General features: G+C 34.6%; 2 protein-coding genes, 1 non-coding gene and 1 pseudogene across 6 annotated transcripts; 3 read left to right on the top strand and 1 right to left on the bottom strand.

Annotated features, from left to right (window-relative positions):
- The first annotated feature begins 1,391 nt into the window (after window positions 1–1,391).
- On the top strand, window positions 1,392–15,035 carry LOC8269250 (stomatal closure-related actin-binding protein 2). 3 transcript variants are annotated; one of them, XM_015718111.3, is made up of 13 exons: window positions 1,404–1,730; window positions 2,643–2,946; window positions 3,247–3,375; window positions 5,617–5,709; window positions 6,152–6,298; window positions 7,195–7,263; window positions 7,824–7,907; window positions 8,980–9,160; window positions 10,708–10,824; window positions 11,032–11,090; window positions 13,085–13,219; window positions 13,958–14,107; window positions 14,776–15,035. In XM_015718111.3, the coding sequence occupies exons 2-13, from the start codon at window positions 2,662–2,664 to the stop codon at window positions 14,806–14,808; spliced, it is 1,482 nt and encodes a 493-aa protein (XP_015573597.2). In that variant the 5' UTR covers window positions 1,404–1,730; window positions 2,643–2,661; the 3' UTR covers window positions 14,809–15,035. The 3 variants fall into 3 exon arrangements, with proteins under 3 accessions (XP_048225856.1, XP_015573597.2, XP_015573596.2); XM_015718110.3 differs by having other exon boundaries at window positions 1,405–1,973; XM_048369899.1 differs by lacking the exons at window positions 13,958–14,107; window positions 14,776–15,035 and adding an exon at window positions 13,440–13,828 and having other exon boundaries at window positions 1,392–1,973.
- Window positions 15,036–29,794: 14,759 nt separating this feature from the next.
- Window positions 29,795–32,668, top strand: LOC8269248 (G2/mitotic-specific cyclin S13-7). Of its 2 annotated transcripts, none has more exons than XM_048379870.1 (8): window positions 29,795–30,039; window positions 30,503–30,704; window positions 30,819–30,879; window positions 30,963–31,220; window positions 31,344–31,469; window positions 31,559–31,966; window positions 32,049–32,227; window positions 32,330–32,668. In XM_048379870.1, the coding sequence occupies exons 2-8, from the start codon at window positions 30,580–30,582 to the stop codon at window positions 32,475–32,477; spliced, it is 1,305 nt and encodes a 434-aa protein (XP_048235827.1). In that variant the 5' UTR covers window positions 29,795–30,039; window positions 30,503–30,579; the 3' UTR covers window positions 32,478–32,668. The 2 variants fall into 2 exon arrangements, with proteins under 2 accessions (XP_048235827.1, XP_002517277.1); XM_002517231.3 differs by having other exon boundaries at window positions 30,554–30,704.
- A 3,330-nt stretch (window positions 32,669–35,998) lies between these two features.
- LOC112534575 lies at window positions 35,999–36,105 on the bottom strand. Its single transcript, XR_003078863.1, has one exon. It is a non-coding gene; the product is annotated as a small nucleolar RNA R71 (small nucleolar RNA).
- Window positions 36,106–45,986: 9,881 nt separating this feature from the next.
- On the top strand, window positions 45,987–48,995 carry LOC8277878 (annotated as a pseudogene).
- Window positions 48,996–72,089: the final 23,094 nt, after the last annotated feature.

A 72,089-nucleotide genomic window follows, 5' to 3' on the forward strand; every position in this document is an offset into this window, starting at 1 on the left:
AAAGATATTTCAAAATATTTAGTTTATTATTTTAAAATATTATAAAATTATAAAAATAAAAATTCTGTTAAATTTTGTTTATAAATTTAATTTAATATTATATTTTATAAATATAAAATTTTTAATAACTATACAGTATACAAGTAGTCATTAATGTATATATAAATTCTGAAATTTTAAATTTTTTGATATGTATCACTATTTGAATAAGTTACATATAAAATTTAAATTTATGTGTAAGTTTATAATTTTTCTATTAATTTATTAAATTAAATTATATTTTTAATTAAAAATAATTATAATACTAAAAGATAAAATTTAATTATAAATTTTAATATTATAATAAATAATAAGTTAATTTTATAAATAAGAGATAATTTTAATTTTAATATATTAAATTATATTTTTAATATTATATTAATTAGAAAGTTAGTTTTCTAATTATATAATAATTTTTAATTCTAAAAAATAATAATATCAGTTATATTTATAGTATTAATTTATATAATATAAAAATTAATTAATCAATATTTCTGAAATAATTTTTATATTATTACATTAATAAAATCTTAAAATAACTTTTCAAAAAAATACTTAAATATATTTTTAGAACATTATAAATAATTATAAATTTTAAAAATTTCATTAAGATAATATTTATAATTGTATTATTATTTCTAATTTAAATAATAATAATGGTTGTGCAATATATAGATAAACGATTATTTTCTTTTTATTAACTTTCATTCCGAATTAAAAGGGTTAAGGGCGAAACTAAAAATATTAAATTTATTATTATTATTACTAATTTTAATAATTTATTTGCTAATAACTATTTTTTTTAATTTTTTAAATACAATTAAGTATTAATATATAAAGTATTACTTTTTATTTTATAATTATTATTAAATACGATTATAAAATTTAATAGCTACACTAATAATTAGTATATTTTTGATATTTTTCATGTAATTATTATTTTTACTTGATTAACCTTGATTTAGAGTTTTAGACAGAAAATTAAATATAAAATGTTATAATTGCTATATACAATTGGTTTTCTTTATAATTGCTTTAATGGAAAACACTTTGTACGAGAACCTTAATTTGTTCCTAATAAATTATAACCTTTTCTTTTAGTAAAAAAAGAAAATTTTAATTGAATGAAAGTGATATCTTTACAAGTAAATTTTTTCTATTATTATATGTTTTTAAATAAACTCTCTAAGTAAAAGGCTATATATAAACCTATAAAGCCAAAAGAAGAAAATTAAATACTCCCCATAAAGAAGACAGTACTTATTTGGCTTTGAGCAGACCCAACTGCCAAACGTTTTTTCTCCCCATCTCTCACTTGAGTGGAAGAAAGAACCCAAAGGTCTCAGGTGGGACCAACAGCAAGACGAACAAGTGGGACCAGCGCATGGAGAGAGAAAGAGCAGAGAGTTTTGCAGGCTTTCCCTTTTCACTATTTGACCAGAAGACACTTTTAACAGAAATTACAATGATGGTCTTTAGTAGGAAACCAAACCCAAAAAAAAAGAGAAAACAATGAGGAAGGAGAAGAAAGCTCACATAATATAATAAGATAACAACCCCTCAAGGAGTTGTTGTAATTGTTGTTGTTAAGTTTACAAGGGAAGAGACACCCAAAAGAAAAGAAAAAATCCATCACAGGGAAAGAAAAGAAAATAAAAGAAAGAAAGAAAGAAGTTTGGTACCAGCAAAAGGCAAAAGCTCTTACTTTTTTTTCCTCTCTCTGTGTCTCTCTCCTAATAAAGCAAAACCCTCTAAAACCATTTGTTAGATTCTTCTTCTTCTGCTTCTTGTTCTCGATCACATTCTCTCTCTCTTTCTTCTCTATAATCTTCTATTGTCAACCTGCTGCGAGAGAGAGAGAGAGAATCTTTCTTCATTCAAAGTGCTAGCATATTTATTTTTGCCTGATTTTGTTATACATTGTGTTGTAATATGTAAGTGTTTTCTCTTCTCTTTTCAGTTGCATTTCTTTATTCTTCAGCTGGTCTTTTACCATTTTTGTTTACTTATGAAGGTTTGCCTTTTCAATTTTTTTTGCCTTAGATTGTCATGGTGACAAGTGGGCTTTTGGAAGATTGTACGTGTAGTTTGATTAAGAACTGTTTGTGATGAGAGATTTGAGTAAAATGGGTTACTGGTCTTGGGAATGTAGTTCAAATTTTTTGAATTTGTTGCAGGAATATATAAGTAAATAACATAATTTCTGCACTTTACTTGTAAACGAATTCTTTGAAAAAACTATTTGACCGGCCGAGTTTAAGGATTCTGACTTGTTTATTACTTTGTTTAAGGCTTATATCAGCATTATTATTCTTGCTATGATTATTTCCCCCAGAATTCAGTAAGAATGTTGAGGTTTTCTTTCTTTATTATCTGTTTTTGTCTAGATCAAGAGTTTGCTATAACAATCTTATGCTACCTTTTTTTGAATATGTTGCACAGTAACATGCTTAATTGTTCTATTGTCCTTGATATTTTTCATCTGTTGTGGCTAAAATTGTTGAATGATTGGATGTAACATTTCAATGTGTGGTTTAGATTTCACATTTACATTTCTTGTAGTTTGAAGTTTGAGTTTGTCTTTTTGTTTGCTTGTGGTGAAGAGTGAATCAATTTGGATCGATGACAAAAATAAGTCCTGAAATGCAAGAGGCTATGCGGACAGAAATTATTCTTCCAGTTTCAGCTGATGTGAGCTTTGCTTCTAATGAGTTTCCAAAATATAAATTGGGACCTGATAATCAGATTCTGGAAGAGCCAAAAGAGGAAAATAAAGGACCGTCCTTAAAGGAGGTTGTTGAACAGGAAACCATGCAGCTGGCAGATCAGCACAAGCGCCTCTCGGTTCGTGACCTTGCTAGTAAATTTGACAAGAACTTGGCTGCTGCTGCTAAGATGACTGAGGAGGTTCTAAAAACTTTTTCGTTTTTCTTTCTTTAGATGTAATGATTTTTCTTCAGTTTGCTTACACAAACATGTCATTCTAATGCTCAAAATGGTTTTCTCTCTACCATTCTGCTTCAGTGCCAATCTCACTATGACAATTCTCACTTTCCCATTCATGTCTACATCCTGTCCTCCAAAAGCCATTTTTCTCTTCTCTCTTATTTAGTTTGTCTGTTATATTATTTCCTTAGTCTTAAGTGCATGATCTGCTCATGACAATGGAAAACTAAATGAAAGCTACTTGTCTTTCATGGGATTCAGGCAAAGCTCAGAGAGGTGGCTTCTTTGGAAGGACATGTTCTTTTAAAGAAGCTTAGAGATGCTTTGGAATCTTTAAGAGGACGAATGGCTGGGCGAAACAAGGAGGATGTAGAGCAAGCTATCTCCATGGTTAGTGTTTCTTTGTTTCCACCTATTTCTTTTATCTGTTATCTTTTCCTCATTCAGATTTCACACTTATGACAAGTAGTTGGAACTTTAATGATTATCTTCTTGCTTAATAAAACAGTATAATTATTCTGTGGAGAATGTCAAATTCTGTATGTAAGGCTATGTTGGTTGGCCTCGGATGTGGGTATCCGCTATTAGATACATATCGAGGAATAGGACTTTTTACCCTCCCGCCCTCCTTTTATAGAAATCATTGATAATACACAGCATATCGCTAGCCTAATGGAACCAATTGATTTGTGTATTGGATTACAAATTGAGAGAAATTGCGGCTATCAAACGTACTCCCCGGGTAGGATACTTAACGCGTTAGCTACAATATTGCATGGGTCCATATGCACAACGCCCACTATCCATCCTTTACGGCTAGGACTACTGGGGTATCTAATCCCATTTGCTCCTCTAGCTTTTAATATCAGTATCGGCCCAGCAGAGGGCTTTTGGGACAAGGCTAAAAATGATCCAAAATTTGGATACGAATATGTAGCTATTTCTTATATATAAGAAAGTGCAATGTTTTATATATTAAACAATTCTAAGCTAGCTGAACAAAAAACAAAAATCTATCGAAGAGGCCCGCGCTTCCTTTGTTGAATTCCTCTATTTGATGTCGATTCATCCACACTTCCATTCCTTGTAGAGGAAGGCTAACTGCTTGCTGGCTGGGAGCTGTATGAGCGGTAACGTCCACGTACGGTTCCGTGAGAAGGGCGGGGTTCTGCTTCTGGCGGCAACATGCTATGGGGTGGTGGTCCAGGGGTATGCTGGGATTTGCGAAAAGCAGCACCTTACGATGTTGTAATATTTCATTTGTACTTCTCTAGATTGGTATTCCAAACTACAAATTTGGAAGATCAAAACTACTAAAATAAACGACTTAAAAGATATGAAGGCATCTTGCTATTTTTTAAATGAAGGCTTCGAGAAGGATCCCATACTGATACCCTTATCTTGTCGCTTCGACACGGTTGCATCTTCTATAATGAATAGTCTGAGCATCATATATATAAGGCTCATCTTGGTTACTTCTTTTCTTGTGACTTGTGCTAATCCTAAATAACTTCTATTAATGTGCTTACTGTTAGAGATATAAAGCTTCTCTTTAGATTTGACCTTCAAATTTGAGCTCTTAGGTTGATTGGTTCAGAGACTTACTTACCAAAAGGTATACACTTTGGAGCTTGGACATGCCAATATTGTTAATTATATTTTAACACGATATGAGAGATGGACCTGTCCATATGCATACTACAAAGGCAGTAACTTTCTCGCAAGAAGGCATGCTAAAGATATTACTTGGCTGCTCATCTAGAATATGTCCTCATTGTTCATGTTATTCTGTATGCAAAGACTCTAGTAAGATGAATGGCTTTCACAATGTATAATTTAGGTAGTTGTGTCAGGAGTAAGGAGTCGCTGGTTTGGTAAATTGGGTTTTTGGACTATCTAACACTGGATTGCAGGACATGATATCTGACTGAAGTAATCTAGCCCTAAACCAAGAGTCCTTATAAATTTAAGTTCTGAAATGTGTTTCTTCTCATTATAAGATCTATCCTGCAGCTTTTTGGGTTACAGAAAAATCGGAAAAAGTTGCTGGATATGCTGGATAAACATTTGCTTGCTGCATCACTATTTTGATATCTCTGAAGTTTCATGTATTTATGGGCAGCCCCATCGTGTTATGATGTGAAGGAATCAGATACTGCAAGGATGTCCATTGCTTCTAGTCTCTAGACTGAAGGAGACATTTGTCCTATCCATTCCAATCCCTATTTCTGTAGAGTCTAGGCTTTGTATTTGGGAAGTCTATTGATACCAGTTTTTGTTGAATTGATTTGCGTCCTTTGCGCATCATGCATAGGAGATTGCCTCCTTTCTTTGTTTACTTGATAGATCATGAATAGGATTTCTAGTTTCAATGACAAATAAAAGTTGTTTGTATGGGATGATTGGCAAGACGTGGTTGATAAGTTCATTATGTATTAAACACTTAAGTTTTGTTTTTTGCTTCTTGCTAATAATCATCTCCATTTGGTTAACATATGCACATACATCATATGCAGTCATGTAAGCAAAAAGCAGCACATATTCTACTGAAGGAAAAAGTTCTTCTGAGTGCATATTATTTATTTTTCTTAGTTGCAATATGATAATTGTTGCCAACTATATTTTATGCAGGTGGAGGCGCTAGCAGTTAAATTAACTCAGAAAGAAGGAGAACTAATTCAGGAAAAATTTGAAGTGAAAAAGCTGGCTAACTTTCTTAAACAGGTCAGTTGATTATGCAGCAAATTTTCTTTATCAGACAGAAAGAAGAGATTCCAAATTGGAATATTCAATCAAATTCTTATTCACTATTACATGATTTATGTAGTTCCTCTAAAATCTTAGTTTCATCTCTCACATTTACAAAAACATGTATCTTTCATGATAGGTTTTTGGTATTACTTTGTATGCCATGTAATTCTCCTATTGTAATATGCTTATCTTTTGGTAAAATATACTAACAGCATACAAAATAAGTCATATTTTTCCTAAATGATTGGTGCTTTTTGTAACCACCGAATAATGCTTTATGCAATTGCTTTCCTAATTATCCTTTTCTGTTTGGCCACATGCTAATTTATCTGCACCCATGGAAAGGGACCTGTGAACTTGCCCTTTGAATCTAATTTCCTTAGCAAAACTTAGTAGTTTTATTTTTAATCTACAGGCTTCTGAAGATGCTAAGAAGTTGGTCAATCAAGAGAAATCTTTTGCTTGTGCTGAAATTGAAAGTGCCAGGGCAGTTGTGCAAAGGTTTGGGGAGGCCCTAGATGAAGAAGAAAAGAATGCTCAGAATTCGAAAAATCAGACTCCTGTGGGTTCTTGTCCTTACTACGTTTTATCATACTTCAATTGCCATTATATTGTTTTGGAGATGTTTTTATTCTTCTCATCTTATTGCTAAGAGTAAATAGGGCTCCTATTGTGTTAATTGATTTACATGATTCATCATAATGCCCAATTAATATGGTTTGGATAAGAGTATCCATTCATTAACTAAAGTGAACTAGGAGGGAAATGTAACTTATCATCAGTTTTACAGTAAGTCAAAACTTTGGTAAATTACTTAAGGAACTACTTAACTGAGACAGTAACTAGATGAACTAGGAGGGAAACGTAATTTATTATCATTATTACTGTAAATCAAAATTTGGTAATTTACTTAAAATGCTACTTAACTGAGACAGTAATTAGATTACTTTCAGAAAGTTCTTTTTTTTTTTTTTAATTTTTTCATATTTGATTCTGAAATTCGATGTTAATGATTCTTATCTATAGAGGTGAAACTTTTAGATTTGTCAAACAGTGTTTTTCTGTAAATATAGTTTTTTTTTTTGTGATTTTTGGTTAGATTGGTTCTTCATTGGCAAAGTTAAAATTCTCTAAACTTAATTACATAGACTTTCTTTGTGCTAATACTAGTAACATCCACAACATGAAAGAATTGCATTGAAGCTGCACATGATGACGTCATACCCAAAAAGCAGTCGAAATGCTTTTGTTGTTTACTTGGCAGAGTATGTTAGTTCTTTAGTGCTGAAGCATTAATGTGTTTCTCTTTGTCTTTTTATATTTTATTGTGATATGCCTTCCTTAACAGTGTAATACTCAGTTTTCAAGTTTTACCATGCCTGTAATTCTCACAGGAATATTTGATGCATTTCAAATATCTAATAAGGTTATATCTTGATGAACTTGATGGTATCACAGGATGTGGATGGACTAGTTGAGGAAGTTCAAGAAGCTAGAAGAATTAAATTGTTACATCAACCAAGCAAGGTACATGAACATTTCCTTCCAGGATTTGTTATTGCAGATAGGCTATCTGTCAATCTGAATTGTAATCTCAATGAACAGAAACGATGGCATCCATACTGACTTGTAGTTTCATTGGATTGATTTGAATCCACAACCTTGCTTACTCTTTTTTGTGTAAAAGGCGGGACAAATGTGAAAGAAAAAGAAATCTTTTGAATTGATTTTTTCTTAAAAGATTTTGAATAATCTCTCTTTCGAAACTTCAATAAGTTTTGAAAAACTTTTTAATAATTGCTTCTATTCTCCGACAAACTTGCTATTCCAGGTAGTTTTTATGCTTGTGACTTGCTGCTTCTCTATTATGTTCCTGCATTTGCTTTTTCTTATTCTTTATTTTATTTGGTTTCATCCTTCATTTATTATTTCCATTTTCTTTGGGCAGTTGGGTAGGGGATGCTTCATCTTATTATGCTAAACAAGTCATAGTGCAGACTTTAGAGTATTAGTCATAATGAAATGATAAAATTGTGTTTCCCTTATTTGCCGGTTTCTTTAATCATAAGAAACTTGCATGTTTGTAGGTGATGGACATGGAGCATGAACTTCGTGCACTAAGAGCTCAGATTCGGGAGAAATCTATTTTTTCAGTTAAACTTCAAAATGAGGTAATGTAAGCATTTTGTGTACTTCTGTTTCTCATTTTTATTCAGGTTTATTGCTTTAAGCACACAACTTTATAGACTACTTCGCCAACTTGATAGGCTTGGTATACGTTATCTTTCAACAATTTTACTTAAGAAGTCTAGCATGAAGCTAATTTTGTGCTGCAATATTACTTTGCCTTTCTTTTTACTTTATTTTGGAATACTTCTAAATTTCTTCAACTCTCTTTCTTCTTATACTCCCTCGTTTTTGCCCTTCTGTTTTATGCAGTAATAAATGTTTCTTTGACAATATATTCTAGTATGTGACACTGATAAACCAAGTCCAGCATGAAATCTGGACTTTGCTGGATACAAAATGATAACTTTGGATCTTGAACACATTCAAGTCAGTGGAGGGCAGAAGATGATGAAATACTTGCAGAAAATCGATAAACTATAATAACAGTTGGACCTTGGCTTTCTGGTATTGTGTATTTAGAAAGCTGACTTGGGTATAAATTAAAACAAAAAGTGGCTTCATATAATCTTCTTTTTACAGTTTAGAACATAGTTTTTGTAGATAAGTTAATTTCCTTCAGAATCACATTAAATTGGATGGACTGAGACAGAAATATCATTAGCATTTTTTTCCTCTCTTATACGTGAATAAGATTTTAGATAAAGAACTCATGTCAGTTTTGCATTTAAGCTGAATTGCATGGCAGTATAGCTGTGCCAAATAATTCATTAAGCAGTTTAGATATTTCTTTGTTATGTTACAATGAAATCAATGGATATTTGATGTTTATAAACTGTAATCTGTCTTAAGCATGATACTGGAATTAATGCTTGGCTATTGATCAGGCAAGCCTTCCAAAAAGTTTAGAGAACATTCTTATTGCAGAAGCAGGCACTTTGTTCTTCCATTTGTTTTTGCTTTGTACTTTTTTTTGCTTTGTACTTTTCCAGATTCTCACCTTTTGATATTTCCTAACACTTAATGTGTTTGGTTAGTCAATCAACCATTATATTGCAATTGAAATGCCAGATTGTTGACAAGTTGCTTGCACTTTTGATGCCTTTATCCTTCCAGCTGGCAATGAGCAAGAGAGCTGAGCAAAATAAATCCTCTCCATATATCCTAGATGGTTTTGCTACTCTAGGTTCATGTATGCAAGTCCAGCCTCGATCAGATAGTTCTCCTCCACTTTCAAAGTGCTCAATTCAGTGGTATCGTGTTTCATGTGATGGGAGTCAAAAAGAAGCTATTTTGGGTATTCTCTCAATCAGAGGTTTTTACATGTAGTTATGTGCTCAAACATTCAAAGCAAACAAATCTTGGCTCATTTCATAAGAAATGATAACTTGCTAAGCGTTTAAAACAGTTCTGATGGTTTTGTGTTTTTGCTTTTTATGTTGAGCATGCCCTCCTGAAGCAGAGTGCTTTCTCAGCATCTACTTAAGTATGGAGGCTGTTGCCTCTTCCAAAATCCACCTAGCATGCATACTATCCAGATTTAACTTTAGGATAGCATACTGGCTGAGGCAGTCCTTGATGGTTTTTTTGATAACAAAACTCCGAAATCATCCTATTCATTCCAATTATTGACGCACTTCTTTGTGTCAAAATATATAGGCCTTCCATGTACCTTTTAATTGTTTTTTGTTACATGTTTCATGCTGTTGTGAAGCTCATTGTATGCTAGGTGATAGTATGCACCTAGCCTGCATACTGTCCAGATTTAGCTTTAGGCTAGCATACTGGCTGAGGCAGTCCTTGATGGTTTTGTTGATAACAGAAAACCGTAATCATCCGATTTATTCCAATCATTGACGCACTCTTTGTGTCAAAATATATAGGCCTTGCATGTATCTTAAAAGTTTTTTTTGTTACATGTTTTATGCTGTTGTGAAGCTCATCACATGGAAACTTGAGGCACTATTTTTCAAGCATTAAGTTGTCAGAACTGGTTTTCTGTAGAGCACTGATAATATAAATACTTATGTATCTAGATGAATTCACATATTCATATAATGTAACAGAAATTTGACTGATAAAACCTAGAGCTTATTTTAGTTGAAGTGTTTAGGCTTTAAATACATTCATGCGTAACAGAAAAGGTGTCAGCTAGATGTTGATGTTTGATTTGAGATTTCCTAATACATTTATTGGTAAAATCTGGGAAACTAGAGCTTCTGTATTCATTTGTAAATTAAGTTCGGAAAACAACTTACCAAGTCTAAGGCCAATGGATGATAAAATATTGAGTCCTTTTCATTTGAAGTGGCATGTACACTTATTCCCACGAATGCATTAGTCCTATAATTTCATTTGAAAGTGGCATGCATTTAATCCCATGATGATGTCCATGGTTTGTTCTAACTTTATGTGAAATTCATTGCCCTAATCTAAGTCAGCATTTTTTCCTTTCAGTAACTTGCTAGGAAATTTTTGTAATAATGTAACAGCCTGTCCCTCCTCTCTCAATACACATGCCCACATACATGCAAAGAAGAGAAAAGATGGACATGTATCTATTTAAAAACATTTGGAGATCAATAACAAGTGTAATTTTAGGAAGTACTTTTATGGGCTTTACTTGTGGATACAATTAATTTGGCATCTCCAGGTCTGATCCTTCAAAACATACATGCTGAATACTTTAAGATAGACAAATTAAATATGAGCTGCAGTTTCTCTAATTAAGTAATATTTATCATTATATTATGAGTTTCTTGCAATTTTCACCTCACTGGGATTCCAGAAAAGCTAAAACTGAACTGTCACCTACATCTTGCTCTATCTGATGTGCTTCGACAGGTGCCAACACATCCACTTATGCTCCTGAACCCTTTGATGTTGGACGAGTACTGCAAGCAGACATCATTTCAAATGGCCAAAGGGCCTCGGTGACCACTACTGCTCCCATTGAAACTGGTTGGTGGTTCATCATGAAATATGATTTCTAAAAAGATCCAAATTGAGTTTTGGTTGTCCATTAACTTATTCTCCTTGAATTACCATTTTTCCTTATAGTGAGGTTAAGCTTGCAATATTTAGGCACCGCCATTACTTTTGTGCTTGCTATTTTCTGTGAATACATAGAGAGCATGAGAAGAATGCTTATAATATTGCTTTCAACAGCCGCAGGATTGGGAAGCTATGTAGAGACGCTTCTCCGAAAATCTAGCTCTGAATTCAATGTATGTATCCTCATCTGTTCCTGTTAATTAACACACATGATAGATAGATGAGTAAACTCAAGATTGTCAATAATAACAAATTATGTTTGTTATCTGTTAATGCTCAGTGGAATTCTTTTTAAAATTTTTCTTTTAATTGATATGTAGCAGTGTTGTGAATGATGATACTCACTGGTTCAATGTTTATTTTGGAATAAGAGATCCATATGGCTGAAACGTAGAATGCTACCATATCAAGACTAACTTGTGGTCGGGGATAGGAGGGTTGTCAATAGCTAGACCACTGGATTTTTGCCCATCTAAATTTGGAATGCTGCTATAACTTCTATTCTTTTTTCTCTTCCTACTTCTTTTCTCCTCTTTTCCTAGTCTTTTCTGAATGCTTGAATCTTTTCAGAAAATTTGAATGGGAGGCAATTTCATCGCCTAAGTTGATGCTGAAAGCTTCTTTCTAACATGCTTAAAGGTTGGCATATTGAAAGGTAGCCTTTCAGTAGCCTGATGCTGACATCATTACCAATTCTATCTTTGAGATGATAACACCATCACCACCTCCACCCCTGACAGCATTAAACAACACTGCTTCTCCCATACTGCCATTTTTCTGCATATTGCTGCCATTCTGGGTACCTTGTTTTAACAACACTCATGTATCAGTATCATGCCGCCTTCTCCGACAGCTTTTCAGCATATTGCCACTGCCACTAGCACAGGCACTTGGAGACCTGTTGCGATGGTTTGTGTCTCACAATCCAATTATGATTCCAAGAGCAATCAACTAGCTATTGTCACTGAGGATCTGATTTTCTGAACCCTTCTTAAGCATGAAAGGATTATTCTATGCACGTCCTGGCGTACATAATCTTCTGTTAGGAGTCTTAGAAACCTTTCAGGTCCATGCCCATGTTGAGATGGAGGCTCCAGAGAAGATAACTCACTCCACTTTGCGAGCTGTTGAAAATTAGTTCAAGGAATCGTCGATTTTCAGCTATATGCTTTTTATGTTCTCTAACAGTACACTAACTTCTTCCCCCAATGTGACTGAAATGTATTCTTGAGTTTGATCTTGAAAACCTTGTCATGACTTGCATTTCTGATGGTGTTTAGTTAAAAAAAAAGGCAGGAAGCTATTTACTTAGCAGTCGACTTGGCAAAACAGGTAAAAAAATAAAAGATATGAGTGAATTGTAAGTTTGTTAGTATATTAAGCCTGAGGTAGATTGGCTCATGATAGACAAGATCTTACAAATGTTAGAAACAATTTTGGTCATACTTGGTTTGGTAATTGAATATTATGAAAGTTGTCTAATCATTGACCATTGATCTTTCTGACCTGATCTCTTCCATATCTTAGTTTTTTATATATTGTTTATGGCCTGAGGTAAGTTTAGGTTCATGTAAAACTGTGCGACTATAAATTACCATCTTGAGATGTTCAGTATGACTTCTGCATTATGGATGTTAGCCTTTTGATCAACCATCTTGGATCAGATTTAAGCTACTAGAAGGTAGTAATAAAAGATTAAAAGCTGTGCCTGGATGGGAATTTATACCTTGAACTTCAAAGGAAATGAGTGGCCTCTAGAACTATGTTCAGTTTGAACTTGCAAGGCAATTAGCAGCCAAGTGTCAGTAGAATGTCCTACTTCACAACTGATGCAGTTTGGCTTGCACAGTCACTGTACTATAGATCCATTGAAGTTGGCATTTCCAGAGATTTTGCAGTTTCTATATGCCTTCAACTTATTAAAAAATAGGAAATAACATTTTGTTATTTTTGTCATGAATTGCTGAAACTTGTTGACCAATAGTTTGGAGCTGATATTATTTTTGTGCTCATAAATATCATGAAGATGCTAGTCAGTATCAAGAGAGAAGAAAATAAATCAGGATGGAATAATAAATCAATAGTTGACTATACAATTTGTTGTTTCATGAAAAATTGCATTTCACTTATTGTTACTTATTGTGATGTTTGGTATTACACTACACAGGTAGTAATTTCCCAGATGAATGGACAAGATCATCCATCACATTCTGTTCATGCATTGAATGTGGGAAAAATGAGAATAAAGCTTTGTAGAGGATGGATTACAAAGGCCAGAGAAATTTATTCCACACCGATGCAGGTAGCCATTCTGCTCTAGTTATGTTTATGTAAAATGAAGTTGAACAAGCTAATGGGTGTGCTGAAAATTGAAAATATCTGTGAGTTTGTCGATTGTCACCTGAACTTGGCCTGTCTGTTTCAGTCCCTGACTGGAGAAACCTTTTCCTGCGAGCCTTGTAGAAGGCTCCGTTCTTCTCCCATGCTTTCTTCATATCTTCTGTTTCAACTTTATTTAACAGGAGTGGAGGAAGTCAGTGATTTGAACTCGTCCATCCAACTTGAAGGTCCAAGTAGAAAAAAAGAAGAAGGGGTTTTAGGGGACCATTTTATGGGATTGGGAGAGCTTATTGTTTAGTATAGTGGGCCTCCTAATTGAACAGAGGGGAGAAGAAAGTGTCAAGTCTGTTGCACTAATGCACTTCCCAAGTATGCATTCCTTGAAGTAGGCTCTGTTCTTTATCCCTTTCTTTCTCCAATTCCTCTATTTCAACTTTACTTAACAGGACTCAAGGGAGTCGGTGATTTGAACTCATTCATCCAACTTAAAAGTCCCAAATAACAATTCCAGGGTTCTAGGGGGTTTTGGTGGGACTGGGATAGCTTGTTGTTTAGTTTAGCAGACATCCTAATTGAACAGAGAAAAGAAGAAAGTGGATAATGTACTTGCTTTGAGCTTGAATTTAATGTGTTAAATCTGTTATAGTAATGCAACTTCCTAAGTATGTGTTCCTTATATGTGCATTTTCCTGACCTCTAGTTATGTGGAGTACGAACTAATGGCAATGCCGCAGCAAAGGCATTGTTTTGGCAACCAAGGAAGGGCCTCTCATATGTTCTGACATTTGAATCAGAACGAGAAAGGAATGCAGCCATAATGCTTGCCAGGAAATATGCTTATGACTGCAATGTGAGTATCTTCATCCATAATTCTTACAGATCTGCATTTTCTTTAGCATCATCACTATTGCCTCTTTCCCTGCACCCTTAAAAGAATTTTATCACAAGGAGATTATGAATTTTTAAAGGTTTTTAGTTTCATTGCTATAATGTTCTACATCTCAGCTCTGGTTTTATGCTTCCAAAAATTCAGAAAATAGGCAACAAAATTTTGAAGCCATTAATGGTTCTTTTTCTCTCCTGCATAAGGATATGCAATGTAACTAGTAATGTAAAACTTCGGAAGCATGCTGAACTTTTGTGAACCCGTCACACACTAGAGTTAATAATTCTTTGCGACATTTAAACACTTCTTACTACACATTAAATTGACAAGCTCATTAAACTAAAAACACAAAAAGACGGAGAGAAAGAGTTATAGATTTAGAGGCAATGGTGTAAATATGGAGATAGAATGAGTGCTACTAGAGAGAATTTGAGGGACAGCTGGGAAATTTACATAAAGAGAAAAGCAAGAAAGTTACTATTTTGATCCACGTCAAATTGCATTTAAGCATGCATGGTTTCAATGTGCAAGTTCCATTACAAAAAATGCAAGCTGAGTGTCTTTAGCTTTCTGTTATCTTAGCATATCCACTTTATAACATTGTTGTAACATACAAGATGGTGCAATGACAGGTCATACTTACGGGACCAGATGATCAAGTATAGAGCTAAATGCAACTGACCCCCTAACTAATGCGAGTATAATCAGGTTTTTCGTAGTGTGAGTGATATGCATGTGTGTGTTTGCCATGGTGAAGAAGAATGCACCTTTCATTTTGTATTTTGGGTTCTACTGATCTGTGTTGCAGTCATCTTAGGCATATTTTTTTTATTTGCCTAATCATCTATTGTAACAAATTCATCATTTTTAATTGATTGGTTCATTTGTCGCAGATATGCAAGTAACTACTTTTTCATATCATATTTTCCCTAAAATTGTGGGTTGATGCAAATTAAAACTTAAATTAAGATTTTGACATCTCAATTTAGGAGGGCAAAGGAGCCGAACCGACATAAACATATGATTGTTGAGAGCATCTCAATGAAAAGTTATATTAGTGATTCAGATTAGCTTGAGTTTGAGATATTTTGAATGAGGTTGAACAAAATAAAAGGTGAGCTAAATTCCAATTAAGTTTAAACCATTTGAAATATTAATTTTTTTAACTTTTTTTTACATAAATGAAAATATATAAAAGTAAAATAAATTTTATTAATATTGAAACTAATAGAGGATAAAACCATAAAAACAATAAACTCAAAATAATAATGATAGAAACAAGTACTTTACTGAAAATAAAATAACAACATTAAATCTGTAATTAAAAAAAATCTTAAAAAGCTTATCTTGTTATACTTTTTAAATAAGTTTGAATTAATTAAAAAATCATGTAAATGAGAATAAATAAAAGTACAATAAATTTTATTAATATCAAAACTAATAGAAGAAAAAATTATAAAAAATTAATAAGCTCCAAATAATAATAATAAAAGCCTTCTACAAAATTAGATAGAAATAATGTACTGAAAAAAAAAATTATATCTCCAATTAAGAAATTATATAAATGAGAATAAATAAAAATAAAATAAGATTTTATCAATATTGAAATTAATAGAGGAATATGCCATAAAAAATAATAAGTTCAAAATAATAACAATAAGGACTTTCTATAAAACTATATAGAAGTACTTTACTGAATATAAAATTAAAAAATTAATTTTCTATTTAAACTATTTTTTAAAAAAGTTTAAAATGAGCTTGAACTTTTTGAAAAAAATTAGATCACATGGTTACACTTTTTAAATAAGCTTGAACTAATTAAAAATAAAAAGCTGAGTTTGAGTCAAATTTGCATTGTTCCTTTATCTTTAATCTGGTGAAAAATTTATAAAATGATAGGAGGTGAAGTCAATACATTAAATGGAAATAAGCATTAATGTGTATATTAATGTCATGGGTACATTAAATAGCCTTATAAATATTAAAGAACACAAGGAAAAAGAAAAGGAGGAAAGATAGTCACATACATTGGAATGCACTCTTGATAAATAGGTATGTAAACATTGCAAGGACCAGTAATTTAATTTATTGGAATGCACTCTTGATATATAGGCATGTAAACATTGCAAGGACTAGTAATTTAATTTTTGGAAAATGCTATAGAGATAGAATAAATGCATCACAATAGTGGCATAATATATAAATTTATATAAATCTGCATAAAAAATAACTAAGATTTGGTGAGAAAATCATAAAGTTTTCATTAGAAATATCAATAGTAATTAATGTAATTAATTTAAAGCCTTTTTTTATTAAAATTCTGGGTAATAAATGAGTTATTATCAAATTAAATAAAATATTTTTATTTTGATTTGAGATATATTTATTGTGTCTCTACTTGAGACGAATAGCATTATCTGGGTGTTGCTAAACGGATCAGTTTGATCCAGATCAATAGGCAAAATGTACAGTTAAATCACCAAAATACCCTTAAAAGGTTTTAGGCGCTAGTATAGATGTGTGTATTATCGCCACATAACACGAACATCTTACCGTCTAAAATCTTACCAAAATTTCCTCTTTTTTTCACTTTAATATCCAATTATAAGAATCTCTCAATAATTAATCTCAGTTTAATAAAAAAATATTAAAAACTAAATCAAATTTAATTTCAATAGCTTGATTGTTAATTCAATTTAATTTGTAATATGTTTTAAAACTAGAATAAATTGAAAGTTTATTTAGTCTTTCATGTTTCCAAACAAAACCAAATTTTATAACCTAAAGTGAGTTTCTCTTCCAATTACCTTAACAACAAAAAATACATATTCAATGGATGATATGTATAATAACCAACACAAAGATCAATTAATGGAGGAGATATTTGACTTTATTAAAAACGACAGTTTGATGGAAGGTGGTGATGGAAGCCATGGTAACCTAGATGCAATGAATAATGAAGAAGGAGAAGACGCAAGTATTAGTTATGTAGAGGAAGACGCAGAGGATGCCGATTCTGAAAAAAAAAATGTAATAGAAATTAATTTTAGTAAATATTTAAATGACTCTATGAATCATGATGATGCTGATTTAATTATGAAATCAAATGCAACAATTATTTGAACTTTGAAGAAGGTCTTAAGCCAAGAATGATGTTTTTCAATATTAATAACTTAATTCATGTTTATAGATTTCATGGTGTGTTGAAAGGTTGTCTTCTCATAGCCTCAAACTCGCAGATCTAACATCCATGGTGATAACCTGAGGGTTCCTTCCACCATACATCTACATCAATTATGAAAATTGGTTCTTCCATTCCTTCTTATTTTTTGTATTATTTGTTCTTAGAAATGACTAGGATTTTAATCCTTAGTAAATATGACTAGATTAAATGTTTTTATTACTATGCATAACAATAGCGATTTGAATAGGATAATTAAGAACTAGGTTTTTTAGATTTGATTCTTTTGCCAATTAAAGTTTTATATTTGATTAAAAACATATTATAGGTTAATATTTAGATATATTTGTTAATACGATTTAGTAATTAAGCCTAAATAGAACATTGATCTTTTTATTTTGATATTTTTTTGTTAGTTTTTAAGATTTTAGGGTTCTAGTGACTTGGGATTTTTTAGCTTTTGTAACTTTTATTTTGTTGTTTTTATATGTTTTATCTCATTTTAATTAATTTTAATACTTCTGCATGTGAAAATCGGCTTTGGAGTGTGAGATTGTACTTGTGAACAAAGAAAAACCGACGGGAATTTGCCTTCAGACTCTTGAGCCGATGACTCTTCATGCATAGCCGGTCGACTGATCAAGCTAACACATTTTTTTTGTATTTCTGGCGTATTTCGATATATTTTCGGCCTCTGTATAGTTTCAGGTCTTTCCGGTTTTGCGATCGTAGTTGTAAGCGGGTTGTAATAGTTAGGAATTTTCTTTCTGCTCTATTTTCTTTATTTTTATTTATTGAATGTTAACTCAATACATGATTAAGTGACCTATTAATAAAAATGGGCCACATAGACTTAGGGCTAAAAACTGATCCAACATGAATTTGATAGTCTAATAGGCTAATCTACCTTAACTGGCCTTAAACCCTAAAATCTAATTAGACTAGTGGGCTTTGGCATATTTAGTTAGAGTTTGAACTTAGTTAGGGTTGAGATCATAATAAATGAGCCTTCTTATAACAAGTAGTCCAATAGGCTTAAAGGCTAGAATCCAAAGAGCATAATATGTAATTGGGTTAGCATAAGTGGGCCTCACACATTTTTAGTTAGTAAGCTAGATTAAACAAACTTAAACATCGGCCAGGCTTGAATAAAATAGGCTAGACTTAGGTGTATTGTGTGTTGTTTCTGCATACCTGTGTATAAAATGCTTGTATTTATAGGAAATATTTTGTTAAACAATAAATTTAAAGACTAATATACACAATAAGAAAGTTGGCTTTCGGATCCATCTCTGGACTCTATGGCGTAAGCTTCCTTATGGAATATGGGAAACCCTACTTATTAGTAAAAGTGTCCCAATGATTACTTGGGTGGCGACTCCTATCTCCATACTAATCTTAGTGATTAGTTAGAGCATTTCTAATTAGGTTGAAAAGCCTTATAATATTGTAGTCGCTAAAGACACTTGGTTGCGAAACCGCCGCTCTCATATACCGCAATATCTCTTGACTTTAAAATCATCTTCATGAACACCGTAATATCTTAAATTTTAACTTTAGTGCACAACGTAAAATATTATACTTTGTATTTCTCAAAAGTGGATTTTATTTCTTAAAATTCATTGTCGTTTGAAAAATCTGTGTTTCATCAGACATCTACTCGATACTTATTAGATATCTAATTATTTTATGTTATATGATACCCTTTTCTCATACTTACATATTTTCACATGGGTACAACGACTAGTTTTTTTGAAAAAAAAAAAAAGTAACTCTGCACAGTCATCTCACGACAGTCTTTTGTAGAGACATCTACAGCTTTTTACAGACAATGACGGTCTAGGAGACACAGTTGCAACTTTCTACAAATGTCGATACACAACTACGCTTTCTACTTGACAAGAATAAATTGGTAGACACCTTTTAAGAAGTCATGAAGGACTTTATAGAGATATGACAATATAGCTGTTGGAAAATTTCAAACTGATATTCCTTATTATTCTCTTAAACAATTAGTCTTATCTCTTATAAATACTTCTTCATCATGTTTAGAACTATGGAGAGTGGTGCTTTAACACTAAATCTATCATAAAATTCAAAGAGTTCATTTATTAAATTTCATATATCATTTCTAGTCTTTTGATTTTTCAAAGTCTCTCCTAAATTAGATTTTAAGGAAAGAAGAGTTTACAACTCTAAATCTACCAGGAAATTCAAAGAGGTTATGCATCAAGTATTTATTCTTCATTTTTTACTCTTTAGAATTTTTATTCAATCTCTCCAAAAATTGATTTTGAATTAAAAGAAAGAATTGCTCTATCGCTCATACTTTTCAAGAGAATTTTTCCAATATCTGATTTTTATTTAAACCTTCTTGTGATAATGTTTAATTATTTCCATTCAAACTCCTTTTGTGTTTATTGTTGATCTATGTAGGAATTTGTATTTTATCTTTGCTTTTTAAAATAAAAATCTTGTAAAGGTTTTAAGCGCCTAAAAGAAAAACTTGTGGTTGAGTTAAGTGTCACAACCGCCTAGTTAGAAGTTTGTGAAAGGTCGTCAAATACCTATTAAAGTCTATTAGGGGTGACATAGCCGCATAATTGAAAGTTTGTGAGAGGTTCACTTACACCTATTAAAGCTTGTGAGAAGTAGTTAGAAGCCTGTAAATTATGAAAATCAACAAAAGAGTGGGATAACCAATTTGTGTTAGGTGTATATTTTCATATGCTTTATAAGGCTTGATTCTAGCCATTTGAATAGAGTCATATAGTAGAAAAAAGCTTAAGATGTGATCCTTAAGAACTGAATATAGGTCCCTGTATTGAACCAGTATAAATCACTTGTGCACTTCCTCTATTTTCTTTTGCTCTTCACTTTCATATTAAAATATGGTTTCTATCTTTCATAGTCATCTAGTTATTGTTAAATTTACAAGGTGATTTGAATATATCACTAAAGACACTTGGGTGAGCGACTAAAACTGCCGCCCACAGTGGCGACTCTAGTGGGGATAAGAGAAGCTAATTCTAGTGTATGTTTGTCTTTAATTTTATTATTTAACGGGTGGTTCTTGCATCACTACACCTTCACACATTGTGCATTTTGGTCTCTATAGCCCCGATGGCGTCAGTTAGTGGTTCTGTAGTTCCACTCGAACCCTAGAATTGCAGCAGTGGCTAACCATCACTCACATGTAACGAGTGAATTTTCCTCATCGCATGGACCCTTAAGTAGGGAGACGAGCCAAGGAAAGAGACTTTTTACTTGTGGGAGTCTTTTATCCTCGTCTTAGACTTAGCTCATGGTAATGACAATAGCAATCTCCTTTAGGAACGCTATTGCTTGCTATTTAAGGTGTTTCTTCTTATTTGTACCCAAGCCCACATATTTGAAACCCTTGGCCCAAAGATATGTAGAATCAGGCCCTAGGTCCAAAATTTATAAGCTTTATACTTATACTGAAAAAATTGCCTTGTTTATTTTAAATATGCTTTTGAGAGTTTATGGCATGCATGTCAGGCCTACTATCCCCTATTGGTAGGAAGCCCAGGCCCAAAATCCTAATGAGGAAAGACTCACCATGCACCGTGTGTTGGGGCAATAAGGTTAGAAGGATGCTTTGTATATTAATGTGTATGCTAACCCTTTTTTTTCTTCTATCCTTGTGCATGGCACATGCATCATATAAACATTGTTAGAGCCATATAGACACTCCTTTGGGTTGGAGGAGATAAGATAGTGGAAGGTTGGAGAGGATACCGATCTTAACAAAAATTCAAACCGTATTAGAGCTCCTTAAAAAGCCAAGACATCAAGCTTTCAGAAGCGAGACCAAAGCTACATCTGAAATGGCCAATGAAAGAGTTAATGAGCAGGATGTTGAGATCCTTAAGAATGTCGTTATTGACGTTCTAAAGGGTGTCATATGGGAGGAACTCCAACAACTTTTGGCTAGGATGGCTTTGGATCAAGCTCCACTTGCTACTTTAATTACACTAGCTAATCCCTTTCACGTTGAACCGCTTGTAATCGATCACGGCCGCCAATGCTAATGCCGAAGACCTTGCTAGAAGAGGAGTACCTTATAATTTCTAGGATTTTGACAAATATGTGTTGGACCAAGTGAAAAAGGAAATAACCCTTGCCACTAATGAAGCTGTAAGTGGCTTAACTGCTAGGCTTGACAAGATATAAGGCATACTGGAAATCAAAGATTTGGACTCGTCCTACGATTTTGAGGAGTTAGTGTTGACTGGTAAGGACAAGCTACCTGCAAAGTTCAGGATGCCTGAGATGAACAAGTTCAACAAAACTGATGATTCAAAGGTTCATCTAAAGCAGTACATCACCATCATGGGAACTACACAACTGAATAGGATCCAAATTATCAAGCTATTTGTACTATTACTAAAAAGACTTGTGAATTGGTATCAATGATCTAGAAAAATCTGCTAAAGCTGAGTGGTGTGATTTGTATAATTTATTTGTTAAACAATATGATTATAATACTCAGTTGGAAGTCTAAATTAGAGATCTTGAGTTACCAAAGAAAAGCTGAACGAGAATTTCTTTGATTTCTTGACTAGGTGGAGAAATAAGGTTGGATTGATGAAGAACAAGCCTTCTAAAAGGACCAAGTTCGTATAGTAGTATGAAATGTTCTTCCTGGTTAGGCCGAAAGCTTCAGATGATGAATTAGAAGACTTTTATGGACTTGGATAATGATGGGCTTCAGGTCGAGGAGATTGACAATGACAAAAGAAAAATTGTGCAAACCGGTAAAAGGCTGAATTATCAGGCTGGAAGAGGTAGAACTCTGGATGTGAATGTTGTCTAACAACTGAAGAAGTTCTCCAATTTAGGTAACCTCTCTCAAAGATTTTTGAGAGGTTAGTATAGAATGGCATGCTCCAACGAACCACTCTAAAAAATCCACCAAACCTAAATGCACCTGGCTATAAACCTAACACCTACTGCAAATTCCAGCAACCACCCGATCACCATACAAACAACTATATCCAGCTGAAACATGAAATTCAAGACCTCATTGACACCGAAAAACTGACCGACCCAGACCAACCCAGTATCAGAAGAAACCCTCTACTAAACTACAGTAACATACCACCACTAATCCAAGTGTCCATAATCATCTCTGACTTCAGTGAAGAAGAGATCATGAACTCTTTCGAAGATATAACCCAACCTGAGCTAGAACTAGAAACTGAACTAGATAGCCCATAGAGAACCTTCATTGAGTTGGGGGCATCATTATCCGTGGTGTTCCATCACTTAAAATAGAGCGAAAAACTCAAACCCCAATCGCCAAAGAATTATCCTAAACCTTACAAATGGTCAATACTGTGAGTATCACCAGGGTTTTGGGCATGTGATGGACCAGTGCAATTGTCTCAAGGACGAGGTTCAGAACCTGATTAACTATAGGAAATGGCAAGTTGAGCAACTCTCTCGATATGATTGTGATGACCTGTTGGAACCGCCTTCAGGCAAATTTGATTTTAAGGTTCGCTATTCATAGCCTTCTCTAGTTGACATTCGAATTAAGGACATTATGCCAAGTGGCTAGGGATCAGAGGATGAACTGTGAGCCTTATCTTCTAAAGGTTTAGAGGGAAGGAGAAAAGAAGTCGATTTTGGCAATAGATATATGGTAAACTTCCGTAGATGAGTGTGATATCCAAGACTCTAGGGCAAAGGATATTTGGGCAGACAACGAATCTGACAAAGAGGCCGAGATAGTGGGAAAGGACACGGGGGTTCAAGAACTGAAGCAGGTCGAGAAAGCTCTTGAAGGGGATAATTGATTACCAGAACAGTTAAAGAAAGAAGAGAAGATAACCGACATCTAGGAGCTGCTGATGCACTCATCAGATCATAGATAGGCTCTAATTCAGGCATTGTCCAGTATAAGCATTAGCACAACAGCTACTCCCGAGGAAATAATCAAAACGGTAACTGACAAAACTATTGGAATAATCGCTTTCTCGGATGAAAATTTACCACTTGAGGGAAGAGATCATAACAAGGCTCTTTATATAGCGGCAGAAGTTAAAGGGAAAAAGACCCCATGTATGATGGTAAATGATGGGTCAGCTATCAATGTGTGTCCTTCTCGCATACTCCCTAAGCTAGGGATGACTGTGATCTAAAGCATCAAATATGGTGAGAAAAGACGTCGAAGGAACGTTCTCAACATTGGTGAAGATGGGTCTTATCTAATTATGGGTGGAATTTACTGTCTTGGACATTCTAGTAACTTTTGCACTGTTATTAGATAGGCCATGGTTCCATGCCCTAGGAGGAGTGCCTTCCACTATACATCAGAAGGTGAAGTTCCTTCAATAAGGCGAAATAGTAACTATTAATGCTGGAGGTGGTAAGGTTGTCTCAGCTATTCAGGAAGTTGCAAGAGAGCTAGAAGCCCCTACCAAATTCTGAGTTGATGTTTTCTACGAGGACTACATGGATCCTAAAGTAGTCAGGATGTTCAAAAAGATGGATTTCATGCCTGGAATAGGGCTAGGAAAGAATCAGCAGGGTATTGTAGAGCTACCAGACTTCAAAGGTCAGAAAACTCGGCACGAGCTGGGTTACCATGAAGATGAAGATGAGGGCAAACAAAAGGGTAAGACTTTAAAAGATATATTTGTCCAGGAGTATAAGACTTACTCTAGGGAGCCCGCACCTATTATAATAGTTGGGATTGAGTGTCAGAATTTGAGATATTCAATAATCTGATCGTCAACAGTATGGTTGAGTTAAGTATTAAGGAAATCCATGAAAAGATCACCACCAAGGTTGAGGAGCTGAAGCTAGAGGAACTCGCTGCTCCATTTGAGAAGCTGAATCAACAAGAGCTAGCTGCCCTAATAGAAGGATAAATCATTGATGTATTTTATGACGATGTAATAACATCCAATCTTTATGAAGATGATGTTTCTTTTCTTTCAAAGATCAATGATATGCTTATTTATGCGATGTTTTTTCTTATGGTAGTGTACATTTTGATAATCATGACATGTGCATGTTTGATATTAATTCCATAAAAATTAACTCATGTAATCTAGGCACAAATGAAAATTCAAGGGACACTGTGATAGCTCATGATATAACTCCTAAGGAAATGATAAATTATAAAAATAATAGAGAAAAGGAAAGAGGTATTTGCTTAGTCCCACAACAACATGTCAGGGTTAGATAGAAAGATAGCAGAGCACCACATCCCAACTTATCCACACATCAAACCAATCAAGTAGAAAATGAGAAGGCTAAGGCCGGAATAAGTAGAGAAGATTCAAGAAGAAGTTTCTAAGTAGGTGAAAGCTAATTTTCTCGACATAGTCGACTATCTTGAATGGTTGGCGAATATCGTCCTAGTCTCGAAGAATGATGGTAAGGTAAGAATGTGCATGGATTACCGGGATCTAAATAAGGCATGCCTTAAGGATGATTTCCCCTCTCTCACACAGATGTCATAGTTGATAGCACAACTTCGAGTGCTATGTACTCTTTCACCGATGGTTTCTCCGAACACAACCAGATCATAATGACAATAGTAGACAAGTCGAAGACCTTATTCATCACCGACTGGAGGACATACTGCTACAAAGTTATGGATTTTGGATTAAAGAATGTGGGGGCAACTTATTAAAGAGAAATCACTATCTTGTTTCATGACGTAATGCACTAGGAGGTAGAGGTATATGTGGATGACATGATGGTCAAGTCTGAAACAAGAGAAAGGCACTTCCAAGCTCTTGATAAGTTCTTAGGACGAGTGGAAAGATATAACCTGAGGCTTAATCCAAAGAAGAGCATATTCGGGATAACATCAAGTAAGCTGCTGAGGCGTATAATGAGTTAACGGCGAATATAGATTGATCTGGACAAGGTAAATGCTATTCAAAAAATGCCAGTGGCAAAAACAGAGAAAGAAGTCAGAGGATTTCTAGGACGTCTATAATACAGCAGCAGGTTCATTTCTAAGATCACAATGGTTTGTGATCCTATATTCAAGCTTTTGAGGAAACACCAACCCGTTGTATAGGATGAACATTGTCAGAAAGCCTTTGACAGGATTAAAGAGTATCTAATGAAGCCATTGATACTAAAACCCCGAAAGGATGGACAATTATTGATTATATACTTGGCCTTGGAAGAGGAAGCAATAAGTGTGATGGTAGCGCAATGTGGACCCAACAAAGTAGAGCATGCGGTCTATTATAGCAGTAAGAAGTTGTTGTCTTATGAGTCGAAGTATAACCTCGTAAAGAAGATGTGCCTAGCCATAATATGGGCTGCAAGAAAGTTGAGGCATTATTTACAATCTTATAGGGCGCAAGAAATCTCGAAAAGAAACTTTTTAGAAAGTTTGAATATCCATTTCTTACAGGAAAACTGGCCACATAGTTAGTACTCCTGACAGAATTTGACACCAAGTAGGTAGTCAAGGGCATGCTCTAACGACATTTTTAGCTTAGAATGCGATTGAGGAGATGACTCTTGAGATCTGGAGTTCCTAAATGAGAATCTAGGGGCAATTGAGATTCAAGAATGGAAGATGTACTTCGATGGAACTATAAAGGTAAGAGGTGCATGGTTAGGGGTAGTTTTAATTATGCCAAAGGGAGAAATGCTACCAGTTGCTAAGAGATTAGATTTCAAAGTGACTAATAATATGGCGGAGTACGAGGCATATTTATTTGGATTAGAAGTAGTCGTGGTAGCATGAGTAAGGCAGCTAATGGTCTATAGGGATTCCATGCTAGTGATCCAACAAGCCATTAAGGAATAGGATGTAAAAGAGGAAAAATTGAAACCTTATGTCAATTACCTCAAAATTTTAGTTTGTAATTTTTCTAAGTGTTTGTTCATATACTTGCTGCAAGATGAGAATCAGATAGCAGATGTGCTAGCTACTTTAGCATCAATATGGAATAAACCTTCATAACTTTCAATGAAGTCATTGGTTATCATGACGTCAGGAGCACCTCGTTATTAAGGAAATTGGGTCATGCAAAGTTCAAATGGGACCAGAAGAGAAGCTATAGTTCTACGACCTAAAGAGATTTGTAGAAGACATGGTGTATCTAGAAGAAGCAACTACAAAGGATAGCTACGCGCTGTGGATATAGGCTAGGAGTTACCTCAGCAATGAAGGAGTGTGATGGCTCGCTAACACGACTAGCAATCTACAGGTAAGTGCACCTATCAAGTCTAATCTAGCTATGGCAAGTATCAATGTCGTATCCCACAGGAACTGAGAAACTAGTGCTACTACGCTATTCATATTATCTAACCGATCAAAAGATGGTGAAGATTATTAACTAAAAATGATTAAGAGTGCAATTGAAAGCTAAATGTTAATAAAGAGAATGAAAGTTGAAAAAGGATAATAAGATGAGTTAGCCCAATTGGGGATCACTTTAGTTAGCCGGCTTACAAACAACAAATTATGAATTGATTGATTATGAATTGCGATCTGTGGATAATTTTTTAAATGAATTGGCCTCTCTCTCGAGTTAACCAATTCCTAATCCTAAAAATCTAAAGTTGGAATCTCTTCCTAACAATTGATTTTAGAATAACATTAATCTCTAAATTACCACTAATAAGAATGTCTAGTTCTTATTCCAGTAAGTTATTACACTTATCTGTAAGATGCAAATCACTTAATCATACAAGCAGTTCTCCAAACTCAATTGAATTTCTCAATTACAAAGGAGTCCTAAAATCGATTCAACAATGAAGAAGAAATAATAGATTTTATTATACTTGAATAAAAACTACAATCTTAAATCAACAATCCAATCAATTAAGCATAAAACAAGCCTAGCATGGATAAAGATCACCCCCAAATGGGTTTAATAGAATTAGTTACACATGTTCATGATTAAACTAATACAAGTATTGAATATAAAGTAGACAAGAATTGAAAAGAATATGAACACCCTTTTCTCAAATGGTGAGATGCTGTCTTATCTTGAATAACTTTGTATCCAAGCTCTACAGCTCAAGATCTCTTTCTTCTTTCCTTTAAATCTTCGATCTAATCCTCAAAAGCAGCTATCTTGATAATGTTCAAGTGAAATTCGTCTCCGTTTTCTGCTTCTTGATCGTCTGAAAGTTAGTTTTGAAGGTCTATCTTGAATACTCCAAAGTTCTCTTTCTCTCTTTTTCTCTTCGCGTCCCACTCTTTCTTTTTCTTTTCTTTTAACTTAGGTTTCAGGATCAACACGACCTGGATTTGGGAAGTGCTGACCAGCACGGCCTGGATCCATGCTTTGTTGATCTAAGAGTGTACATCTTGGCCCTCTTCAACACAATGGAATTGAGCCGTGCTCCTTAGCACGAATATATTCTTAGGTTGTGTCACTCTCAGAAACCGTATTGCAAATCAATTCTTTTCCCCATATGTAAGGCATTTCAGCACGCCCTCTGACCCTGACCGTGCTCCTCAGCATGAGCATGTTGAACAGTCTAACGCGACCAATTTGTTCGTTTCTTCCCAATTAATGGTCTGATTTCCCTCTAACTTTGATGATGTACCTAGAAAAACACCTGAGACACAAAGGAAACTAAAACAAGATGATTTTAATATAAAAACACATAAATTGCTCTAAAAATAACTCAAAATTAAGAATGCAAACATACGTACTATCAAGAATATTAGAGTGCAATACAAAAGAATGGCTTCAGATGTCTAGATTTGATGTGTTACTAAGACGGAAGCACAAAAGTAATGGAAAAAAATGCACAAAGGAGTGTGGGCCTTATATGAACGACATAGTGTTGACTAGGAAAATCATGTGTCAAAGCTATTACTGGTTAATGGTGGAAAATGATTGTATAGCTTTGGTAAGAAAATGTCGCAAGTGTCAGCTTTACAGTGACCTAAGTCATGTATCTCCGGCTGAGCTATATTATTTTATTGAATACTAAAATTAAATTATATTAAAAGTAAAAAATTATTCTAATTTTGATAAAAATAACTTGGATGAATTAAATATTTAATAAAATTATAAAAATTAAAAGATAACTTTCTAATTAATTTAGTCATTTAACTACGTTGATTTTAAATGAAATGAGATAATATTTAACTCTGTAAAAACATAAAAGAATTTTGTTACAATAAAAATAACATAAAAGATAATCAATGTATTATATTAATGACTCAAATGTCAAGTCCGAAAGTAGAAAATATTATCATATTAAACAATTAAGATTTATATATATTTAAATATTTATAAACTATAAAAAGATTAGCATCTATCCAAAAATTAACCTTTTTCCCATTTTATGTCAATGTGTTAAGGAAAAAGATAAATAACAATGCAATGCTAATCATCATACACAATTTTTTACGTATCATGTTGAACTGATTTTTCATTCAGTATGGATTAGACCTGTTCATGGGCCGGGCCTGGGCGGGTTCGGGTCGGGCCTGACCGGGCCTGATTTGATTTTGGACAAGCCCAAGCCCGCCCAGGCCCGAGAATTTTTTCATATCTTTGAGCCCAAGCCCGAGCCTGAAATTTTTTGAAAAGCCCAGTCCGGCCCGACCAATTATTAAATCTGTCCCAAATTGTAGTTACATTTAGATTTAAGGTTTTATTTTTATTAATATATTATTAATAACAATAAAACTATAAATAGAAATAATAAGTAACAAAGTGGTATTGGCACTTAATTATAAGTTGAAGGTCACAGTTCGAGTGTTAGGTATGACATTTCTTTTTTTTTTTACTAACTAAACTAGATGTCGAGAATTAGGCTTTTGTGGATTCGGATCGGGCCGGGCTTGTACTAAAAAATTGTTGTCTAAGTCCGGCCCGAAAAGTGTGGGTCTGGGCAGGCCGGGCGGGTACTCAAGCCCATGAACAGGTCTAGTATAGATACACCTAGTTGCATATAAATATAAGCCCCTCCCAATTTCTTTTGTTTTTTTTTTTTTTAAAATTTTGAAGAGAGGAAGAGAGGAGAGAGTGACTTATTTGGTCGCTAAAATGACAGCACGTGGCTATAGCTTAAAAAAGAATTTTTTTTTAAGAAAGGAAAGAATTAGAATAATAAATAGAAGTACGATATTTCTCAGTATTACTTGCCTGTATATGTATAAGAACGAATTTCCATGCGAGCGATATCAGCATTCGACACGTCTACCATGAGCCCTACCGTTTATGTTTTATAGCACGTGTTGGCAAAAGAAACTCGTAGCACAGAACTTTTATATTACGTAACGTAACAGTGTGATCGAGCCGCTATTACCATATATATTTTAACATTAACGGTAACTTTTTTCCTTTTTTCTCCATACTTGTACCAACGGCTATAAGACTTCATATCAATCTATGCCGTTCGATAGAAAAATGATCAAAGGGTCAATAATTAAAATAAATCCGACCGTTGCAGGGCCAAGAGACGGCTCCCTTCAGCTTCAAAAAGAGAACAGTCCCTTTCTTCTTCTTATTCTCCTATCTCATGTTACTTCTTCTCACTAATAAGAAGAGAAAGTTTTAGAGAGGCTTAAACAGAGAGACAGAGAGAGTGGGAGATTGTGTGTGTGTTTTCTTTCTTTTTTTTTGTTCCTGGAGACGATTATTGAAGATATAACATCAAATAGAGAGTAAAGGTACTATTCAAATCACGATCTGAAAAATGGCTTCAAGACCCATAGTTCCACAACAACCCAGGGGTATGTATTGTTTTTTCCCTTTTTCCTTAAGAAAAATAATTTCTGTTTTGATTGGTTCTTTTGATGATGTATATATGTCCTTGATTTTCTTCATAATGGGTTTTATTTAATGTTCTTGATATTGAGGTTTTTCGTTTGACGCCCACCAAATTTTGTTGATTATTGAACTATCGCATATGTGGTTTGCTGTTTGTTTGAATAAATATACGTTCTGATGTGGGTTTCGAGTCCTTTATTTATTGATTGATGTGGTGCTTTCTTGATTGTTTTTTGTTTGGTTTGCCGATAAAATAAAATACCCCTTAGGGGAAACAGCAAATGTTTGTCATGTTTTTGGTTTCAAATCATCAGAAACTATTTAGTCGTCAGGTCCAATAAAAAGAAAAAGATTTCTCTAATTAACCTTCTTGAATTTTTCCTTGGCCTTACAAATATATGGGTTCTTTGTTTCTTTTATTGAAGGTACAAATTGTCTTAAAGGATAATTTGTAATTGAATAATTATCTGAAAACAGGTGAAGCAGTTGCAGGGGGCAATAATATGCAGCAGAAAAAGAATGCCGGTGATGGCAGAAACCGCCGTCCTCTTGGAGATATTGGAAATCTAGCAACTGTTAGAGGAATTGATGCTAAGCTTGCGAATCAGGTTTCTCGACCCATGACAAGGTCTCTCTTGATCCTATGTCATACTGCTATTGTTTGTCATGTAATTTTTGTAGTTCTTCTTCTTCCTTTTTTTTTTTTTTTTTCTTTTCTGCTGATTTTTCTTTTATCTGACAGGAGTTTCTGCGCACAACTATTGGCCAATGCCCAAAATGCAGCAGCAGCAGAGAACAACAAGGTTGATGTTTTTTTGGGGTCTTTTCTCTTCTCTTTAAATTAAGTAAACAAGTATCTGAACTAACTGGTTTTCTATGAATGCAGAAATTAGTTTGTGTCAATGTGGACAAGGTGGTGGCTCCTGATGGTAAAAAGGCCGCTGTAGCAGCAAAACCAGCACAACAGAAGAAAGTCATAGTGAAGCCAAAGCCCCAGGAGGTTATTGAGATAAGCCCTGATACTGAGAAAGAAGTTGTTATAGAAAAGCAGCAGAAGAAGGCAGTTGAAATGAAGAAAGAATTGGAAGGATCAGCAAAGAAGAAAGTTCAGACTCTTAGTTCAGTCCTCACTGCTCGAAGCAAGGTGTGAGACTTTTTTATTCATTTATTTTTTCCTTCTCTTAACTCTGTTGATAGTGTATGCCATATTGCTGATATACGTTCAGCTTGTTCTGATTTGTAATTTGCCTTCTGTTAATAACTGTAGCTTGCTTGTGGTCTGACAAACAAACCAAAGGAGGATATTATTGACATTGATGCAGCGGATGCCAATAATGATTTGGCTGGTGTAGAATACGTTGAGGACATTTACAAGTTCTATAAGCTAGTCGAGGTATATTTATATATATACATATATTTTTCCCAGTTCATTTCCTCCCCATGTTTATGCCTCTTAGTTTAAATATGAAACTTCTGATGCAGAATGAAAGCAGGCCTCATAATTACATGGCATCACAACCTGATATCAATGAGAAGATGAGAGGAATTCTGATAGATTGGTTGATTGATGTGCATCAGAAATTTGAGCTCTCACCTGAAACTCTTTATCTCACAATCAACATAATTGATCGGTTCCTTTGTGTTAAAAATGTTTCAAGAAGAGAACTACAGCTGGTGGGGATCAGTGCCACATTGATGGCCTCAAAATATGAGGAAATATGGCCTCCTGAGGTCAATGATTTGGTTTGCATTTCAGATATGGCTTACACTCATGCACAGGTTCTGATTATGGAAAAGACTATACTGGCAAAGTTGGAATGGACACTAACAGTCCCTACACACTATGTTTTCCTTGCTCGTTTCATCAAAGCATCTATTCCTGACAAGGAGGTGTGTAAATGAATCCTAATTCTTGCAAATTCTCATTCTATTGCTTTTATATGTATGTAATTGGACTGTCTGCTGTTTGTAGCTGGAGAACATGGTCTATTTTCTTGCTGAGTTGGGCATCATGCATTATGACACTATAATGTTCTGCCCATCAATGGTTGCTGCCTCAGCAGTCTATGCAGCTCGATGCACCCTGAAGAAGAGTCCTCTTTGGACAGAGACACTCAAGCTTCATACTGGTTTCTCAGAATCACAGTTGAAGTAAGTTCTACCATTGATGTTTGCTATTCTTCTTCTCTTTGCCAGCAATAGTAGTGGGGTTATGGGGTTATAGTATTTAATAACACGTTTGTTTGCAAACAGGGATTGTGCGGGATTGCTGGCATTCTTGCACTCCAGAGCAGCAGAAAATAAGCTTCAGACAGTGTATAGGAAGTACTCACATCCCCAGAAAGGAGCTGTTGCACAGCTTCCAGCAGCCAGAAGTCTGTTGCCAGCTAGTTTGTGTTAATGGAAAAGAGAAGAAGAAAAAGTGATTCGAATTGTCCGGTATGTGAGATATGAATCGGGAATGTTCATTAATGTTTTTGTTGCCAATATGGGCAACCAATTCTTTCTTGTTTTATAATTCTTTTAGTGTAATTTTAGCAAGACCTCCATCAATATTATTCTGGCAAAGTATTCCTTTGCTGCTTATTTTAATGGAAGAATTTTCTCTGTTCATTACTTTACATTTAGTTAAATACAAATTATTAAAAGGAAGAATCGAGGCACAAATACAGGAATAATTCCCAACTTTTTTGTTACTGTAGGGTTGCATAGCCGATTTCTCAAATACAATTATGGCAGTTAGTGACAAACCCCAACTGCCCAAGGACATCACGATTGTATTTGCAAGCTACTTGTCTCAATCCTGCTAAAAGCTGAAAAGGAAAAATACACATTCGTTATTTTCACAAAAGTTCTAATTACAAAAAATTTACATTTTAGAAATACACTGTATTTTTATTATTTTATTTATTAAAATGTTTATAGAAAAAGATTTATTAAATTCATAATATCCAAAACAACTTATAAATTAAAAGTTAATCCATACAAATAAATATAAAAACCATTGTTCTTTAACTATAAAAAGTAAACCAGAAGATACGTTTTTATTATTCTCTTTTTAATATTATTTAATATTAATTCAATTCTAATTCCTCAGGAACTGATGTTACAGTTTCTGAAAAACTTATATTATATAGATTTTAGTTCCTAAAGTAGTATTAGTTTGAGTTTCTGAAGAATTAATTAAATAAATAATTAAGGTATAAATTTCTAAAAAAAATTGACCTAGGTTTTGAAGAATTATTGGTCTCTATAATCAACTAATTGACATATTATTTATTTTTGTATAGACGATGTCGAATTTAACAAAACTTGAATTTTGTGGCACTTAATATCACGGATAAGAATACCGTGATATTAAGAAAGATATGACCATCATAAATAGATGCATTAAAACTATAAGTGAATATAATATGTATTTTTTATAATTTGTTCTAAATTAAAATTATATGGAGAAAATATTACTGATTATGTTCTCTTAGAGAAAACAATTACTTGTTTTTATGCCCCGAATATGTAACCTGCATCAACAATATCAAGAGAAAGAAAGAATATTGGGAAGTGAATGAGTAAGAAGAAAAAATAATCATGATCGAGAACGTAGCCAAGGCGTGGACAAGTAATATCAATTGTGGTAGTAAAAATAATAATGCATCTTTCTATCAGAAGTGAAAAAATTGTAAAGAGAACAATAAAGCAAACAAACTTCAAAAAATCAATGTTATCGATGTGGCATGAAAAAACATTATTCTCATATATTTTATTACTGATCTGAATCAAGAGTCCTTAAAGAAAGAAAGCAAAAATATAGAATAAATTTAGTAGAAAATGATGATGATTTTGTTAATTATTTTTTAATACTTCTTAATTTATTTTTGTTAGAAGTAATTCTGTAAATATTACTCTATAATTTTATTTCTTTTTTTTTCACAAAACATTGTACAGCTACTATAAATTAATCTTGGAACACCTGTGTAGTTAGTTACAACTCACTTGTAGAAAGACTGAGGCACACTGTACATAGGAACAACAAGGAAATGAATACAACAATCATTCTCCAAATTCTTTTGTCATTTTTCTCTTTTAAAATTTTGCCTGTGTCATATTCTATAACTTAGTATAAGAGCCGTCTGATCCATGAGAAGTAACAAATTTTCTTCTTCATCTTCTACAGTCTCCAAAGAAAATAATCAGACCTCCATTGCCCTATCTCAAGTACCTAATCTTACTACAACTTATACCTACCACAACACCTCAACTCCCTATCAAACTAGATGAAGATGATTTTCTCTTATGCAAAAATGAGATGTTCAACGTCATCATAGCTTATGGGTATGAAGAATTCTAGATGGGTCTCGCTTATGTCCTCCTAAATTTTTTGAAGATGCACCAAGAATCATAGATCTAGATCAATCCAAATTATATATAGATATTTAAGGGTATTTTAGAGCTTTAATGATATATTTATATATATAAAATGGTGAAAAACCTCACTTAAGCTTAATTGTCTATTTTTAGGTAATATTAGCAAAAAAGGAAAATATAGAGCTAAATATTCAAAACAAACTTAAATGTGCATGTTTGTGTCAATGCCCAAGATTAAGACGCATGGACTACTAATTATAAGGCCCAAGGGATAATTTTAGTCATTTGTATAATTATTAGGATTTATATTAAGAGTTATTTATAGGATAGTATTTGGTGGAGATAAAGATACTTACTTATCTCTAGGGAGATTTATTTAAAGGAGGACTCTCCTATATATATATATATATATCCATCATATCAAGTTAGTAGTAATATTTGTTATGAAAATCTTTAAGTTAAAAGTATTAGAAACATCATCTTTACTTTAATTTATGTTGGTCTAAGAAACCTAGGTTGCATCATTAGTTTGAATAATTTAGGGAAAAGACACATCACCATCTCATTTATTAGATATAGGCTTAAAGTAAACAAAGAGATTACTAAGTAATTGGCTAGACTAAATACTATCTTTAGCATATAGTTTTAGATCATAAGCATTTATATTTGCATTGCATATTTATTTATTATTTAATTACTTTACTTTATGAATATTACTTTCTCAACATTCTGATTTAGAGTATTTAGATTTACTCTTATTATTTTGTGTTGATAATTAGTCTTTATAATAAGTGGCTTCATAGTTCCTTGAGAGATCGACCTCGTGGTGAACTTACCCTTACGATAGGAACAATTCGTGCACTTGCGAGTACTAAAAGAGACACATCAAGTTTTGACGCCGTTGTGGGGGAACTGTGTCCAAATTTATTATATTGATTGATTATCAAAAGTGTCTTGTGTTTGTAGTTTATTTTGTGTTTTCTAAATTATTTTTTTTATGTGTTCTTGTTTTGTTTGTTTGTTTTGTGTTTTGAATTTTGAATTTTATTTATGTTTTTTTTGTTTTTTTTAAATTTTTTTTAAATTTTTTATAGTTTTTCTTTAATATAAAATTTCCTTTTATTTACAACTAGAAGAAGAATCAAAAGAAGAAGTTGATATCATGGCAAACCCACGAAGAGAAATAGGAGCTAAAAGACCAATGGCTATGAAGGATTATGCACAGCCTACAATTGGTAACATTACTTCATGCATAATTCTAGGTGATGCATCTAGAAATTATGAACTAAAGAACATTCATTTTAATATGCTTCCTTCATTTTATGGTATGCCTAGTGAGGATGCATTAACATTCATTAGAGAATTTTACACCTTAGTTCATACTTTCCCATTATCTGGATTAAATGAAGATCAACTAAGAATGAGGTATTTCCCTTATTCATTGAAAGAAAGAGCAAAGGCTTGGTTAATGACCTTGCCTCCTAATTCTTTGAGAACTTGGGATGAAGTTTATCAAAAGTTTATGAGTAGTATTTACTCACATCAAAAGACCAAAGAATTAAGAGCTAAAAAATTTCTAATTTTTATCAAAAGAATGTTGAATCTTTTCATGAAGCATGGGATCGCTTCAAATCACTTTTATTGCAATGCCCATACTATGGATTCCCACTTTCAATAATCAACTAATTATTTTATGATAGATTAACACAACAATGTCAATGTATGGTTGATAATGCAGCTGGGGCTGCTATGTTAGAAAGGACAATTGATGAAGTCTATGACATCTTTGGGATGTTACGAGTCAATTCTCAATAAAAGAGTGCGAGGACAAAAAGAGTTTAAATGAAGTAGTAGCTAGTAGTGAGATGGCTATGCAATTGGTTGAATTGACTAAGCAAGTTAAAATACTTACTTCAACAAAAAAAAAAACTCACCAAATAATGAGGTATGTAGTATTTGTGGTATTTATGGTCATGGTTCTAATATTTCTCCATCTTTTGATAATTACAAAGGAAATATGTATGACCAAATAAATTTGATGGATTCTTACCAATCCATGCATCCTATGAATGACCCTTATTCCAACACAGATAACACAGGTTGGAGAAACCATCCAAATATTTCTTGAAAATACAATCTAAGGCAGTGAACCTATCAATGCAGACTAGCACAAATGGTGAGTTTAAGGTCGTATTCTCGGGAAAGGGTGAACCTAGACCTACTGTAGCGTCTTATGTTATATAACCTAAAGAAATCAATCAAGTCTTGTTCTATGACTAATTATGAACAAACAAGTAATTAAATGTCAAATTATCTAAAAGGATTTAGGAAAACTCTCAAAGGAAAAGCAAACCCTAGGGACCTAAGTTAATTGGAATTTTGTGAAGATAGAGATTAAATTGATTATTAATTGCAATTATCCATGGATGAAATCTTAACTGAATTTTATTCCCTCTCGAGATAACCAAATTCCTAAACCTAATAACCTAAAGTTAGAATCTCTCGTTAACGATCGATTATTCGATTAGCATTAAGGTTTAACCCGCCTCTATTAAGTTTGTTAATTCTTAATATGGCTAGTCAATTACCCTTATCTCTAAGTGATTATTAACCAGTTCTTGCTATTCAATTTTCTGATTACTAAATGAATCTCTCAATTACATAAAGCAATCTAAATTCCACAATTCACAACGTCTCATGAATAAAGTGACTTCTCATTAATAATAAAAGCAAGAAGAATCAAGAATTGATAATCAAAATCTCATAACATTAAGATCAATCAAACAACATAGGAACCCAATTGGGTTCAACAATTTAGCTACTCATACTAATATGCATCACAAAATAAGGAATAAAATCAGAAAAGTGAATTAAAGGCATGTACACCCTTCTTCAATAAGTTGGATGAGAAAACCCTAATTTTCCAATTCAGAATAGCAAACCCTAATTTGCCTATTGAATGCTCCCAAATCTTGCCTTGACCTTCAAATTGATGTTGAAACAAGTGTAATCCTTCCTTTAATTGATGAAATTGATCTCCCAAAGTTGACAATTGAGGTATGGAAACAAATGATTTAAGTTCGTATAATAGAAATCAAGTCAAAAAATCGAACCCTAATTCACCAAATCGTTTTTGCCTATATAGTCCCTTCAGCACGGCCGTGGTTAAGCCTGTGCTAATCAGCACGGACGGAGTCCAGGCCGTGCTGAACCTATGCATTCAGTTTTATTGACCTCTTCCAGGCCATGCCATAGCCGGTGCTGAGCCACCACGAGCCGTGGTGGCTACGGAAACCGTGCCAAAATGGCATTCTTGGGGCCTCATTGATATTCGGAATCGGCGTGGTCATAATGCTAGTCCTTGCTCAATTTGATGGATTTTGGTCCATAATTGCATGTATTTCCCTCGATTATTGACAATGTCCTTCGATAATGACCTGAAACGTGAAAGGAACCAAAAGACAAGTGATTCTAGCATAAAACGAGATAATTATGCACAAGAATGTAAACAATTGGGCATGTAAATATGTATAATATGATGCCTATCAGGGGACATCTCATGAGTTAGAAGCTTACTTATAAGAACATCCGCAGGAACTTTCCCTAAGTCTTCATTTGCTTCTTCAATACTAGCAACTCTAGAACCATACTTATCTAAAGGAAGGCCTCTAAGGATATTGTCGTTGATGTTCACTAGCTCATAGTGCTTTCCAAGCTTTCTAATATTGTTGATGATGTTGGGAAGTCTATTGTTCATGTCGGTAACAGACTCATTAGGCTTCATCTTGAACATCTCGTACTCGGTGACGTACATTTGGATTTTTCTTTATTTCACTTATTTTCTGCCTTCATGGTAGTTCTCCAAGGTAGTCCAAATTTGATGAGTTGTGGTGCAATGTTGCACTCTCCCACACTCTTCTCTAGAGAGACAACTCACAAGTATAGCCATTGCTTGCTTGTGCTTATGGGTGTGCTTCTTGTGGGCATCAACCCACTCTTCTCTAGGAAGAACTCTTTCTTCCCCATTCTTTATTTCAGTAGGAGAAATCCATTCCTTCATCATATAATCCCACACTTCAATGCCATAGGAATTCAAATAAATTTCCATACTAAATTTCTAAAAAGCATAATCGGATACGCCGAAGAATAACTTGAGGTGTTAAGCTCCTTCGTTGGTTGCCATGATCTTTGCACTCGTAGTTAAGCTTGATAAGAGTGAAGTGGCTCTGATACCACTTGTTATCCCTTGGAAGCAAGAAGGGAGGTTGAATTGGTGACCTCAAATTGTAGAAGTAAGAGATTTTAGGCAAGAATACAAGAGATTAAGGAAAAAGGTAAGGAGATTAAGGGTTAAAGAAGTCAATACAAAGGGTTTATAGTGGTTTGGAACAAACCTCCCCACGTCCACTCCTTAAGATCACACTTGAGTATTTCATTATAATCACTTAGATTACAACCTTGGATTTTACAAGTTCACCCACAACTTGGTGTTTTCAAGGCTCACAGTAAACGTCTTCCCTTAGTGTATCAAACTCTCACTAAGTCCCTTAACCCTTGAGTATTACTGGTTACTCAACCACCAAATTTCTTGTGTTTTTAATACCTAGGCTCACACAATAACCCTTTTTGAGTTCTAGTTGGACAAAGGTTTCAACTTTATACACTTTACAAAAAAAAAAAAAAGAAAATGAGTGCAAAACGTTGAGAAATGAATTTGCAAGAGTTTTGGTATATCTAATTCACACAATTGGTTCTTGAGTCTTTAAGAGGGGTATTTATACTTGTACTAACCCCTTAGAGACAACCTAGCCTAGAGAAGTGGTTCGACGAAGGCGAAAAGTGGACGCCGAGGTAAGGATAAGATGCTTGGACAAGGAGCAGCTTCTGGTAGGCTTCTACGATGGCAACACTCTAAGGTATGGGGGTACATGAATGAATTGAATTGCACATCGAAATGGGGCAGGGAATGGTTGACAACATATTTGTAAAGAGTTGAAACTAATCACATGAGGTGCCTTTTGGTTTTTTGGCCGTGGAGTTGTAAGAATTCCAAAGTTGGTTCGGAAAAATTCTAGGATGGGTGACCTCCTGGGAAGTTCTCAAACCCACTAAAGGGATAAAACCGTGAGGCCAGTGGTGGGCCAAAGTGGACAATATCTAATGTGATCTGGTTCTGGATCGTTAAAAATGGTATCAGAGTAGGACTCCTTTAATAACTGTGTATTCGAGGACGAACCAAGCAGAAGCTGGTGGGCATGTGACAGCCTGGCCTAGAGAAGCGATCCGACGAGGGCAGGAAGTGGACACTGGGGCAAGGATAGGATGCTTGGACAAGGAGCTGCTTTTGGCAGGCTTTTAGGATGGCAGCACTCTAAAGTACAAAGGTACAATGAATGAATCCAATTGCACATCGAAATGGAGCGAGGAATGGTTGATAACATATATGTCAAGAGTTAGAACTAATCATATGAGGCGCCTTTTGGTTGTTTGGCCGTGGTGTTGTAGGAACTCCAAAGTTAAACGTGCTTGGTTCGGAAAATCCAGGATGGGTGATCTCCTCGGAAGTTCTCGAACCCGTCAAAAGGACAAAATCGTGAGGCTAGTGGGGGACAAAGAGAATAATATCTCATGTGATATGGTTTGGGGTTATTACATGCCTAAAGTCATGGAAAGCGCTACCCCCCGCTTTCTGTAGAGAAATCTTCTATTGATTTAGAAATGGATTTTCAAAAATGATTCTTTCTTCAGTGGCTTGTTTCCTAAAAGCGTTCTTTCTTAGTGGCTTGAATCTTCTATTTTTAAACAAGAATGACAATTTTTTTTTATTTTCTCTTATATATTTTCTTTCTCAATATTTTTCAAGTATCGATATCATTTATTGCCAAAACTTAGCTCTTCATTGTTAACCCTAACCCTTACTACCTCTTTCTATTTATAGAGGTAAGGTTTCAAGGGAAACCCTAAGAGAGGTGATAGATTTTAGGATTATATCGATAAACATCGAATTTTATTTTTAAAATTTAAATAATTATTGATAAAAATAATGATTATCGTTCAAAAAAAAGACATAAAATTGTAGAAGAAAACCACATCATACTGTAAAAAAAACCCAATCAGTTCTATGTAGAGCCAATTGGCTCTATATAGGGGAAGTTTTAAAAATTGCAATTAGGTTCTTAGACTTGTAAAAACTGCCATTTTGACCCTTAAACTTAATTTTTCTTAACAATTAGGTCCAAATTGATTTTAAAAAGGTAATTTCATATGGATTAACCTTGACCCCATCCTCGGGATCGCCTGTCCTTTACCTCCCGACACCAGACGAGGCAATAAATTTGATTATAAAGTTTTTTCATTTTTTCCTTAATATCTAGATCTAGAAAAGGGGTGCTAACAGCTGCCCTCGGTTTATTGAAACTTATGAACATGCAATACGTTAAATAAATTAAGACAAATCATAGACATCAAGGATATAGCAAAAGGATATATGAGCTGTAAAAGCAAAACCTCGTAAGCTCAAACTTCAATTACTGATTTGATGTGGGGGCCACACTCGCTTGGGTTGAGGACTTTGCTTGGTTAGGTTGAAGACTTCGCCTGCTTAGGCTGAGGACTTCACTTGCTGAGGTTGAGGATTGTGCCTGCTTAGATTGAGGACTTTGCCTACTTATATTAAGGACTTCGCTTGCTTTAATTGAAGACTTCACCCATTTTGATTGAAGGACTACACATGCTCAATTTGGGAATCACGATTGTTGACTTTGGGAGCCATGCCCAATGATTTGGGAACCACGCCCGTCTAATTTTAGGAACCATGTCCGATGATTTGGGAACCACGTCCACTGATTTAGGAACCACGCCCGTCTGATATGGGAGCCATGCCTGATGATTTAGGGACCACACCCGTTGATTTAGGAACTACGCCCATAAATCTCGACAATAGGGACAACTGTCAACACCCATTTTCTAGATTAGATATCAGGAGAATTATAAAAAAATCAATGGTGAAAGTTACTGCCTCTCTTGAGTCTTGAAGGGTTGAGGAATATTGAATTCTAATTAGGGTTGTGAGTAATTCAATCAAAGTTATATATTTGAAATCAATTTGGAATCAATTGACAGAAAAAACTCAGTTTGAGAGGTGAAAATGCAATTTTTGAAAGTATACGTGTCAGCACCTATTTTTTCGAATCTAGATATTGAGGGAATTATGAAAAATCTTATGATGAAATTTACTGTCTTTCTCAAGTTTGGGGAGACTAAGGACAGACGAATCCAACTTAGGATTGAGAATAATTAAATTAAAATCACTAATCCATAATCAATTTGGATTTAATTGTCAGAAAAAATTAACTTTGAGGGTAAAATAGTCATTTCAGCAAGCTCAAGAACCAAATTGCCATAATCTCCCAAACTTTTTAACCCTCAAAACCAATCGGCTCTATACAATGCCAATTGGCTATTTTTCACGATTCGACACTGTTTTATGCGTATTTTTGACATTAAAATGTCCAAGAATATATAAATAAGTTTCTATAAAGTTTTTGTGATAATGATTGAGACTTTTCAAAGATATTTATTAGATATTATTGACCAATAAAGAGAATCTTTGAAACAACTAACATTTATCATTCTACTTTTTAGGGTTTCCAAACCCTAGCTTTATAAATAGAACTATATGCCCTATCTCTAGGGTTAGCAACATTCATTGGTTAATAACTCTAATTAATTAGCAATTCTTATTCATCGTTAGAATTTTTTGTCAAAGACAGAGTCTTTTGAGAGAAAACTCTATAAAGAGTTTATTTAGAAGTCACTAAGAAAGAACGCTAGATTATGAGATCTTTTTTTTAGAATGAAGGTAACTTTTTTTGAAATTTCAAGTCACACTGGATTCTCAACCTATCTTCGACACAACTGCCTCCTTATCTCTTGAGACTCGCAGAAAACAACCATTAGTGATAACTTGAGGGTTCCCCTACATCCAAGTCATCAGTACCTTTTACCTTATTGGTTATTTTCTATGTATTTATAAATCTAGAAACATGTTTCAGATGTGTTATTGTTATTTTATATGATCTATATGGTCAGAAAAGGTTTTTCTTATGAATTAACATATGATGATTCATTGTGTTTTGAATATGATAATAAGAACATGTAGGGTTTTGAATATGATAATGTGGTTTGGTTGGAATTTTACTCTAATGATTAGGGAAACAAAATTAATTTGTTTATGTTTATTTGAATTAGATTTCTAGGATTGTATGATTAAAATTGGAAATCTCCTTTAAAGTGTTATTTTACTTTATGTCAGTCTTAATTTATGGGGTTTGTATGTTCTTAGGGCTTTGATTGTTTGATTCCATTTTTTATATTTTTATTCAATTTTATATGTTCTAATTGAATTTTCTATACTTTGTGCATGTAAATATCGGCTACTAGGCGTGAAAAATTAAAGAAATTCGCATAACAACCATCCAAGCCCTTAAAGCCGATCGGTTCTGCATTGAGCCGATCGGCTCTATGCCCTAGACCAATCGGCTGTGCACATTTTTGGCCTAATTTTTTGAGTTTTTAATGTATTTTCAGTGATTTTATATAATATAGTTAGTTTTTAGGGGTTTTCTTTCGTTCTACAGTTGTAAGAAAGATTGTAATAGTTAGATTTAATTTTTTATATTTTTTTTTTTGCTATATGCTTGATATATGCCAAATAACTATAATATGATTTCCTAATTAAAATTTGGATATGTAGACCTTGTGTAAAAAAATTGACCCAACATGAAAATTGTAGTCCATTAGGTTAATCAGATGGTAATTGGGCTAAATCTAAAATCAATATAGACCTAGTGGGCTTTGTCATGCTCTAACTAATTAATTGGGTCATATTAGATTTAAAATCACATAATTGGGTCTTTGCATAAAATATAGTCTATCTAAGCTTAAAGGCTAGAATCAAAGCATAATTTATAATTAGGCTAGACTAGGAAAATCCATGTACATAATTAATTAGCAAAATATATAAAACCTAGATTGGGTTTAATAAAATGGGCTAGACTTAAGAGGACCTCACATACTATAATGGATGCTTGTAATTATAAACTATCGTATTTATAAGGAATTGCATGTTAAATAATAAAATTAAAGACTAAGATACACAAATAAGGAAGTTGGCTCCGGATCCGTCTCTAGATGGGGCGAAACTTTCTTATAGAATCTAGTACACCACTCAAATTAGTAAAAGTGTCCTAGAGAATTACCCGGGTGGCAACTCTAACTGGACACTAGACTATATGACTAGTTAGCGTGTTCTCAATTAGGTTGGAAAACCTTACAATATTGTAGTCGCTAGAGACACTTGGGTGAGAGCTCGAAACCGCCACCATAATAAGAACTAAATCATAAGAAATATTTCAAAACTTTTCAGCCCCTGAGCCAATCAGCTCTACGTACAAATTTTTTGTACACAAACCAATTGGCTCAGCATAAAGCATATTAGCTCTATGCAGTCCCAATTGACCTATATTTTGGCCCTCGATGTCACTTTATGCATTTATTTAAAATGCCAAAAGTGTCTTATAAAAGTTCTTATCAATAGTTATTTGAATTTAAAAAGATTTTATTTGATAATTATCGAACTAAACATCCAATAAATCTAAAAGAATTATTATTTTAATTATTGATATTATTTGATTTCCTATGGTTTCCTAAATCCTAATGTTATAAATAGAAAGCTATGCTCTAGGTTTAAGGTTAGCTATTGTTAGTAATTATTAGAGCCATAATTAGCAATGATTAGCAAACTTTAGAGGCATTAAGTAAGAACTCATTTTAGAAAACCCTTTTTTATAGAACGATGGTAGGCTTTCCAAAAACCTTTTCAAAGTAAACTGTTGACCTAAGGTGCAATTGATCTCTATTTTGATTTTAACAACCAAATTAATCATCACTAACACCATGACTGAGTGTCTATGTGACAGAGCATCAAAGGAACCAAGACTATCACAAACATTCTTTAGCCTTAAAGCAAATCTTGTAAACTTACCTCAAAGACACATGGGCGCTCCAAAGGTGTGAGGGCACTTTTCATACGGTGAAAAATTTATAAGACATTGAAAAGTCCACTTGATAGCAGTCCAATCATCTTATGACACTTGACAGTCAAAGTGTCAAAGCTCCAAGAAGTGCGAGGGAACCTTACTTTATGTGTTGAAACAAATTCTGCCAAACGATAGCGCCATGAGAAACGCAGGGCACTTTTGGGCGCTGTCAAGGCAAGCGCAAGCGTGCTATTGTGGGATGAGTGCAATTCTTATAATTACTGCGATGTCAGTAACCATTAAGACAGCAGCCACCCTATCAGTGCCACGTGGCTGGAGCCGTTGGAGTTCTAATGTATCTTTTTAGATAGCCATCCAAAGCCCCTAGAGCCTATCGGCTGTGCACTATTTTGGCTTGAATTTTGAGTTTTAATGTCTTTTTAGTGATTTTATATGTTGCACTTAATATTTAATTTAGGTGTTTCTTTTATTTTTCAGTTGTAAGCAAGATTATAATAGTTAGATTTAATTTTTCTGCACTTTATTTTTATTTTGTGCCTGATATATGCCAAATAGCTAAGATGTGATTACCTAATTAATATTGGACATATAAGCTTTGGATTAAAAATTGGACCCAACATGAAAATTGTAGCTTATTAAGTTAATCATATAGTAATTGGGCTAAATCAAAAATTAATATAGACCTAGTGGGCTTTGCCATATTTTAAATGAATTAATTAAGCCACATTAGATTTAAGATCACTTAATTATGGTAATTGAGCTCAAAATAAAATTATTATAAACCTAGTGGGCTTGGCCATCCTTTTAATGAATCAATTTGGTCACATTAGATTTAAGATCACTTAATTGGTCTCGGCATAAAAATAGTCCATTTAGGCTCAAAGGCTGAAATTTAAGTATAATTTTTAATTGGGTTAGACTGAATAGGACTTCACATGCTGTAATGAATGCTTATAAATATGAACTGTTTTATCTATAGAAAATAACATGTTAAATAATAAAATTAAAGAATAAGATACACAAATAAAAATGTTGGTTTTTAGATCCATCTCTAAATGTGGCGAAGCTTTCTTATGGAATCTAGTAGCCACTCAAATTAGTAAAAGTGTTACAGAGAATTACTCGGTTGGCGACTCCATCTCTGCGCTAGTCTATATGACTAGTTAGCATATTTCCAATTAGATTGAAAAGTCTTATAGTGCCGTAGTCGGTAAAAACACTTATGCACGCGCCTGAAATCGCCGCCCATAATAAGAGAAACTATTTATTTATAAGAAAATACATGATAATAAAAAAATTTATACGGATCAAATGAATATCTTATGATATTTTGAAGACATAAGAAGCTATTTGTTTTGTATACCTTACATTTTAGTTGTAATAAGTATTTCATTGCTAAAAAACGTCAAATTAAGGATTTAACTGGTTAACAATAAAGTTTAAGATGCTAAATGATAGAAAAGAATAAGTGCTTAAATATGTATTAGCCTTGAAGAATACTCAACTAACATTCAAAATCCAACCGATCGGGCAACAAATATAATCCAGACAACTTTCAAAGCAATCCAGAATTTTAAACCGAACAGAGAGCTTTTAAGATCTTACAAAATTGAGCTTCGTCTTCTTTAATAAAAAATGGTGGTGAATAATAGGTTTTATGTAATATTATTAAGTATTATGGTTGTAAGTTGGGGAAATAATTCTGATTTGGTCGAAAGCAGAGAATTGAATTTGTTAGGAATTAGGCTTCCGGGAGGTTCTCACGACTCCAAGGGCTTTGAAAACACCGGTGAAATTGAAAACCTTGCGAGATTCGCTGTCCAAGAGCACAACAAGAAGCAGGTCCCTTTTTCTTTGATTTCCATTCTTTTCGGTTTTCTTATTCAAGTCTTGCTCTTTCATTTGCTTTATTAAGTGGTAATATTTATTGTGGTGATATGGGTTTGTTGATATATGTAATTATTTAAGGGAGTTTAGCTGTTTCTCTGTTTCAGTGAATTTTCTTTTCGACGAATCTTAATTAGGACATCACTTAAATTGCTATTTGACTCAATAATTCAGAAATTAATTGTCTGCAATACCTTGCATTGTTCATATCTCTTAGTTGCCTAATTTCAATTACTCATTTATTCTTTGCTATAATCGTATGAATTCAACTTTGTTTTGCTTTATTTGTTTCCTTGGCACCTGTTTTGCTGGTAAATTCTGGGTTGCATTTCATTATTGACAGAATAAAAAAAAAAAAAACAATGGCAGATCCATAGGTTGTTGTTTTCGTCGTGGTCTAGAATTATTGATTTGTGGTCAGTTTGAAATTTGTCTGCAACGTCTTGATGCGTATAATGATGCTGAATTACTACAGAATGATGTTCTTGAGTTCGTGAGGGTGCTTAAGTCCAAAGAACAAGTGGTTGCTGGTAAGCTATACTATCTTACTCTAGAAGCAATTGAGGCTGGTCATAAGAAGTTGTATGAAGTTAAAGTCTGGGTGAAGCCATGGATGAACTTCAAACAGTTGAAGGAATTCAAATATGCTGAAGCCAGTACTACCTCAGACCTTGGTGGTGGATTAGGTAATGGGGTAGTCTTAGTATATTAATTTGGAATTGATGTTGACTCACTGCTTGTGGATGATTTAAATTTCTTTGAGTTATGATTGTTTTAATTTTATCGTATTTCGATACTAAATGAGTTTCTCTTTATTATCTTTTATTTGAATAAAAAACTTGGTTAGGTTCTTATGATGGAGACCCATCTTCACTTAATGTTTACTGAGACCTGGTGTGCTCATTAAAATAGACTTGTGAATATCTTAATAAAGCATCATGCGGCCATCAACTAGAATCCAAGGGAGTTAAGAAACTTTGAGGAAATGCTTTCAGAAGGAAAGAAAAATAAGAAACGAAAAGCTCAATTATGGTAGCACTTCTTAACAGGCAAGAGCCTTGGCAACTACAAGTGCTTCTAGGAATCTAGGTATGTGGTTACTCCACTTTGAACTAACTTGGAAGAGGTGGATGGCGAGGAAAAAAATAGTGATGGAATTCCTTATTATGAATGGGGAGAAGAGGACAACCTTTTATTTGATGATGAGGATTAAGTTAGTTTCTCTACAAATAGCTTGATAGTAGAACGTGATTATGTGCACACTCGTACATGCTGAACTAGTCTTAGTAGTTACTTTCTTTATAGAATTGTTCTTTTGCTGTTCCATTATGAACTTTAGTATATTTTATATTCAGTTATAATTTAGTGTTGTTGAAGTGTTAGTATGCCTCACATCTCTTACCCTTAGGCCTGTGCTTGTTCTTTGTGCCTAGGCCGTAGGTTCACCATTCACCTCAATGCACCTTGCACATTTGACAACTATGCTGGTTATGCTGTTTGACAATCTGTGACATATGAATAGGGGTGGCTTCCCCGAATTCTATTACTACTATATGGGAGGTAAAACCTTGAGCACTATTCCATAGTGCCATTTTGTGGTGTTCAGAGGGCTGACACTATTGTAACCCATGTTTTCTTGGGTCTTGGTTTTGGTAATGGTTCCTCCAATTGTCATGTAAATAATAGATGTGGGACACTATTAGGAGTAGGCACAAAAGATAGATGCCTTTAGCTTTACTATGATATTAAGATTGGGAATGATGGATATTAAACAACCAACAAGAAGTTTAAGAGAGGAGTGCAGGTTAGAGCACCATGGTAAAGAATTGGTTGGTCTCCTTTTTGCTCCGGTCCCTTTTGCACTTTGGTGTTTATAAAGGTCAATGATAACAGTTTTGTAGTTAGTTGGTACATCAGCAAATGGGGCTTATGAAGATTAGTCCATTCCTTATTGATCCTCCAAAAACATTGTCTAAACGTCTTGTGACACCTAGACCTATTTGTAATTTGACTTCAAATATAGCAATTAGGATCCTTTCTGTTGTCAAATATTTGAAAAGAAAAGTAGTTAGTGATTGATTGGGCACTTTCTGCAATCAGATGCCCAAATGCCTGGGTAGCGAGCAGTGCCAGCAAACGACCCTGAGGTCCAAGACGCTGCAAATCATGCTGTTAAGTCCATCCATCAGAAATCCAATTCACTGTCCCCATATGAACTCTTAGAGATCATTCTAGCTAAGGCCAAGGTTGGCATTTATTAGTTTCCAAATCTTACTTTTTCTTGGGATTGTTCTTTTCTTCTAATGTTGCTAATTTGGAGGGTTTATCTGCTGAGCTTATTATATTTATGCAGGTAATTGAAGATTATGCCAAATTTGAGCTTCTTCTGAATGTACGGAGGGGAATTAAAGAAGAGAATGTTGGGGTTGAAGTAATTTAAGAATAAGGAAGGAAAGTCCTACTTGAACTAGATGCTGTAAATTGTTTGAAAAATGCATGTTGCTACCTGATATTGTATGATTGACAACAATAATGACACTACTACTACATATATATATATATATACTGTGTAAATATCAGTGCCAGTTATTTTGGTATTTCTCTAATGTCTTGCCTTGTCCAACATATCTGTATATAGAGAATACATGTATGTGTTTCTGTTGATGTCGCTCTCTTGAAGAATCTACAGGTTTCTTCTGTTAACCCTCTTAAAATAGAAAGATGATCTCTTGATATCCTCCATTTTGAGAGCACAACAATATCACAACAATAATATAATACACATTTTTTTTAAGAAAATAATTTCTTTTTAAAATTTTAGTATTCTGACTTTTAATATATATATATATATATATATATTTATAGTGTATTATCTATTTATATAATATTTTTTATTATTTTAAATTTTATTAGGAAAAAATACTAAAAAGTATATATATATATATATATATATATATATATATATATATATATATATATATATTTATATATATCGAATAGATATCATTTAATTTTTAAGATAATACATCATTGTCTAACCGGCTAAATGAAATAAATTTATTATTTTTATCTTGTATTTTTATGTTTGGTATCTATAAATTGAAAGATATTATATATATTTTTTGATAATCACTAGTACATTTTGATGAGAATGAAGAGGTGTATTTTAAAAAACTAATTTTTTAATCACATAGATTACACGTGAATTAATTGTTTAACTCATTGTCATTTAGAAAATAAAGTAATATATGCCTTTGTCATTCTAACTTTGTTATTCTAACTTGTGCTAAACATGTATTCAATGTTTATGCATTTGTCAAAGATCGTTCACTTAATCAAGTAAAGAAACTTTAACTCCCAAATAATCTGTACTTAAGAACTTTAATTATAAAGCATTAAATGTTATTTAACCTAAATATAAGTTTAGATTAAATTAAGTTTGTAAAATATCAAGCCTTCACTAAGTTCATAAAGAATAAAAGAAGAGAATAATCTCAAAATATTAATATTCAACAACCTAATAACATAGAAAATTTGTTCTATGCTTATTTAGGCTTAGAAAACCTTAATTCTAAACTAATAAGGAATTATATCTCAATTAGGATAAAAGTGATACAAACGTGGTTAACTTGTGCCAAACCTGTATTCAATGTTGATGCATTTGCCAAAGATCATTTACCTAATCAAGCAAAAAAATTCTACTTTCCAAAAAAACCTTTAAATAACTTGTACTTAAGAACCTTAATGATAAAGAATTAAAGATTGTTTAACATAAACATAAGTTTAAATAAAACTAAGTTTGTAAAATACCAAGCGTTCATTTGATGAATTCACTGAGTTCATAAAGAACAAAAGAAGAGAATAATCTCAAAATATTGATATCCAACAACCTAATAACATAGAATACTCGTTCTAGACTTATATAGGCCTTAGAAAACCCTAATTCCAAACTAATAAGGAATTATAACTCAATTAGAATAAAGATAACCTTTCTAACAAAAAAAAAATGAGTAAAACAAAGTCCTAATAAAATGAAAATACATGTGTGTCCTATCCTTATCCGATTTAGAAAGGAATTTGACTTAATTAAAAGACAAATAACCTCCTAAATTCGTCCAACCCTAGTCCATAAACTAAACATAACTTTTGGGCTTAAGTAACATGTAATAAACTGTCAATCTTTGAGTATTGGAATATAAATAGCTTGACTTGTTTATTTTGGGCCCATCTCGACTTAATCATACCTCCATATATTGAATTAAGTTGATAGAATAAACTTGAGGCCCATTGTCTTGATCAAGCTTAATCTCACTTTGACTTTGAATCGGACTAGGTTTCCTAACGAGATTAGGATTTCTACTGGAATTAGGATTTTTTTTGTCGCTTGAACTCGTAATATCATCAGGACTTCATGTTGGATTAGGATTCCTAGTTAAATTAGGATTTCTTATTGGATTAAGATTCCTTGAGCTAGTGGGATTTGCATCATTAGTATTTTTTGTTAGAGTAGAATTCCTTGTGCTAGATGGGTTCTTATCATTTAGTTGTTTAACTAATTGGTTTTTACTGATCTAATAAAAAGGAGATCTAAGTAATTAATATAATCTCCACGAATATAGATTATTTGGATGTCGTACATGACAAAAATTTCGTGAAGATTTTGTATGTTGAACTTACAAGTAGTGGAGCATGTAAATATTATTGACATTAATTCATCATGTATTAAAGTAGAATTTTATTATTTTTTATAATCATTTAGTGTCATATTTTTTTTACAAATTTCATCTCTATGCTATTATATTTATTATTTTTCATTAAAATTTTTATTAAACTAATAAAAGCCTAAATTAATTATATTTGACAATACTAATCATAAAGCATATTTAATAAATCTATTCATCTCCTTATGGGCGACCAAGATCACTGGTAGTCCAGGGTCCACTCTTCGTACTAAGCCTATTTTGAAATAGGTCGTTCGGTTGAGACTCTAAGGGATTACGAATGTCTTTTAGACTAATTGGAAAAGGAGTCGCCACCCAATGAGATCGGGACAGGTTTTGAATGAGGATGACGACTTTGTACCCATCGCGAAAAGCCTAAGTTTTCCCCTTCTTAAAATCAGAGATTCTACAGAAAGTTAGCTACAGATAGGGAAGGTTTATGAAAGCATCCCCCTATGCACTTAGACGGTGAAGCCTAACCTTTGTTAAAGCAAATGAACCTTTGCCTATCCTAATAACATTGTCTTAGCCTATTCCTTACCCTATATTCTTTTTAGTCACCAATCGGAAAGTTAGGTATGGATAAGGAAGGTTTATGAAAGCATGCAATAGGTGTTCATATCATTTGCAATTTTTATTAATCCTAATCTAAGTGTCAGATTCATTTTAGCCTTAGCATTTGAGGTGAGCACATACGAGGTGCAGAAGGGTTACTTTGATAAGCATTCAATTTTATTATCTTTGCATGTGAGGTGATCAAGACAAGTACTAAGTCCAATTTTGTTCAGTATTTACATTTGAAGTGTTATCCTGAGCCATATATAAGAAGGAGGGAGGAGAACAGAATCAGAAAGGGATTAAGGGAAGTAAGGATTAATCGAGGGGAACTATGCATCCAAATGGTCCTAATAGCCTTAATACAATTTATCACATGGTAATAAAACAAAGGATAAAATTGATCCTCCTCGGTGGGCGGATCTTCAGAAACTATCTACTCTACATCTTGGGTTAGTAACTTAATATGAAATAAATAGCAATAATAAAAACATGATGAATTAAACATGTGATAGAAAAATAGAATTAAAAGAGAGAAAGAATTAGAAATAAGGATTAATAATGCTTAAGGAGAAGTAAATAAAATGTTTTTTTTTATCATCACAGAGGCTAACCTCACATGGGTATTGGGTGGATCACCATGAGGTTAGTTTTCTCAAGGCACAGGAAGGGGCTCATGATGTTGTTTGGATGCTAGTCCTTGGCTTTTGGAAGAGAGAGACTGAGCTCGCCTGAGCACAGGGTAAGCTCGCACTAGTTCAACTATAATTCCAAGCTATAGATGTTGCACGGTGTGATTTCACTTAAAAAGCCATTGTTTGGGTACATGTGGTACTTGGACCTCGCGCGAGCAGAAGGTGACCTCACGCGAGCTTAGGGTTCTAGGGCCCGGAATGCACCAAACGTGATGTTTAGAGTAAAACGATGTTGCATAGATAATTAAGCTCCTTGATGTAACGACCCGGAATCGGATCACATTAGATTTTGTCCGCTTTAGCCCCCTACTAGTCTCCCGATTTTGTCCTTTTGGCGGGTTCGAGAACTTCCCAAGAGGCCACCCATCCTGAAAATTCAATGAACCAAGCACGTTTAACTTTGGAGTTCCTATAACTCCACAGCCAAACAACCAAAATGCACCTCATGTCATTAGTTCTAACTCTTTACATATATGTTATCAACCATTCCCCGCCCTATTTGGATGTGCAATTTGATTAATTCATGTACCTCCGTACCTTAGAGTACTGCCATCCTAGAAGCCGCTCCTTGTCCAGGCATCCTATCTTTCCCCCGACGTCTAGTCAGATCCTATCTTTGCCCCGGCATCCACTTCCGTCTTCAGGTCAGTCACATGCCCACCCACGCCCACGATCTACTAAAGGGTCCCCTCGATACCATTTGTAACGACCCGGAACTAGATCACAATGAGATATTGTCCGCTTTGGCCCCCTACTGGCCTCATAGTTTTGTCCCTTTGGCAGGTTTGAGAACTTCCTAGGAGGTCACCCATCCTGAAAATTCCACGAACCAAACACGTTTAACTTTGGAGTTCCTACAACTCCACAGCTAAACAACCAAAAAGTGCCTCATATGATTAGTTCCAACTTTTTACATATATGTTATCAACCATTCCTCGCCCTATTTCGATGTGCAATTCGATTCATTCACGTACCCATGTACCTAAGAGTCCTGCCATCCTAGAAGCCGCTCCTTGTCCAGGCATCCTATCTTTGCCCCGACATCCATTTCCCACCCTCATCGGGCCACTTCTCTAGGTTAGGCTGTCACACTTGACCTCACGTGCACAGAGGCTAACCTCACGCAAGCTTAATGGCTCAGGTCCTTGTGGTCTTAAACAACACCGTTCCAATTTAAAATGTAATGTCAGCATCCATTTTCTAGATCTAGATATCGAAGAAATTACGGAAAACCCTATGATGGAAGTTATTGCTTTTCTCAAGTTTCAAAGACCGAGGGTGGATGAATATGAGATTAGAGTTGAGAATGATTGAGCTAAAATCACTTTGCTAGAATCAATTTGGATTTAATTGCCAGAAAAAACTAAGTTTGAGGGGTGAAATAATGATTTTTGTGAGTTTAGGGACTAAATTATAAAGTATTCAAACTTCCTTGCTCCCTAGAGCTAATCGGCTATGTGTAGAGCTGACCGGCTCTACATAGTATCGATTGCCAACTTTTTATGATTCGAGGTTGCTTTATGTGTATTTTGAATATTAATCGCCAAAACTGAGTTTCTAAAAAGTCTTTTGCGATAATTATTGAGATGGTAAAGATTTTTTATTAGATATTATTGACTGATATTAAGAAAATATTTTTAAACCTAAAAATTATCGTTATGTTTCCTAACCCTAGCTCTATATATACATCATTAACTCTTAGGCCAGGGTCACCGATTATTAGCAACCTAGCAATTATTCTGAAAAAGAGCTAAAATAAACCCTACGTTCAAAAGGACATGGAGTCTTTTTTGGGAAGTCACTAAGAAAGAACTACATATCTTTAAAACGACAATAACTTTTCCAAATCTCAAGCAACATTAGATTCTCAACCCATCTTCGATTCAACTACTTCATCGTCTCATGAGACTCGTAGAATAATAACCAGCATGCTTTATGATTTTAGAACTACATCCAGCATCATCAACATCATCTTCTCCATTAAATCAGTTTTTGTATTCCTTTATGATTTTGGAAACATGACTAAGGTTTTTTGTTTATTGCTTTTTTATGTGTTTAAAATGATTAGGATAGGATTTCGTGTGAATTAATATGTCTATAACATGCTGGGAATTGAATATGAGAATATGAACATGTTGGGAATTGAATATATGTTTGCTTTTGGCTTTTAGATCTGATTAATCAAATAAATAGGGTTGCATGCTAGATTTGTAACTTTTTTAATTAAAATCGGCTTTAGGGTTCCATGACTAAAACCTGAAATTTGCCATTTTTACTTATTGTCAGTTTTATTATTTTACTAAGGATTGCTTGATTTGCTTAGGATTTTCACTTAATATTATGGATTTTATTTAGTGTCGCACATTTTTAATTGATCTTTTATCTCCTATGCATGTGGAATTGGCTCTAGGGCATCGAATCGAGGAAAAACTGCTAAAGAAACGTCAACTAAAGCCCTAGAGCCGATTGGTTCAGTGTAGAGCCGATTAGGCTCTACATTGTTGATCGGCTCTATACTCTAAGTTGATCAGCTGTTTATTTTCCAGCCTTAATTTCCCAAGTTTTTGATGTATTTGCAAGATATTTATGTATCACACTTAGTTTTAGGTGTTCTCTTTTCAAATTTCTTAGTTGTAGAAAGATTGTAATATCTAGATTTAATTTCTCGCACTTTATTTTTGCTTTATTTTGGATGGATGCCAAATATCTATTGTATGATTCCTAATTAAAATTAAACATATAGATTTAAGCCTTAGAATTGGACTTAGCATGAAAACTGTAGTCTATTAGGTAATAAGATGGCATATTGGGCTTTAACCTAAAATTATTGTAGACCTAGTGGGCTTTACCATGCTTTAATTATTAATTAGGCCACATTAGATTTAAAATCACTCAATTAGGCCTTAATATAAAAGTAGTTTATTTAGGTTTAAAGGATAGAACTCAAAGCATAGAATTGTGGTGTAAAGCTTCCTTATAGAATTGAGAAATATCACTCTTTAGCAAAAATGTCCTAGTGAATTACCTGGATGGCGACTCCCATCTCCGCGCTAGTCTCTATGACTAGTTAGTGTATTCTCGATTAGGTTGAAAAGTCTTGTAGTGTCGTATTCGCTAAAGACACTTAGGTGGGTGGCCAAAACTGCTGCCCACAGTGGCAACTCTACTGGGAATAAGATAAGCTAATTCTAGTGTATCTTTGTTTTTAATTTTATTATTTAATGAGTGATTCTTGCATCACTACACCATTTTCACAAATTGTGGACTTTGGTCCTTATAACCCTGATGACGTCGGTTAGTGGTTCTTTGATTCCACTCAAACCCTGGAATTGCAGCGCTGGCTAACCATCACCCATAAGTAATGAGTGAATTTCCTTTGTCACATTGATCCTTACGAGGGGAGACGAGTCAAGAAGAACATTTTTTACTTGTGGGAGCCTTTATCCTTATTCAAGACTCAGCTCATGGTAATGAAAGTAGTAATCTTCCCTAAGAACCTTATTGCTTACTGTTTCAAATGTTTCTCGTCAGTAGTACTTAAGGCCTACATATTGGAAACCCTTAGCCCTAGGACATGTGGAATAAGGCCCCAGGCCTAAAATATGCACGCTTTTATACTTAATATGGAAAAACATTGCCTAGTTTGTTTTCTATAATTTGAGAACTTATGATATACACATCAAGCCTGCTAACTCCTGTTGATAAAAAGCCCAAACCCCAAATCATAAGGAAGAAAGACACACCAAAAATCACGTGCGAGAGTAATAAGATTAGAAAGATGAATTGTATATTAATATATGTGTGCTAACCTTTTTTTCTGACTTTTCTGCATAGCATATGCATAATGCATCGCATGCATCATATTAACCTTTTATTTTTTTAGGCATATAGACACTTCTTTGGATTAGAAAAGGCAAGATAGTGGAAGGCTGAAGAGAATACCTATCTCACTAAGGATCTAAACTGTACTAGAGCTCCTTGAAAAACCTAGACATCAAGCTTCCACAAGTGAGACTAAAGCTACATCTGAAATGGCCAATGAAAGAGCTAACGAACAGGATGTTGAGATCCTTAAGAATTCTATCATTGATGATTTAAGGAGTGTGATTCGAGAAGAGCCCTAATAACTTTTGGTTAGGATGGCTGCAAATTAGGCCCCACCTGCTGCTCTGATTGTGCCAACTAATCTCCTTGTCATTGTTGACCCAATTGTGGTTGTTGTTGAAATTGATGCTGCAACCGCAGCTGCTACTGCCACTGCTGCCAATGCTAATGCCGAAGACCTTGCTAGAAAGAGAGTGCCCTAAAATTTTTGAGATTTTGACGAGTATGTGCTGGACCAAGCCAAAAAGGAGACAACCGTTGCCATTAATGCAACTATAAGTGGCTTTAGCACTAGGCTTGACAAGATGCAAGGCATGCTTGAAATCAAAGGTTTAGGCTTGACCTATGATTTCGAAGAATTAGTGTTGACAAGTGAAGGCAAGCTGACTGCGAAGTTCAGGATTTTCGAGATAAAGAAGTTCAATGGGACTAGTGATCCAAAATTTCATAAAGCAAAATGTAACTATCATGGGAACTACACAGTTGAGTAGTGCCCAAATTGTCAAGCTGTTTATATGTTACTAGAAGAACTTGCTATAAACTAGTATCATAGTTTGGAAAAATCTATCAAAGCTGAATGGCATGATTTATGTAATTTATTTGTTAAGCAATATAACTATAATACTTAGTTGGAGGTGTCAATTAGAGACCTTGAATCCAACAAACACAAGCCAAATATGTCCTTCTCTAATTACTTGACTGGGTAGAGGAATAAGGCTAGGTTGATAAAGAACAAGCCCCCTAAAAAGGACCAAGTTCATATGGTGGTCTGAAATGTTCTTTCTGGTTAGGTCGAAAGGCTTCAGATGATAGATTCAAAGAATTTCATGGACTTATATGATGATGGGATTCATGTTGAAGAAATCGAGAATGATAAAAGAAAGACTACGCGAACGAAATTTGAGAATTATAATTTCAGGAAATTTAGAGATGTGAATACTGTCCAACAACCGAGAAAGTTCTCCAATTTCAGACAACTCCTCTTAAAGATTTTTGAGAGGTTAATGCAGAATGGCATATGCTCCAACCAACCACCCTTAAAAACCCACCTAACCCTAATACACCTAGCTACAAACCCAACACCTATTACAAGTTCTACCATGCACTCGGCCACCATACAGACAACTACATCTGGTTGAAACATGAAATCTAAGACCTCATTGATGCTAGAAAACTAATTGACCCAGACCATCCCGATGCCAAAAGAAACCCCTTACCAAAACTACAATAACATACCACCCCTAAACCAGGTGTCCACGATCACCCCTAACTTCAATGAAGAAAAGGTCATGAACTCTTTTAAAGACATCCCAACCCAAGCCATGACCATAGACTAAACCAAATAACCCATATAGAACCTTTATTGAGCTAAAGGCACTAATATCTGTGGTGTTCCAACACCTAAAATGGAGCGGAAAACTTAAGCTCCAATCTCGAAAGAACAATCTTAAACCTCACAATGGTTAGTATTGTGAGTATCACTAGGCTTTTGGACATGTGACAGACTAGTGCAACAGTTGAAGCATGAGATTCAGGACTTGATTAACCGTGGGGAATGGCAAGTTGAGCAACTTCTTGTCTTGTACAGATCTATGGAGACCTACTAGGAGTGAGGCCTTTCGTGCAGCAAGGCAGTGCAAGTTTGATTTCAAGGTCCGCTATTCAAGGCATTATTCTGCTAACATTCGAATTAAGGATATTGTGTCGAGTGGCTAAGGATCAAATAATAATCAGGCAGCTTGTAAGCCTTGTCTTCTAGAGGTTTGAAAAAAGGGTGAAAAGAAGTTAATTATGGCTATCGACATTTAGTACAGTTATGGGTATGAGTGTGAAGTACAAGATGTTGGGTTTAAGGATATCTGGGCAGACAACAACTCTAACAAAGAAGCCGAGCTAGTGGGTAAAGATGTGGGGGTTCAAGAGTTGAAGTAGGTCAAGAAAGCACCTAAAGATGGGGATGTAAGGTTATTAGAACAGCTGAAGATAAAGAAGAAGACAACTGACATCTCAGAGCTGCTTATGCATTCATTGGATCTTAGAAAGGCGCTTTAATTCAGGCCTTGTCTAGTATAACCATTAGCATGATAGCTAACTCAAGGAAATGATCAAGATGGTAACTGACAAGACCACAGGGATGATTACTTTCTCGAACAAAGACTTACCACTCGAGGGAAGAGACACAACAAGGCTTTCCATATAGTAGCAGAAGTTAAGGGGAAAAGGACCCTATGTATAATGGTGGATGATTGGTCAATCATCAATTTGTGTCTCTCTTGCATACTTCCTAAGTTAGGGATGACTACAAAAGATCTGAAACCATCAGATATGTTTATAAGAGCCTATGCTGAAACAAAGAGAGACATGGAAGGGATGTTCTCAGTATTGGTAAAAATGGGTCCCATTGAATCCTGAATGGAGTTCATTGTCTGAAACATGCTAGTAAATTTTTTATTATTACTAAGAAGACCATGGTTCCATACCCTAGGAGGAGTTCCTTTCATTGTGCATCAGAAGGTCAAGTTCCCTCATGAAGATGAAATAGTGACCATGAATGCCGAAGGTCGTAAGATTGTCTCGACCATTCAAGAAGCTGTCAAGGAGCTACAAACCCATACTGGATTTCAAGTTACTGTCTCTATAAGGACTACATGGATCCTAAAGTAGCCAACATGTTCAAGAAGATGGATTTCATACCTAAAAAATAGGGCTCGGAAAGAATTAGTAGGGTATTACAAAACTACCAAACTTCAAAGGTCAAAAGACTCGACATGGGCTAGGTTACCTTTAGGATGAAGATGAGGGCAAACCAAAGGGTAAAATTCTAAAGACGTATTTTTCCAGGAGTACAAGCCCTACTCCAAGGAGCTTGAACCTATTGTAGTAGTTGGGACTGAGATGCCAAGATTTAAGATATTCAAGAACCCGATCGTCGATAAGACAGTCGAGCTGAGCATCAAGAAAGTCCATGAGAAGATCACCATCAAGGTTGAGGAGCTAAAAGGTGGAAGGAGCTTCGGATTCCCTGCTGAGAATCTAAATCAAAAGAGCTCACATACTTACGATAGAGGCATATTATTGATGTATTGTATGACGATGTAATAATGTCCGATCTTTATGAGGATGACATCTCCTTCATTTCAAAGATCAATGATATGAATAATAATTTTGCTTACTTGATGATGTTTTTTCTAATGGTAGTGTGTATTTTGATAACCATGACATCTGTATGTTTGACATTAATTATGTACAAATTGATTCATTTAATTTAGGCACAAATAAAAATCCAAGGAACATTTCGATAGCTCATGATATAACTTCTAAGTAGAGGAGGAAATTAGAAAAACATAATGGAAAAAAGAAAAGAAGTATTTGCTTAGTCCTACAACAACATGCCAGGGTTAGATAGAAAGATAGCAGAGCACCATATTCCTACCTATCCACACATCAACCCAATTAAGCAAAAGATGAGAAGATTAAGATTAGAATGGGTAGAGAGAATTCGGGAAGAAGTCACTAAGCAGGTAAAAGCCAATTTTCTTGATGTAGTTGATTATCCCGAATGGTTAGCAAACATCATCCTAGTCCCGAAGAAAGATGGAAAAGTAAGGATGTGTATGGATTATTAGGACCTGAATAAGGCATGCCCTAATGACGATTTTCCCTTCCTTACATAAATGTGATAGTTGACATTGCTACTTCAATGTGATATACTCTTTCATCGATGGCTTCTCAGGGTACAACCGGATCATGATGGTAGTGTCATATAAGCTGAAGACATCATTCATTGTCGAGTGGGGGATATACTGCTATAAGGTCATGCCTTTTAGACTAAAGAATGCAGGGGCAACCTATCAAAGAGCAGCCACTACCTTATTTCGTGACATGATGCATAAGGAGGTAGAGGTGTCTGTAGATGATATGGTTGTAAAGTCTGAAACAAGGGAAGGACATTTCGAGGCTCTTGATAAGTTCTTAGGACGAGTGGAAAGGTATAAGCTTAGACTCGATCTGAAGAAGAACGTATTCGGAGTAACACCAGGGAAGTTGTTAGGGCACATAGTGAGTCAACAGGGGATAGAAATTGATTCAGACAAGGTAAAGGCTATTCAAGAGATGCCAATACTGAAGATAGAGCAAGAAGTAAGAGGATTTCTAAGACATCTACAACACATCAACAGGTTCATTTTCAAGCTCACAAATGGTAATGATCCTATTTTTAAGCTTTTGAGGAAACATCAACCTATTGTGTGGGATGAACATTGTGAGAAAGCCTTTAACAAGATCAAAGAGTATTTGATAAAGCTACTAGTACTAAAGCCACTGAAAGATGCAAAGCCATTGATTATATACTTGGCTTTGGAAGAAGTGGCCATAGAGGCAATAATAGCATAGTGTGGGCCTAATAACATAGAGCATGAGGTTTATTATCTCAGTAAGAAATTGCTACCTTACGAGTCAAAGTATAACCTCGTAAAGAAGACATGTTTAGCTATGATATAGGCTACAAGGAAGTTGAGACATTATTTGCAATCTTATAGGGTGCATTTTTGAAAATAGACCCACTGAAATACCTGTTCAAAGCTTCATCCCTTACAAGCAAGTTGGCTAGATGGTTAGTGTTCCTAATAGAATTCGACATCGAGTACGTCACTAAGAAGGTGATCAAGGGGAGGGCAATAGCAAGATTGTTAGCTTAGACTGCAATCGAAGGAGATGACCGTTGGGAAATTTGGGGGTAATCGAAATGCAAGAATGGAAGATGTACTTTTGATGAAGCTGTAAATGTGAGAGTTGTAGGATTACGAGTAGTTCTAATCACGCCGGAAGAGAAATGCAGCCAATGGCCAAAAGATTGGACCTTAAAGTGACTAATAACATGGTGGAGTATGAAGCATGTTTATTTGGATTAGAAGCGGTCGTGGTAACAAGAACAAAGCCATATGTCAACTACCTCAAGACTTTGGTTTGCAACTTCTCCAAGTGTTCATCTATACACTTGCCACGAAATGAGTACTAGATGGCAGATGCACTAGCTACCCTATTGTCGATGTGAGACAATCCATCATAACTTCCAATGAAGCTGTTAGTAATCGTGAAGTCAGGAGCACCTTATTATCAAGAGGATCGGATAACGTAAGTCTAGATGGACTAGAAAAGAAGCCTTGGTTTTACGATCTGAAAAGGTTTATAGAAGACAGGATATATCTTGAGGAAGCAACTGCAAAGGAAAAGTATGTGTTGCGGATATAGGCCAGAAACTACCTCAGCCATGAAGGAGTGCTATATAGAAGATTGACTTCGAGAGTCCAACTTCGATGTGTTACTAAGGCGAAAGCACATGTAGTGATAGAGGAGATGCATAAAGGGGTGTGTAGGCCTTATATGAATGACATAGTGTTAACAAAAAATGTTAGGCATCAAGGTAAATATTGGTTAACAATGGAAAAGGATTGTATAGCTCTAGTAAGGAAATGTCGTGAGTGCCAGCTCTACAGCAATCTGAGTCACATACCTCCAATTGAGCTACACAATTTGACATCCCTAGGGCCTTTCAGACTTCCTTGCTCTCTAGAGCTAATCGGCTCTATGCAAAGCCAACCGACTCTACACAGTGTCAATTGGAAACTTTTCATGATTCGATGCCGTTTTATGTATATTTCGACTATTAAATGCCCAAAACGAGGTGATAATTATTGAGATTTTAAATTTTTTTATTAGATATTATTGATATTAAGAAAATCTTTTCAAAAACCTAAAACTTAACATTCTATTTCCTAAGCAAAGCTCTATATATACATAATTAACTCCCATGTCTAGGGTCACCGATATTAGCAACTATTAGTAATTACTAGCAACCTAGCAATTATTCTGAAAAAGAGCTAAGAAAACCCTACCTTTTGAGCACATAATTTTTTTTTTGGAGAGTCACTAAGAAAGAACGACACATCTTTAGAATGATAGTAATTTTCCAAATCCCAAGCAGTACTGGATTCTCAACCCATCTTCGATTCAACTACTTCATCATCTTTTAAGACTGGCAGAACAACAACCTACACTGACAAGTTGAGGGTTCCCCTACATTTAATTTCACATGTTTTTAATTAATCTTTTTGTCCGTGTCTGTTGTTGGCAGTATCTAGAATTGGCCTGAAGGGCATCGAATCAAGGAAAATTGCTGTTTCAGCCCAGAGATCGCTTGCTCACTTTAGCTGTAGAGAGCGATTGAATGATCAGCTCTGGAGTCGGGTCGATCCTAAGGCCGATGGCGTCTTAGTCGAGTATATCGATATCGAGGAGATTAAATTATGGGCTAATGATGAAAGTTACTATCTTTCTCAAGTCTCAGAGTTTGAGAAAGGGGCAAATCTGAGAGAAGGATAGAATTAATTAGACTTAAAATTACTTTTCTAGGGTCAAAATAGATCCAATTGATAGAAAAAATAAAGTTTACAGGGTAAAACAACAGTTTTCATAAATCTAGCAATTAAATTGTCAAAATTTACAGAACTTTTGATCCTTGGAGCCTATCGGCTGTATTACAAATCTTACCGAGCCGAATCCCAATATTCCTTGAATGACCACAGAGGATTAGCCATTTTTTGAATTTTCACGCCGTTTTACATGCATCTTTAACCTAAAACACCAAAATTGGTAAAAATAAGCTTTTAGAATGTATTTATGATAATTATTAGAATTTTTAAAATATCTATTGAAAATAATTGCTTGAAATTAAAAATAAAATCTCTTTTTATTTGATATTAATCTAAAAAAAAGAGATAATTACAGACTATTTATTTTAGTAAGTCAATAGTTATCAACATCCTCTATAGTATAGCCTAGTTCTAGGGTTGGCAACACACATCAAAATACACTCATTATTTATCAATAAGAAACATCGATGCATATAGAGAGAAAACCCTAGGCACCCATTAAGAAAGAACTCCCAAATTAGGAAGAACTCCCAAAAAAGATCGACAATACCCTATAAAAGAAGATTGGATTCTCATCCTATAAACTTTTGATTTACTGACTCTCTTCATCTCTGAATTGATTCTCATCCTATCTTTGATTTAAATTTATCTAGCGGCCAGGACTCATATGAACAAAGGACCATGTGTGATGGCATGATGGTCAAAAAGGACCCATGCGTGTCCCTTCTCGCTCGCAAGTCCCTAAGTTCGAGGATCGATCAAGATATGAAACCATAAGATATGGTGATAAGTGCCTATGAAGAGACAAAGAGAGACATAAAAGGAATGTTCTCAACATTGGTAAAGACGGGTCCTATTGAATCCTAGGTGGAGTTAACTCTCCTAGACATCCTAGTAACTTTTGCATTGTTATTGGGAAGGCAATAGTTCCATGACCTAGGAGGAGTTCCTTCCACTGTGCATTAAAAGGTCAAGTTCTCTAATGAAGGTGAAATAGTAATCATTAACATCGAAGGTGGTAAGGTTGTCTCTGCTATTTAAGAAGCTTTGAAAAAGTTGGAATCCCCTACTAGATTCCAAGTTGTTCTCTACGAGGACTATATTGATCCTAAAGTAGCCAAGATATTTAAAAAGATGGATTTCATGCCTAGGATAGGCTAGGAAAGAACTAGTAAGGTATTGTAGAGCTGCTAGACTTCAAAGGTCAGAAACGAGACATGGGCTGGGTTACTATGAAGATGAAGATGAAGGCAAACCAAGGGGTAAGACTCTAAAAGGCATATTTGTCCAGGAGTACGAGACTTACTCTAGGGAGTCCAATGTAGTTGTTTGTATAGTGGCCGGGTGCTTGGTGGAATTTGCAGTAAGTGTTAGGTTTATAGCCAGGTGCATTTGGGTTAGGTGGGTTTTTGAGGGTGGTTGGTTGGAGCATGCCATTCTACACTAGCCTCTCAAAAATCTTTCACAGCTTGCCTGAAGTTGGGGAACTTCCCCGGTTGTTAGACAACATTCACATCTAGAGTCCTGCTCCTTCTAGCCTGATAATCCGGTCTTCCGCCGGTTCGCATAATCTTACTTTTATCATTTTCGATTTCCTTAACCTAAAGCCCATCATCATATAAGTCTATGAAACTCTTCGAATTCATCATTTGAAGCCTTTCGATCCTACCAAGAAGAACATTTTGAACCAACATACGGACTTGGTCCTTTTCATAAGGCTTGTTCTTCATCCACCCAGTGTTTCTTCTCTACCTAGTTAAGAAATCAGAGAAGGACTCATTCTGCTTCTATTTAGTAGACTTAAGATCTCTAATCAAGGTTTCTAACTAAGTATTATAGTTTTACTATTTAATAAAAGAATTACACAAATCACGCCATTTAGTTTTGGCAGATCTTTCTAAACCATGATACCAGTTTACAATATGTCCTTCTAGTGATAGTACAAATAGCTTAACAATTGAGGTCCTACTCAGTTGTATAGTTCCCATGATGGTTACATATTGCTATAGATGAACCTTCAGATCACCTATCTTGTTGAACTTGTTCATCTCAGGCATCTTTAGGTCCTCTAGTTAGCAGGATTTGTCTTTCTGTTTTTCCTTTTTCCTTTGTGTTTTTAAAAGATAGTATCTGAATGGTCCAAATCGACTTGTGAACTTATTGCCTCCAAGATTTGAACTCCTTTTAGCATCTTTGAGCATAATCTTTGCTTTCTTTGATATGGAAGTTTTCCAGGTCAATCTAAATTTATTTTTAGAGTTAATGTAATGAGCCTTGCATGTTTCAAGGTTAGAGCATTAATCTTTAATCTCTTATACTCTTTAAAGGTTTTTGTTGTTCTCAAGGTTGGAATGAAATCGGCCTTGCTTTGCCCCTAATCTGGTGAGTAATTCTATTACCTTGAGTTCAATAGTGCGTATCAAATACCATCTCATTTTCTTTTCTTTTCTTTCCTCTTTTGTTCTTCTTTTTCTTATCCTCTCACTTTTTCCTCTCTTCAAGAGTTATATTATGTTACATAGAATTGTATCTAAGATTATCATTTGTGCTCAAATTAAATACATCAATTCGAATAGAATTAATGTCAAACATACTTATGTAGTAATCATTGTAATGCAAAATACCATTAAGATAAAACAACCTAAACAAGAAAAAATCAAAAGTTATATCATTAATCCTAAAAGCATAATCATGCTTTTATCTTAGAACAAATCAAGAGATGAATCTTGTGAAGCTTCATCATCTTCAGATGGTAGCTTTTCAATCTTTATAGCTTCAAACTTTTCCATGCTCTAACCATCTTTAGCATTTTTAATTTCTTCTACTTGTAAGCCATCATCGTACAAGCCCGTGAAGGTTTTGGAATTCATCATTTGCAACTTTTCCACCCAAGATAGGAGAACATTTCAAACTATTATCCCAACTTGATCCTTTTTAGAAGACTCGTTCTTCAGTAAAACTGCTTTATTCCTCCATCTAGTTACGAAGTCATAAAAGGATTCATTAGGCTCCTACTTTGTCGATTCTAAATCTCTTATTGAGTGTTTTAGGTGATCATTGTAGTCATATTGCTATAAAAAGCATCATAAAGCTTTGTCCAATCAAACTTTATGGGCCTTTCCAACCTAAGCAATGCTAGATGTGGTGCCTAGAAATATTGCATTTCTCCCGGATTTGATGGCCCCATACTGGAGTCCCGCTGGTGGTATGGAGCATCTACTTGCCATAGAGGACTGCCTTTTGCCGAAGTTTACTCGTAGCACTTGCACGCACGTAAGTTGTAGTCCTTTTGATATCTTATATCTTTCATTTCCTAAAATATTAGTAACACATAAAATAATCACACATGTCAAGAGAGATCAGTTTGAGCACTTATATTAGTTGGTTGGCACTGCAAGGAGGTAGTTCTTCATCCTCTATGAGGACTGGCGAGTAAGAAAATAATTTATGAAATGCAAATGTATGCATGTATGAAATATATTAACTAATCTCCTTTTGGATTTTCTTCAGAGGGACCATAAGAGTATGTAGGGGCAGGACCGACATTGTCACATCGAGGCCTAGTAATGTAGAATTGACACTTTGCTACTTTAGTTGTGTACTTTGCGAACCCAGATGATGGACACCGACTCTGATGAGGGTATGAGAGATTTGGGAGAGAGCCTTGACTCTTGATATTTCTGTAAAACTCGACTTTCTTAAGATATAAAATTTCACACTTTTGATATTTAGACCCATGCATTATCATCGTTTTCTTATTAATATTCTATATTTTCAGTATACATATGTCTGGGGCCGAGAAATTCCAAACAAACCTCAAAATTTCGTGAAACCACCTGATGACATCACACAACCGATTCGGTTCTACAGTCGCATAGTTCGAATTAAACAGTATTCTGAGGCCTATAAATATGCTTACATCCGTGACACTTCCCCATAAATAATTCACAGCTCCAATGTCAAAAAGAATATGACTCATGAAAGTGCTAAAGCCTTCCAAAGTCTTCTTGAGACCCTGACTGGTGGTGAAAGGATCAAACTTGGGAAATTTCACCTTTCCTTTTTCAAAGCTGTGCAGCATACCAAGCTTGATTATGGGCTTTTTCACTCTGCAATCAACTTTTGGTGCCTAAGAGACCATGTTTTCCAATTCAATGGGCAGGAATTATGTCCCATGATTGAAGAACTCTTTGCCATTCTTGGGCCCTATGGATTATACTCATCCAATTGCTTTGCCAAGGCTTTATGATCCTTTTCCTGGCCACTTGGCAAAGCTATGCAATATGCCCCCCTAGCCAATTGGTGAATACATTACTCTCACTTCTGTGATTTCTTATTGTGAAAGAAGGAAAAGGGTAAACCCGCTTGGGTTAGGATGTTGGGCTTTTGCTTCTATGTCTAATCTTTTATGATTGCTCCTCAAGGAGGGGGAGATATCATAATCGCTAGCATCATTGAACAAGTGGAGTATGAGCAGATCCAATTCTAATCATCTCAGCCGAAACCATCATTAGGTTAGACATGTACAACATCCATCAACAATTTGTTGGCAGCCTTATTCTCTTGAAGGTATGCAGCCAAATCTATTTCTTTTTTATTATTTTTGTGTTAATTTTTGCCTAAGACACCCTTTCAAGGTTTTAACTCAGCAGACTATTGTCTTAAATTTTGTAAAAGCCGCCCCTTTTGGATTTTCAACTTAGTTGACTTTATTTTTGCCTAAGCTGCTCTTTCAGATTTTCAACTTAGCTATTTTCTTCTTTTTTTATCTTTTTTGTTATTTTTTATTATTCCTATTTTTATTTTTATAGGGTTGGCTGTGCGAGAACATCGACAAGTATGAGCCGAAGCACATGCAAGTTCGATCATTTGCTACCCCTCGGGACCATGATTATTGGATCTCTTAGATGACGGGCATTCTGAATACACTTATTTGCTAGACTCCCCCCTGGTGGAGAATCAAGCATGTTACACTTATGGTGTACGAAGACTGCACGCCTTTTACTTGGATTGCGGGCATCCACTTTTTATACTCCTGCGAGACTTCATCGTTAATACGGGCGAAAGCATCAGATTCTGGAATTCCCTCCCGAATTTGAAGGCCTCCCACTGAGTCAAGATTTCTTAGACAAGATATAGAGGCTTTGGCCCCGTCAAGCTATAGAGCGCAACCTTGACTTTGAAGGTGATTTAACCATGGATGATAATTTCAAAGCTTGTCAAGCTTTAGATTACCACCTCTTCAGGATTTGCAATGTTCAAGAGGACTTGAGAGCTAGCTGCTGACTGTAAGAATGCATATGCGAATGCAAAAAGAAGGAAAAGATAAAATATGCTTCTTTTCTCTCATTTATTTTGCTTAGGACTTTAGCTTAATTTTTCTTTTAGTTAGTGCACAAAGTAATAAACAGACATATGTTTGTTTGATAAAAATTCAAGAAATTTATTCATTTAGTAAGCCCTAAGTGGGTATATTTTAATTTCTCATGATATAACTCCTGTCATTAGCCAGTCCTTTCAAAGTTTCTAGCTAATTATTTTATCTCATTACCCTGATTTTTGCATGACTAGCCTTTTTCAGGTTTTCTAATCAGCAAGCTATTTTGTCTATTATTTTTTATTTTTATACATAGTATTTCTTGAGACAATCGAGGTTAATTGGCATAGAGAACCCATTCCCTTCCAAGTTTGAGATCTTAGTGACACCTGTCAGTACCTAGTTTACAAATCTAGATATCAAGAGAATTACAGAAAATCTAATGATGAAAGTTACTGCCTTTCTTGAGTTTTAGAGATTGAAGGCGGACGATTCAAGATTAGGATTGAGAATAATTGAATCAAAATCACTTTTTTAGAATCACTTTGGATTTAATTGTCAGAAAAATTAAGTTTGAAGGGTCAAATGACAGTTTTTGCAAGTTTAGGGACTAAATTACAAGATTTTTCAAACTTCCTTGCTCTCTAGAGCCAATCGGTTCTGTAGAGAGTTGAATTAACCTATATAGAGCTGATAAACTTAGCATAGAGTTGAATTGGCTCTATACAGTGCCAATTGGCTTATTTTCCTAATTCGATGTCGTTTTTACACGTAATTCGATGTAAAATGTCAAAAATGATAAAAATAAGATTCTAATGATATTTATTGGAGTTTTAAAGGATTTTTATTTATTTGTATTAGATATTAATGACAGATAAAGATCTATTTAAAATTTTAATAAAGACTTATTTGTTGCTCTAGGGTTTTCCTTAAACCTAGCTCTATAAATATATCATTAACTCCTAAGTTTAGGGAACCAATGACCATCAATTAGTAGTAGTTAGCAAAAGTCGCATTCATTTAATTCTTTGGAGCTTAGAAAACTCTACATTCAAAAAAGCACAGAGAGTTTTTGGAAGTCACTAAGAAAGAACTACACATTAGTACTTGATGTGCGTAAAATACACACATCTAAATGGGGTTTTTAAGATTGATTTTATAGACATTTGGATGTGAATTGGTCCCAACACTCACCCTATGCTTCTGTTTGTGTGCATTAGGTCCAAAAGAAGTCAAAGGATGATAAAGAGAAGAATTGGAGCATAATTGGACGTCAAAGCTGTCGAAACAAGTTAAGTACAAGCATGAGGAAGCTGAACATAGCCGTGTTGGTTTCAACACTGGCACCAACATGGCCGTGTTGGACATCAAAGAAGAAGTAGATCTTATGGAGATGGCCATAGAGAGTAACACGGCCAGGAACACCAAACCGTGTTCCCAACACGGCCAGGAACACGGACGTGTTGGCGGCGACAGGGGAAATTAGTTAAAAGAAATAAGAGAGGAAGAAAGAAGAAGAGCGGGGGAGAACGTCCCAAACCCTAAATTTTCTCTCCCTAAGGGTTTCCTGAGCTGAAACCAAGGGAAAAGGAGACTTGGATCAAGGTTTCAATCGGATTCCCTTCAAAGATCAAAGATTGGGCAAGGTTCGTTGATTGATTTTCAAATCGAGCAAGAGGAACAAGAATCAATTCAATTGGAGCAAAAGGATTTGGGGCTGTTTACTCTCATCCAAGGGTGTAATCGGGTTTTCTCTACCTTTGCTCATTGTTGTAATTGAATTCTTGTGTATTTTGATAATGGACATGATTAGCTAGATTGATTAAATTCATTGGGATTTCTTTACTATGTTGGCTTGATATTATATTGTTGGATTGTTTGGGTTAGTTTTGTATTCTTCTTGCTTTCAGTATTAATAAGATAATCATTATTCATGAGACGTTGTGAATTGTATGTTTAGATTGCTTTGTGTGATTGAGAAGTCCATTTGGCATTTGGAATTTTGAATAGTAAGAACTGGTTAATAATCGCTTAGAGATAAGGATGATTTACTCGCAGGATTAAGAATTAATAACTCTTAATAGTTTTAAATCATGCTTAATGCTAATCTGTAGTAATCCGATAGGAAGAGATTCCATTAGGTTATTGCAGGTTTAGGAACTCGGTAAGCTCGAGAGAGGAATCGGGTTCAATTTAGGATTTAGGCACGGGTAAGCAAGATCGGCAATCCATAAAATCCATTTTTAGAATTCCATCATTTAGGCCCCCCTTTTGGGTTTGTTTCTCTCTTTGTAATTGTTTTCTTTGACTGTTCGTTGCCCTTCATTTACTTATTTGCACTCATAACCATTAGCTGGTAACGTTAGAATTTCACACACTATTTCAGACTAGATAACATAGCAAACAGTAGTAACTCTAGGTTCACCTAATCTCCAGGGATACGACCTTGATACTCACTAGTGCTAGGCTGCATCGGTAGGTTCACTGCCTTAGGTGTAGGTTGCATAAATAGCCCATCAAGTTTTTGGCGCCGTTGCCGGGGAATTGTTTGAAAACTAGAGTGAAATTTGCTATTTGTTAATTTAGCCATTTTTTTATTTCTTATTATTTTATGATTTTTATTTTTATTTATTTATTTATTTTATTTTATTTGTACATATTTATTTAGTTTAAGTTTATGATTCAGATAGTGAATGATAAGGAGGTTCAATGCTAAACTCAAACTCTTTGTATGACGTATTGGAAAATGGGATTAAGAACCAAGAGAGTGCTAAAAATTGGGATACCCGTGCATCTTTAGAAGCTCGAGTGGAATCGTTTTGCAGGGCTACCGATCAACTCTCCACTCCTATCCTTTCATCTCAAGTTTTTTATGAATTTTGTTGTGGTTTACATTTGAATAATGATTGTCCATTGTATAGTGATGTTGCTCATTATTCTTATAACTATGAACAAGTGAATTATACGGGAAGTTGGCCAAATGACTTGTATGGAAGCACCTACAATCAAGAGTGGAGCATTCATTCATCCTATGGATGGAGCTTAGATGTCCCAGAACCACCAAAATCTCAGCAACCACATCAGCAGCCTAATCTTGCACCTTCAACTCAAGATGAAGAGTTAGTGTCGGAGGAGCTGATGATGAGGTTCATTACAAGTCTTGATGATAGATTCCAACAAACAGAGAGGATACTTGAAGATCAACAAGCCTCAATTAAGAACATAGAGCATCAAGTAGGCTTAATCTTCAAGTTACTAGCTGAAGAGCAATTGGGAACTCCATCAAACGCAATTGAATCCGAGGAACACTTGAGCGCCGTCACTTTGCGTTCAGGTGAGAATTGTTCTGGTTTATCTACTATGTTTGACGATAATACTTGTGTGCAGGACGATTTCTTGAACATGGAGATGGAACTAGAAAAGGAAGAGGCGAACATGATTCCTTTGAAAGACTATCAACAAGAACGTACAGTTGATGATGCTGAGTTGCAGTTAGAGGAATTTTTGGTGGATTTTTCACAAGTCCCTTCGATGATGGAAGATGAGCACGAGTTATCCAATGAGGAAGTCTTAGAGGAGCTCGAGTTTCTTCTAGCAAGTGAACCAAGCCAAGGACTAGAGCAAACCATCAATGTTCCTGAAGAAATTGCCAAACCGTCGATCCTTCCAATTGGTGAAACTCCAGCTTTCAAATTGGAAGAGCCCCTAGAGCATCATGACTACGTGCAATTATACGAGGAGCGAGTCTTGTCCATCATACTGGCAGCTTGCTTGATAGTCGGGAAGAGGAAGTCGACGATTATCCCTTTAAGCGGATACTTGAAGCCATTTGCTTGGAAGAAGGATGGATGGTCGTCAATCCCCACCGTTTGCTTTT

This window comes from Ricinus communis, chromosome 10 (assembly GCF_019578655.1).
Source record: "Ricinus communis isolate WT05 ecotype wild-type chromosome 10, ASM1957865v1, whole genome shotgun sequence".
Classification (NCBI taxonomy): Eukaryota; Viridiplantae; Streptophyta; class Magnoliopsida; order Malpighiales; family Euphorbiaceae; genus Ricinus; species Ricinus communis.

Excerpts from the sequence above, each read along its gene's own strand:
- LOC8269250 (XM_015718111.3), top strand. The coding sequence starts at position 2,662 with ATGACAAAAATAAGTCCTGAAATGCAAGAGGCTATGCGGACAGAAATT. Across the intron at positions 2,947-3,246 it reads CTGCTAAGATGACTGAGGAG|GCAAAGCTCAGAGAGGTGGC; the intron begins GTTCTAAAAACT and ends CATGGGATTCAG. Across the intron at positions 7,908-8,979 it reads CAGTTAAACTTCAAAATGAG|CTGGCAATGAGCAAGAGAGC; the intron begins GTAATGTAAGCA and ends TTATCCTTCCAG.
- LOC8269248 (XM_002517231.3), top strand. The coding sequence starts at position 30,003 with ATGGCTTCAAGACCCATAGTTCCACAACAACCCAGGG. Across the intron at positions 31,470-31,558 it reads AGTTCTATAAGCTAGTCGAG|AATGAAAGCAGGCCTCATAA; the intron begins GTATATTTATAT and ends CTTCTGATGCAG. Across the intron at positions 32,228-32,329 it reads TTCTCAGAATCACAGTTGAA|GGATTGTGCGGGATTGCTGG; the intron begins GTAAGTTCTACC and ends GTTTGCAAACAG.